The 72089-nt window shown below is 35.0% G+C and overlaps 2 protein-coding genes across 2 annotated transcripts; one reads left to right on the top strand and one right to left on the bottom strand.

Annotated features, from left to right (window-relative positions):
• Window positions 1-5827: 5827 nt before the first annotated feature.
• Window positions 5828-8880, top strand: LOC131156415 (putative pentatricopeptide repeat-containing protein At3g25060, mitochondrial). Its single transcript, XM_058110087.1, has 2 exons — window positions 5828-8114; window positions 8259-8880. The coding sequence occupies exon 1, from the start codon at window positions 5865-5867 to the stop codon at window positions 7752-7754; it is 1890 nt and encodes a 629-aa protein (XP_057966070.1). The 5' UTR covers window positions 5828-5864; the 3' UTR covers window positions 7755-8114; window positions 8259-8880.
• Window positions 8881-19689: 10809 nt separating this feature from the next.
• Window positions 19690-41473, bottom strand: LOC131155603 (uncharacterized). The gene is made up of 2 exons (XM_058108849.1): window positions 40365-41473; window positions 19690-20385 (listed from the first exon to the last, which is right to left on the bottom strand). The coding sequence occupies exons 1-2, from the start codon at window positions 40648-40650 to the stop codon at window positions 20012-20014; spliced, it is 660 nt and encodes a 219-aa protein (XP_057964832.1). The 5' UTR covers window positions 40651-41473; the 3' UTR covers window positions 19690-20011.
• Window positions 41474-72089: the final 30616 nt, after the last annotated feature.

Here is a 72089-nt window from a genome sequence, read left to right as displayed (position 1 = left end):
TTCATCGACGAGACCCTGTGAGTCTCTTTCTGGAATTTTCCTTTTCTTCCTTTTTTCCTTTTACTATTTAATTACTATAATTCTTTGGGTCTCTACAAAGACGGTTTTTTTGGCTTTTTATAGAGTTCTTGTCCATGTGGCCTCGTCGACGAGCCACATCTCCTCATCGACAAGTCCATGAAGGAGGTTCATCGACGAACACCTTCTCCTCATCAACGAGTTTCAGGCCCTGAAAACAATCTCTCGGTAAGTTCTCGTCGACGAGACACACGTCCCCGTCGATGAGCCCAAGATCCCTGCTTGTCAACGAGCACTTCTACACTTGTTGACGAGACCCTGCCCTTTTTGAAAAATCCTTTTCTCCACTTTCTTTATTATTTAATTACTATAATTCTTCGGGTCTCTGCAGCTATGGTATTGTGCTTCATAAAACTTAACTAAGCAATCCGGGTTCTTATAACATATAATACATTCCATATTAAAATATAGTTGTTTCGTATTTCAGAGTAATATTTGACATAAACATATTTCATGATTTCTTACATATCATACATAATCACGGCGTCAACGCTAGCATAATTCATAACGTAAAAATCACGGCATTTACCGTAACGACCCGAAGAATAATGGTACTTAAATAATAAAAGAAAGGGAAATGGAAACTGGAAACAGAAGGAGGCAGTCGACGACATTACATTTTGGAAAGGAAAATCCCGAGGAATTTTTCAGCTCCTCATCGACGAGGGTATAATAGGAGCTCGTTGACGAGGCTAGGATTCGTCGACGAGAAGATACCGAGAGAGCATTTTTGGAAGCTTGAAATTTGTCGACAAGGGTTGAAGTTCGTCGACGAACTTTCTACAGGACTCGTCAACGAGGTGATGTGGCTCGTCAACGAATCCCGCAGTATAAATAGGGTTAAATGTAATTTTCAATCATTTTTCCTGCGCCGAATCTCTCTCTCTCTCTCCTCACATGGTTTCTCTTCCTTCTCTCTTCGATTTCAGGCCAAATTTCCGCTGGTTTGATGATCTGAAGCCACCACGACGCTCCTAGGAAAGTTCTCTACAAGTCTACCAAAGCGGATCGTCGGTGGGGTTGAGTTGGAGACCATCCCAAATCTAGGGTAAGGTTTTCTACTCAATATTTGGATTTTTGATAGTTGAAGAAAGCATAGTACGCATAGGAATACTGAACTTTAGTTCTGGGAAATTCCGTTTTCAGGGTGTTGAACAGGGAACCCTGTAGGTGCGGGACAAATTTTCTTAAGGATTTTTCAGGAATCAGGTAAAGGGATAAACTAAACTAGTATTTTATGAAAAATATGTATATTGTTATAGCATTTGATTTCAGGAAAATAAATATATTTATATATGATTTATATTTGAAAAAATACTGTTAAAAATAATGGTATGTTAAATATGCGGAAAACCTGTTAGTGTGGCATAAGTAGAAATTATTATGAAATATTGTTTTCTTGGAATGTGTTATTGATATGGATTTTTATAATGGAAAACTGGCGTACGGGCCAAGATTTTTATATGTTTTGTCGGTGTATGGGTCGTGCTATGTGTATGATTTTCCAGCATACGGGCTGAGTTATGGATATATTTTGCCGGCGTATGGGCCGTGTTATGGATGTGATTTACCAGCGTACGAGCTGAGCTATGAATATGATTTGCTGGCATACGGGCCGAGCTATGGATGTGATTTTCCAGCGTACGGGTTGTACTATGATATGATTTGTTGGAGTACGGGCCGAGCTATGGTAAAATGTGTAATACCGGTGTATAGGCCGATGATTTTCATGATATACGTATATATGCAAAATGATATGATTGATTGATAATTAATGATATGAAATATTCATGTATCAAAGTTTCAGTATATGTTATATGATATCAGAACCTAATTGGCTTGGTCTAAGCTAGCACTTGCACGATACCGTTGCTATATGTCCATGGTCTTCATGATCATGACATCTGTGTTAACGCTGCTGTACAGAGTGGTGTGTGATTAGATGGCCGATGTGGTTTTTAAGAAGTGTGTGAGCGCCCCTGGTGTACGGACCAGGTCTAGCAGACCCATTAGACTTACAGACTGTATTTTTGACTTAGTAGTGGTTGGCCAACCATTATCAGGTCCCGCCTTTGGGCCACACAACCCAATCATGTGGGGGTAATACATGATAATAGCTAGGTAAACTACCAAGAATGTTTTTGTATTATTATTATATGAGATGAAATATGTTTATGAAAATGCAGTATGTTGTGTCATGTTTTGATGATATATATGTTTTCCCAGATTTGACAAAATAGTTACTGAATATGTTCTGTATGATATATGTATAACATGGAATACTCATGTTGCCACACACTGGTATTAGTTTATTCCCTTACTGAGAGGTGTCTGGCCCCAAAATTTTATAAACTTTTCAGGAGCCCCAAATAGGAGAGTGGGAAAAGCCCCGCTGATCTAGTGTTGTTTGTCTGCCCTCTTTGAAGGGTAAGTTTTAGTAGGGACAGTCGGATTTTGTGGGAAATGTCCCTAGATTTTTTTTTATTTTTTTTTTATGTATATACTAAAATACAGTGGATATAGTGACTCTGGTATTTATGGTAATGTGATGGATGTTTTCGTATTTATAATATTGTGATTGCATGTTTCCTGCTGCTTAGGCTTCCATTATGTCTTCTGATGTATCCCTGGTACCCATGAGTCCAGGTGAATTATGATCTGCTGAGTTGAGGGTTGTGATTTTGTAATATAAAAAAAAAAATGGAAATTAAGCAAGTCGTCACATTTACGCTGACATAATTCATAACGTAAAAATTACGGCATTTACGCCTGCATAATTCATAACGTAAAAATCATAGCATTTACACCGGCATAATTCATAATGTAAAAATCACAACATTTACGCCGACATAATTCATAACATAATAAACATAAATTCTTACACTATTTAACATAATCTTAAAACCATAGTTCATGTACTGTTTTTAGGTTTTTCCTGAAAACTGCTATAACTTGCTTATCTTGGAAAACAAAATCATAATATTTTAATATAACATAATTTTCATTTAAATATTATACTCATGCCACAAAAATGTAAGTAGCCTTCTAAACTCATAATTTATTCTGAAATCATATTGTCTTATAAAATGTGTTAAAATCATTTTCCTGTTCAACGGCAGTATTCCCAAACATAGTTCTATGACATACATATTTTCCTGAAAATAAATGTTGTGTAAATAATTTCATGACAAAGAATGACTTAATTTATTTCCTTACCTAGCTTACAGAGAAACTCACAATTTAAACCAAACCTACACTTGTGTGTTCCCCAGCTTAACACCCTGAAATTACATTTTTCCCAACAAAACTTCAGTATTATTCTATCTAAAGCATTTTTCTCACTCCAGAAACCCCAAATACCTTATAAAACTTAAAACAACCAACTTACCTAGATTTTAGGATGGTGCCCAAGTTGGCCTAACCAACGAACTACTCTAGCAGACTTGAAGAGAATCTTTCCAGAAGTAGCGTGGTGGGTTCTGATCGTCAAACCAGCGAAGAACGAAGCCAAAAACCTAGAGAGAAGTCAGAGGGGAGAATTTTTAGAGAAAGAAGGTGTTTGCATGCAGGTTTCCTCGTTGGATATGTAATTTGAACCTATTATAGAGTGCTGTCCCTGTGGCCTCGTCGACGAGCCACGACGCCTCATCGACGAGTCCAAGAAGGAGGTTCGTAGATGAGCACCGACCCTCATCGAGGAATTTTGGGCCTTTAGAATAACCCTCTTGGTGAATTCTCATCGACGAGACACATCACCTTGTCGACGATCCCAAGAAGACTGCTCGTCGACAAACACTCCGCGCTCGTCGACGAAACCCTTCTGATTCCCTTTTGAAAAATCATTTTCTCTCCTTTATTTTATTTACTTAATTTCTATAATTCTTTGGGTCTCTACAATACAACTCAACCTACTATCAATAAAGTTTTCTAATGCACAAGCTCCACATATGTGGTGGGTGCAGAGCATACGGCTCAATTGAGAACCTAAACCTTAAACAAGGAACCCAACCTTCCTTTGATACCAAGAAGAAAGTAAAAAAGAGTTATATAAGAGAAAGTGAATATCACTTAGTGTATTTTGCTTACATCTTTGAGATGTATATATATAGAGCTATACAAGAGAGTGAGGTTATCCTAACATTCCAATATGGGACTAAAACTATACACTATGCTCAATAGGTATAATTGTCCCAAAAATTAAAAGTTAAGTGAATATCATGGGAGTTGTGAAAACTTTAAAAAAGATATATCTTTTTGTCAAATTTTTTTGTGACTATGGAACTTTCAAAGCGATAGGAAAAATCTGTCTTTTATCAAATCCTAGGGAAAGTCATCAAATCCTAGGGAAAATCATTATTTTTTGTCCTAAATTTTTTATTTATACAATTATATAAATATCAAATTTGCCCACTCATATCATATAATTCAAAGATTTTTCTTGTTCATATATATGCATGATGTCATAATAGTATCTCATACCTATATTTGTACTTTATAGCTTTAAAAAAATATGTAATTTTATAACTTAGAATATGTGTACCCAATTTTCCCCTTTGGAGGGTTTTCAATTACATGCAAGAAATAGGGATTCGACCATTCAAGTATTCAAAGAAGCTTTTACCTTTTGCCCATTGCAAGCCTCGCTCATTGTGTTTCGCAAATAGCATTGTGTGGCATTTGGAAAATCTAGCTTGTAGGTTGAGCATCGAGCTCACTTTAACATTGTCCTTATCATGAACCTTGTAACCTATTAATTCTTATCTTTCTCTTTGTTCGAATGTCTTTATTTGTGCAATTGCTGCAATCTGCACATGAATTTTTTTTGTGCACTAATAAAGGAGTTGTAAGGAGTGTTGATACACTAAAAAAAAGTACAAGAAATAGGGATTCGACCATTCAAGTATTCAAAAAAGATTTTACCTTTTGCCCATTGCAAGCCTCGCTCATTGTGTTTCGCAAATAGCATTGTGTGGCATTTGGAAAATCTAGCTTGTAGGTTGAGCATTGAGCTCACTTTAACATTGTCCTTATCATGAACCTTGTAACCTATTAATTCTTATCTTTCTCTTTGTCCAAATGTCTTTATTTGTGCAGTTGTTGCAATCTGCACATGAATTTTTTTTGTACACTGATAAAGGAGTTGTAAGGAGTGTTGATACACTAAAGAAAGTACAAGAAACAGGGATTCGACCATTCAAGTATTCAAAGAAGATTTTACCTTTTGCCCATTACAAGCCTCGCTCATTAGGTTTCTCGAACAGCGTTGTGTGGCATTTGGGAAATCTAGCTTGTAGGTTGAGCACCGAGCTCACTTTAACACTGCCCTTATTATGATCCTTGTAACCTATTAATTCTTATCTTTCTCTTTGTCTGAATGTCTTTATTTGTGCAATTGTTGCAATCAAAACATGAATTTTTTTGTGCACCGATAGAGTTGTAAGGAGTGTTGATACACTAAAGAAAGTAGATTTGAAGGGGATTAGAAGTGTATTTGAGTCGAATCAAAACGGCAAGTAAAATACTCAAACTCAGCTCGATCTAATAATATTAAACTTAAAACTCAACTCGAATTAGATTGATTTCATAATTGTTAAACTCGAACTTAATTCGATTACAAGTTCATAACACTTTGACTTAAGTTCCATTCAATTATAAGTTAATATTAAATACATATATATAATGCATATATAATACTAAATATATTTATAAAATATATATTATATGATACATGCAATATAAAAATAATAAAATTAAAAAATTCGACGCAGCTTTCACGACTCCAGCGAATGAGCGAACCTTGTTGGCCCCTCTCCATCTTCGGCGCGTCAAGCCGACCATTAGAGGTCTACTTCCCCGAGTCATACATGCGGTTGACTCCATGGCCAAAGCGCCTCAAACCTCTACTCTTAGCCTGTAAAGACAGAGCATCGGTAACTGAAACCCACGCCCTCATGATCTTGACTGGCATCTTCAGCCGTGGATCCTTCAATGCCGGACTAATAGCATCATATGGTCGTGTTGGAGACATCGAATCAGCCCACCAAGTGTTCGAAGTATCGCCTCAACGAGGGGTGGATGCTTGGAATGCCATCATGGTTGCGTATTCTCGCATGGGTTCCCCCGCAGATGTTTTGAGTCTTTATCATCGAATGGTTGTGGAAGGAGGTAGAGCGGACAGCTCGACGTTTACTGTTGCGCTCAAGGCGTGTGCGAGCACGCTGGACTTGAAAATGGGTGAAGAAGTTCGATGCCGAGCGGTTGATTGTGGGTACGAGTATGATGTGTTTGTTGCATCGTCTGTTTTGAATCTGTATGCGAAATGTGGGAAGATGGATGAGGCGCTGGCTGTGTTTGATAAAATGCCGAAGAGGGATCTTGTCTGCTGGACAACAATGATAACGGGTTTTGCACAGAGTGGCCGGGCAAGTGAAGCGGTTGATATATACCGGCGGATGCAAAAGGAGGAGATGGAAGGAGATATGGTTGTGATGGTGGGATTGATTCAGACTTGTACTAATCTTGGTGAGTTAAAGGCGGGTCTTTCAATTCATGGACATATGATTCGAAAAGGCCTTCCTATGGACATTGTAGTTCAAACCAGCCTCGTGGATATGTATGCTAAGAACGGATATTTGGAGCTTGCATCCCTTGTTTTCAAAAAGATCAGAAATAAGAATGTCATTTCATGGAGTGCATTGATTTCTGGCTTTGCCCAAAATGGTTTTGCTGGAAAAGCCCTTGAATTGTTGGTAGGAATGCAATGTTCTGGATTCACCCCGGATAAGGTGTCCCTTGTGAGTGCTCTTCTAGCATGTGCTCAAGTTGGCTTTTTGAAATTGGGTAGATCAATACATGGATATATTGTGAGAAAGCTTGATTTTGATCAAATCTCAGCTACTGCAGTGATTGACATGTACGCGAAATGTGGAAACCTGTCTTGTGCCCGTGCCCTGTTTGATATGGTAAGTTATAGGGATTCAATTTCTTGGAATGCAATGATTTCTGGATATGGAATTCATGGACATGGAGAGGAAGCTCTCTCTCTCTTCCGCTTAATGATAGAGGTAGACTTAAAACCTGATCATTCAACTTTCGCTTCTCTTCTTTCCGCTCTTAGTCATTCGGGTCTAGTGGATGAAGGTAGATACTGGTTTAATCTCATTCTCAGAGAAAATAACATCCAACCAACTGAGAAGCATTATTCTTGTATGGTTGATCTATTGGCTCGAGCAGGACAAGTGGAAGAGGCTTATGAGCTGGTAGAGTCCATGACAAGTGAACCTGGGATTGCCATTTGGGTTGCCCTCCTGTCAGGTTGTTGTAATCACAAGAATTTGTTGGTTGGAGAGAAGGTGGCGAAGAAAGTTCTCGAGTTAAAACCAGATGACTCAGGAATATATGCTCTTGTGTCAAACTTCTTTGCCACGGCAAGGATGTGGAAGGAAGTAGCTGGGGTGAGGAATGTAATGAAAAAGACAGGGTTGAAGAAAGTGCCGGGATACAGTGCAGTAGAGGCAAATGGGAAGCTCCAGGCTTTTCTCATGGAGGATAAGAGCCATTATCAATTTGAAGAGGTTGTGCAAACCTTGAGGAATTTGGCTCATGAGATGAGAGCTATGGGTTATGTCTCAGAAACTGAATTTGTGCTGCAAGACCTTGAAGCAGAAGTCAAATAGAAAATTGTTGTATAGCCACAGTTGGACGCCTGCTATTGCTTTTTGAGCTCTTAACCAGGGCCTGGAACCAGACAACTGAACTTCAGATTGTGCGGGGATTGCCATGTGACAATGAGGCTCTTCTTCAAAATTGTGAATGAGATATGTGAAGTGTAACTATTGAGGCACTATTGCTTTTGAAGCTCTTGGGAAGGGCCTGGAACGGAATGAGTGATCACATAGAAATTCAGTATGCATGAGAATTCCCATTTAAAAAGAGGCTCATCTTCAAAAATATGGATGAGAGATGCGAAGTGAATTCTTAACTCCAAGGATTCAGTGTGCTCTTGCAGTGACAACCCATAAACATGGGCATGCGAGGTTTGCTTTCTCTCATTTTGTTTGCGATAGCTCATGTGCACAAGTCTCAAGACAAGAACATAATTTTCTTAGCTGAAGAATCGTTTGAGCCCACAGGGTTTATGAAAAGAGTTAACCAGCCAAGTGCTTGATTGCATTCTGCAGCTTCCAGGGATTTAGCAAAGCTGTTGCAAGGAAGAATGACACTCAATAACCAGTAGATGATTTGGAATGGTATCGCATGTTTCATCTCTAATCTTGCCCAATTTTCCATGTATAGTAGAAATTTGTACAAAATTAAAATTATCTGCTTCAGCCGTCTGTGGATTCAGGCCATAACCATACTCTTCAGCTGGATTTGAGATATTTGTCAAAATGGAAGACGTGACTTGTTCCTCCAAACAGTGGCAGCATGCCTCTGGAAGTCAGTCAAGTCTAGTAAGAATTGCTGCTGAATGGGGCAGGGAGATTTTCAAGTGCTGCCATGTTCTGGCATGATACTCACCTGGGGGAGAAGGCCTCTCCCTCACTGGCTGCGTGTGGACTAGGGCTTTGGAATTTCTGGGGCGTTAGCCTGTTTGTACCGTTTGGTATGCTCTCTCTCATTTTTAATGGTCCGAGTGGGTTTCATTTCCCTGAGCCTACCTAGGAGATTGGGTATTGAATGAAAAAGGAGCTTTAGTGAGGCTCGCCCTCACTGGCTGCTTGTGGACTAAGGCTTTAAAAATGGTGTGTCATTAAACACGCATTCCCTCAGAAATGAACCAAACATTTCTCTTTTTTATCAGCTATGAATTTTTTTGTATTTTCATAGGTATCTTACTGTTTTTTTAGACTAAATTACCTCACTATTTTGCATATTTGATTATAAACATTCCTAGTACGATATTTACAATAATAACTGTTGTTTATTAAAAAAAAAAAAAAAGTATTATTATTATTATTATGTTATAAATTCATAATAATAATAATAATAATAATAAGTTATATTATAATATATGGTATTACTAACCATATTTTTTTTCGTTTTACATAAATAAAACAATATTATAACATATTTTACCATATGATATATTATTATCACACATTATTTAGGTGCCTAAAATATGAACTACTATAATATAAAAAAGAGTAAGAAGTATTATATTATATTATTATTATATTTTCATATGAAAATAACAATATTTATATTATACAATAACATAATCCTGTAATATTAAGATAAATACCTTCATATACTATGAAAATATTTTTACGTATTTTAAGTATATTTTACTAATATTATTCTAATATAAGGCAACATATTCGAATTTAATAAATTAAAAATCATTTATTTGCTAATTCACCTCCTTTTATTGCTCTCCCCACCAACAAATCTTAACCCCTCATTGGGTTTGTAAATTAATCTTGGAATAGAAATAAATTTCAAAAATGAAATCGCATTCATATGTTTGAGTTACCGATACTAAAATACGATTATTGCCAACAGGAATATCATGATTCTACTCTAGATAGACTGGAATTGATCTTTATTCCATTGAATGAGACTTATTTTATAATAAAAATTATTCTAAAAACAACAATTAATAATACTAATTATTATTACTATTATAATAAAAATAATAATTAATCTTAATTGCAATAACAATAATATTTATTATTATAAAAAATAATAATAAAGGCCAAAATAATTATTAATATTATTTTAAGAATAATAATTATTAAAATAATAATAATAAATAATAAGTAATAATAATTGAAATAAACATAATTATTATAAAATAATAATAACAAGAACAATAATAATAAAGGAAAAAATTATTATTATTATTATTTTAAGGATAATAATAATTATTAAAATAATAAAAATAGTAATAAATAAAAAATAATATTTACACTATTAGTAATCACTATTATGAAAATAATAAAAAATAATAATAATCAAAGACAACAAATAATAATATTAATTGTTATTATTATAAAAACAATAACTATTAATAGTTATAATAACAATAATAACAGCTAATAAGAATATTTATTACTATTAAAATTATAATAACAATAACAAGAACAAAAGGAATAATTAAATAAAAACAAAAACAGTAATAATGATAATAAAAAAGGCAAAAATAATAATCTTACAGTAATTATTATAAAAATAATAAATAATAATAACATCGGTGTACAAGTTGCAGGCATGCTAGCAATGACTGTAACACCTCGACCTTCTACGTGGGCCTGAAGTGCTACTAATCCATTCATTTACCTGATAATTCACATTCCAATATCATTTATGCAGCGGAAAACATAATTATAATCTTCTAACCAATATAATACTTGAGTTTTTTAAATCTATCTACACACCATAATAAACCATGTTTTCACCTGTATTCACATATATACATATCTCCAAAACATAACCTATACTTCCAGTATTCACAAATACCAGTATGTTTCACAACCATCCATTTCTCAGAAGACTTAAAACATAAAATATAAAATATAAAATATTTACATCCCAAAATATTATCAAAATTATACCATTTTCCTCAAAAGTGTTATAACAGGTCGAGCTCTCTAAGTTCGATCTTGTGGAGGTCCTGAAAAAGATAAATTCATATTTGGGTGAAACACATCTCAGTAAGAGAAGAAACGATATATTAAAACAGTGTGTGATCAACATGAGGTTTGTATATAACATATTATTTATCATATGCAAATCATTAACATAATTTTTGAAATAATTTTCTGACCCTATTCAAACACATGTAAGGCATTTTACCCACTAGATTACCTAAGGATAGGGGTGATTACCCACTCATACAAGTAGCACCCCTCTGCTCTGATATTTTAGGCAACCCAAAGGTTATAACTAAAGCATACCAGAGCAATCATCTTACTCAGTAAGCTTTCAACTGATAAATTAATCTCGTACTCACACTGTTCATACAAAAGTTTACTAACGAAAGCTCCCAAGAATAAGGAAATCTACCCACCCATACAAGTAGTTTCTCTCTGCCCTAACACGTTATGCAGCCTACTGCTACACCTGATACAACCAGGGCACTCATCTTTCTCAGTAAGCCCTCGGGTGAAGAGTTTGCCTCGCCCAAACGTAAAATGTTTTACTAGCATAAATACTGATAATACCATAATATATTATTTTGTTTGTCATTCTTCTACATTTCTCAACTGTTCATGTTTTTATCTTTTACTTTTCATTTCATTTCATTTTAAGTGGCTCTTTTCCATTTTACATTGTTAACATTTCATATTTCATTTCTGTTTCATTTATTTTCATTTTCATTTCATTCCATTTCATACCCAGCATCTTTTAGTTATTTTACCCAACATCTTTCAACTGTTTTACCAAATTGTTTTACCCAGCATTTTTCAACTTTTTTACCTAACATTTTCAATTATTTTACCCATCTTTCAACTATTTTACCCAACATCTTTCAGTTGTTTTACCCAATATTTTTTAGTTATTTTACATTGTTGCATTAACACTCACATGCAAAATATTTCATATAACATTTTCATACTTAATTCATTTCCTATATATCCTGCATCTTATATATATAACATATTTCCACACAACATTCCTATTTACTCATGTCACACTATTTAGTAGTAAAATTCATATATATTCCCTATAAAATAAGTCAACATATATTTAACATTCACATACTGAAAAAAATATCTTTAATTTCTTATATAATTATTCTAAAAAATATTTCACTTTCATCCGTTCAATTTCGCGTATACTTATCTAATAAAACAGTCTTAGGTTTAGAAAGCATAATTTAAAGGATTGACATTTTAAATTCATACCGAAACATATACACGTATATATAACACAACTCATTTTCCATTAAACTCATAAAAATTCTGGTTTAATATATGTTTTTCCCCTTACGTGAATCCTTGAACTACGTTAATAGGGACCCCAAAAAATATCTACGGTGCTCACCGGGATCCTGAATCAAAAATCCTAAATTTATTAAATCAACCCTAAATAAAATACTATTTTAACATTTCTTAAGCTCATAAATTCTAAATAAATAATTATACCCTCAAATATAACTAATTTACCTAATTTTCCAAATCTCACTCTCGCTTTGGAGTGGGGCTTAGAAAACCCCAATTGAAAATTTACTTACGCCAAAATGACGACAATCTCGACTAGGACCACATGGTGCCCGATCGTCTATTTAGCGGAAGATTTAAAAAGAAATTGAGAAATTAGGAAAAAATTATCTTACCCCAAGAATGGTGCCTACGCTGCTCCCACCACAAATCCGCTCTAGTAGAAATGTCGGTGGCGAAGTTAGGAACCCAACGGCACCTACTGTCTCCCGATTAGCCGCAAATCCATCGAGAAATTGAGAGAGAGAGAGAGAGAGAGAGAGAGAGAGAGGCGTTGGGGCGTAGGAAAATTTTCAAGGGGGGTGGCGGCAATATCTCCTGAAGGATAAGCCTTCAGGAGGTTTACTTGTATATATAGATATATATTATATTATATTATATTATATTATATTAATTAATAATAATAAATATTTAATTATTTATTTATTTATTTATTTTATTTTTTAAAACTTTAATTTTAATTTTATTTATTTATTTATTTAATTATTATTATTATTTGGATCACTACATTCTACCCTCCTAAAAAGAATTTCGTCCTCGAAATTCGTTACCTAATCTTTTATTTCCATAATTTTATGATTTACTGTATCTCATACAATTCAGTAAACACGTCACCAAATACTCTTTTGCATCATTTATAATTAAATAAATCATTATTATCTTAAACGTGGATTCATACCTGCCCCCTTGGCTTTATCTACCTTAGGCTGGATCAACAAGTAAACTTGTATTGGACCACCTCTGTCAAGTGGTATTGGTTGTTTTCCTCTATCTTGATTTTGTGCAGGCACAACAGGTAACGGTTCCTAACAATTTTTCTTAACATGCTCCGGTTTACTGCACCTGAAATGTGTAGGAGTCCTAAACCAGCATTCACCCCTATGCCTCTTGTTACATGTCTAACATACGGAGTAAGACTGATTACCCTAAAACCGCGACCCACTACATCTTTTCCTTTTTTCCCTGACCCCTGATTGACCTCAGCTTGGAAACTAGGTGGTGCAAGCCTCTTTTTCTGCTTTGCAGGCTTTGTACTGCACTGGATGCTCTTTTCCAGTACCGAAGTCTTATCAACTAAATCTGAAAAATTTTGAATCTAAAACCCCATCACAAGCTCATAAATTCTACGTCTCAGGCCTTTTCAAATTTCCTGACCTTCCTTACTTCATTCGGGATCAGAAACGGAGAAAAACACAACAATTCAACAAACTTGGCCACATATTCATCGATCGTTATATTCCCCTGTGTTAGATTAGTAAATTCTTCAATTTTTTTCTCTCTGACAGATGAAGGAAAATACCTATCAAAGAATAGCTCTTTAAATCTCTCCCACGTCAAAGCAATCTTTACCAATCTCTGTTCCTCTAGTAGATTCACAAAAAGCCACCACCGTTTTGCTTCTCCGGTCATCTTAAAGGCAACATAACGGACCTTCTGCTCGTCCGTGCAGTCGAGTACCTCCAATATCTCTTCTATCTGCTGAACCCAGTTCTCTACAATCACTAGATCAGGTCCCCCCTCAAAAGTAGGACAGTTCAACCTCATAAATTCCTTGATGCTACTGCCCTTATCGGTAGTTGGGCAGTTTTGTTCTTTGGAATCCTTTCTCATTTCTGCCCTAACCTATAGGGCTATACCCCTCAACATCATAGAGGTATCAATTTCCTCTTCATTAGAGATCTCCAAATCATCCCTTCCTTCTACCTCTACATCCTTATCTCTAAGATTCATTATGAAAATAGGACAGAAAAAGGATAAGAATTTCATATCATAACCCCAACAACACAATTATATAATTTAAATTCAGTATATACCCAAGTTCTCCATATAAGGACCAGCCTCACAGCTCAGAAATGAAATCATCTAAGGTTGACCGTGGCTTTTTTGAGGCTATCGACTGCTTCAGAAAAATCACAAGAAATCGTTGACGTATTTCCGCCTCTAAACTACAAAAAAAAATCCTATACTTCTCAACACGAAACCTATTTCTCAACACCTAACCTATCCATCTAGTATCCTTATCCTAACTAATTCTTATACTCTGATATAAATCATTCGTAGATCTGTAGAATCTCAAAACCTAATAACCATGCTTCCACCTGTATTCACATATATACACATCTCCAAAACATAACCTACACTTCCAGTATTCACAAACACTAGTATGTTTCACAACCATCCATTTCTCAGAAGACTTAAAACATAAAACATAAAACATAAAATATTTACGTCCCAAAATATTATCAAAATTATACTATTTTCCTCAAAAGTGCTATAACAGCTCAAGCTCTCTAAGCTCAATCCAGTGGAGGTCCTGAAAAAAATAAGTTCATATTCGGGTGAGACACATCTCAGTAAGGGAAGAAATAATATATTAAAACAGTGTGTGACTAACATGAGATTTGTATATAACATATTATTCATCATTTTCAAATCATTAACATAATTTCTGAAATCATTTTTTGACCCTATTCAAATACATGAAAGGTATTTTACTCATGAAATTACCTAAGGATAGGGGTGATTACCTGCCCATACAAGTAGCACCCCTATGCTCTAATATTTTAGGCAACCCAAAGGTCACAGCTGAAGCATACTAGGGCACTCACCTTACTCAGTAAACCCTCAAGTGATAGATTAATCTCATACTCACACAGTTCATACAAAAGTTTGCCGATGAAGGCTCCCAAGAATAGGGAAATCTACCCGCCCATACCAGTAGTTTCCCTCTGCCCTAACACATTATGCAGCCTACTGCTACACCTGATACAACTAGGGCACTCGCCTTTCTTAGCAAGCCCTTGAGCTAAAAGTTTGCCTCGCCCAAACGTAACATGTTCTATTAGCATAAATACTGATAATACCATAATACATTATTTTGTTTGCCATTATTTTGCATTTCTCACCTGTTCATGTTTTCTTCTTTTACTTTTCATTTCATTTAAGTTTAAGTGACTCTTTCCCATTTTACATTGTTCACATTTGACATTTCATTTCCGTTTCATTCATTTCCATTTTCATTTCATTTCATTTCATACCCAACATATTTCAACTATTTTACCCAACATCTTTTAGCCGTTTTACCCAGCATTTTTCAGCTATTTTACCCAACATCTTTCAACTGTTTTATCCAACATTTTTCAGTTGTTTTATATGGTTGCATTAACACTCACATGCAATGTAATAACTTAAGAAATTAATCAGGGCCTCATCGACGAACGCAAGGAATTTGTTGACGAGGGTACATGAGGGTCTCGTCGATGAGAAAATACCGAGAGGGGCTTTAAGGCACTCTGAAATTCGTCGACGAGATGACATGTCTCGTCGACGAACCCGGGGCTATAAATAGTTAAAACCTGGATTTTTTAGTGTATTTTGGCGTAAGACTCTCTCTCTCTCTCTCTCTCTCTCTCTCTAAACGTCTCCCTCTCCTTCTCTCTTTGATCACAACCCCGTTTCTCGCCGGATCGACGATCTGAGACCACCACAACGCTCCTAGGAAAGTTCTCCACAAGTCTTTCGGAGCGGATTGTTGGTGGGAGTGGTTCGAATTTCATCCCAATCTTAGGGTAAGACATTTTATTCAAAATTTGTTTTCCCTACAGTTATACAAAACATAGTATACAAAGAAATAATGATATTTTGTTCTAGGAGATGTTGTTTTTAGGATGTTGAGTGGGGAACCCTGCGAGTATAGGGTCATAGTATAGTAGGGGCTTTTCAGAATTCAGGTAAGAGAAATATGCTATCCTAGGAGTTTTAAAAATGTTAATAAAGATTTCATAGATACATATATACCAGTTTATTATACAGTTTTTACAAAATAAAAGTTTTAATGTTTGTGTGGGCTGAGTAGATATTTATTTGATACAGAACTTATATAGCTTTTTACTAGCATATCATGTTATACAGCTTATACAGATAATTATCTAGATCAGTATACATATACAGATGTTTATTCAGATCAGTATATTATAGTTTTATTTAGAATCAGTATGTTACAGTTTTTATATAGATCAGTATATGCAGTATTTATAGTATGTCATATTTCCTAATACCATAACATTCAGAGTATACAGATAGATTATACAGACAGATTATACAATCAGATATTCAGATATTACAGTGTTATGGTTATTTTGGAAACATGGCGAAAACAGTAAAGATAATTATAGTATATGTATTTTTATAGTATCAGATCTTTGCAAAAAGATTATAGACAGATACAGATTATAGAACACGGTACCGTTGCTAATACAGATAGAGTGCAACCACATATCTCAGATAGTGTGTAGGTATCGTCAAACCGTGCTCGGAGAGGATACAGCTCCCCAGTTCGCTGGGAGGAGGGGGCTGGTTTGACGAGACAGTAGTCCAGTTTCGCGCCTAGGAGTGGATGCAGTTTGGCCGAGTTGAGGTAGTGTATAGTGACTTACCCGGTGGGCCAACCAGAGTTAAGTCCCGCCTACGGGCCGCACAATCCTATTATAAGGGGTTAAATCATGACGTATAGAGTTCTAGGAAAAAGCACAGTTATATACGTGATGAGAATCAATAAGCACCATGGAAGGATCCATTATATGTTTCAGTTGGGCCTATCATCAGAGTGAGATCCAAGAATATCAAAGAAATACTTCACGGGCTGATTCAAGATATTTGGCTTATTCAAAAATCGGGCACTCCAAGCATGGCCCAAAGAAAGATGAAGACTTACTAAACTAAATTCAAGTTTGTGATGGAGCTAATCTTACTTAATGACTCTAATCTCCTTATTAATAATTGTGTGCTAATTCAAATATAGGATTTGACTTAATGGTGTATTGCAAGGCAACTTAGCTTGCATAGGTTTTTAGTAAGTTGTGATAGTCATTAATGTGTCTAGTAAGTTGGTGTATTTATTATGTGTGTCTCCCATGTTTGTGTGGGAATTGCTAAATATTTAATGTCCTTGTCTCCCATGTTTGTATGGGAATTGCTAAGTATTTAATGTTCTTGTCTCCCATGTTTGTGTGGGAATTGTTGAGTATTTAATGTCCTTGTCTCCCATACTAGCTATATATATCTCACCATTGTAAGAAGGAAGAGAATAAAAATGTGAGGCATTGAGGCTTTGTTTCTTCTTGGTTCTTTTGAAGAACTTTTCGAACTTATCGGGATTTCTCGTGGCGTTCACCAATGACTTATCAAACGGCTTTCCACCACCGTTTGTGGCGTCTTCCTTATACCAAGGTTCGTGTTTCGCACCAAACAACGGGTTGAGGTCATATATACCAAAGTTCTTGTTTGTCGTAAACAACGGGTCGAGGTCTACCATTCATATCTATCCAAAAATCTGAATTTTAGCTCTCTTGGGCAAGCATTCCAAAATTGTTTGCTGGGTCTCAACGCGTGTCGATTGAGGTTCGCATCAATACGTGTATACAGTTTTACAGCATTTAATGAATATAGTATGATATTAGCAGTATGAACGATAGAAAACTCAGATGATACAGTTATATTTTAAGCAATGACATACGTAAAATATATTTTTACTGATTTCTCAATTTATATAGTTTTGAATGTTATTATTAAAGTTATGCAACTTAGTCGTCACATACTAGTAATAGTATATTTCCACTTACTAAGCGTCGACTCACCCTATTATTCTAACATTTTTCAAGTGAGCTAGTTAGACAAGTAGATCAGGCTCGCAAATAGAGATTTCCTGATTACCCTGGTTATAGGGTAAGTTTGTGTAGAGTTTTGCATTTTGGAGTAGGTGACACTGGAGAGAGAGATGTATTATATAGTTATGGTCTGAAAATACTGAATTCTGGTATTCTATATATGTGTATATATATATATATATATATATATATGGTTATGTGATTTATGTTTTTCAGCTGCATAGGAGTGCCCATTACATACAAATATCGGAGTAGTTTATAGTAAAAAGAATAAATAGAATAATATTTGGGTCGTTACATGCAACATATTTCATATAACATTTTCATGCTCAATTCATTTCCTGTATATCCTGCATCTTATACATATAACATATTTTCACACAACATTCTTATTTACTCATGTCACACTATTTAATAGTAAAATTTATATATATTCTCTATAAAATAAGCTAACACATATTTAACATTCACATACTGAAAAAAAATACATTTAATTTCTTACATAATTATTCTAAAAAATATTTCATTTTCATCAGTTCAATTTCACATATACGTATCTAATAAAATAGCCCTAAGCTCCGAAAGCATAATTTAAAGGATTGGCATTTTAAACTTATACTGAAACATATACACACATATATATATATATATAACACAATTCATTTTCCATTAAATTCATAAAAATTCTAATTTAATATATATTTTTTCCCTTACCTAAATCCTTGAATTACGCCAACAGGGACCTCGAAAGATACCTGCGACATTCACCCCGATCCTGAATCAAAAATCCTAATTCTATTAAATTAACCCTAAATAAAATACTATTTTAACATTTTCTAGGTGCATAAATTCTAATTAAATAATTATACCCTCAAATATAATCAATTTACCTAATTTCTCAAATCTCACTCTTGCTTTGGAGTGAGGTCTAGAAAACCACAAACAACAATTTAATCACGCCAAAATGACGACAATTGCGACTATGATCACGTCATGGTGCCCGATCGTCAATTTAACGACACATTTAAAGAGAAATTGAGAAATTAGGGAAAAGTTATCTTACCCCAGGAATGATGCCTATACTGCTCCCAGAACAAATCCGCTCCAGTAAAAATGTCGATAGCAGAACTAAGAACCTAACGACACCTACTGTTTCCCGATTAGCCGCAAATCCGTTGAAAAATTGAGAGAAAGAGAGAGAGATGGGGACGAAGGGAGGCGTTGGGGCGCAGGAAAATTTTCAAGGGCAGGTGGCGGCAATATCTCCTATCCTATATATATATATATATATAATATCATATTATATTATATTATTTAATTAAAAATAATAAATATTTAATTAATTAATTAATTTTTTATTTTTTTAAACTTTAATTTTAATTTAATTTAATTTTTATTTTTTTATTTTTATTTTTTTTGAATCACTACAATTATAGCTATTTGAACAGTTAGGCTTTGTAACACAAAAATATATTAGAAAAAGAAAAAAAATATTAAGAAATCTATATTTTCATATTTAACTATCAAATAAATTAAAAAATACCAAACTTAAAAACAAAATCTTAATTTTACATATCATTAATATTTAATTTTTCATTATATTAAAATAAACTCATTTTCAATAATATTTAATAAAGAAAATGCAAGAAAAAATGAGTTCCCTCATTTTCCTTTAAAACTCTTGATCCAAACCAACCATAATAATTGATGGATTAGAATTTTGTGAAAAATATCAATTCAATTTTTGTCATCTCAATAGGTATGCCAAAAGGAAAACAAAATAAAATAAAATGCCACTCTTTAACACATGCAACACACTACAAAATTTTTCAACATTTGACTTGAGCTAGGAGTAGTCTCACTGTACTGAACAACAAATCCCTCCCCATCCCACAAAAAAAAAAAAAAAAGGACAAGAAAAAAGGAAAAAGAAACCTCCCTTACCATAAATAAAATAAGAACAAAATTTAGAAATAGACCCAAAACAAAGAAAAAAAAGAAACAGTCTCTGAGAAAAGATGCTTGCCCATGATGATTGCCAAGCAATATGTTTGATAAAACATTGCCATTGCCAGAAACTTTGATTTTTCTGCATAAGTTTTCTCAACTTCTACTCCCCCCCAGAGCTTGGGTCTGAAGATTTTGATTGTCCTCCAACAGACGATCATACTCAAGTAGCAGATCTGCAGATTGTTTCTGGAGGGCAGCAACATGAGCTTCAGCAGTTTCAACCCTTTTGTCCTTGTCTTCACATTCCAACTTTAGGCTCTTCAAGTTTTGTGTTAAATTAACAATTTCCTCTTGCAGCAGCTTCATTTCCTTTGACCTGTGCACGTCCTTTTCACTAAGCTGCGTCTTTTCCTTCTGAAGCTTCTCAACTTCCTTTTTCAAATCTCCTACGGTGCTCCGCAAGCCAACTAGCTTTTGAAGATAATGGTGCAAATAATCAATCACAAATCCAAGAAATAAGGAGAAACCTGCAAGAACAAATCCAGACCTTCAGGGAACCAGTCTGATAGCTATCAGGAAAGTAAAACAGTTCATTTGCACCAATGCCCCAAAATACTTATCCAAAATGACAGCATAAGCCTCCAAAACATGAATTACAAAACTGATAGTTAAACCAGAGAAGAACCCTATTTAATGTAAAGATTAGGCACTCGCAATCACAAAACAATTTCTGAATTTGCTGCCGCATATTCAGCCAAAAAAGGTATAGGATGGAGAGATTGTATCAAACACTTAGATATTACATGCCATCAGACAGGAGGTAGACAAGCAGCTAGAGGTTCGTCTCTTAAAGCAATAGTCGGAACCCAAGAGAAAAGCCCAGTCAGTAGAATTTTGAAAGCCACTTACATGCAGCATCCAATACAACAAAGCTGAGGCTTCTTGGGAAGTGATTGCTTCTCCAATCCCTGTTTTCATTAAGATATTTAGAAGAAAAAAAAAAAAAAAAACCACCACAGGTTTTCTGACCAAATTCTGACTTATTTGGTAAACTATTCTTCAATCTTAAAATAAATAAATAAAAGAAAAAAAAAACAAACTTGATTTAGAATTTATAAATTTGTTTCATAAGAAAGGCCATGCCTCCAATTTAATTCCCATTGATGCATGGAATAGTTTATTCGGAGAGGAGGAAGGGGGTTTAAAATGCCCATGCATATGTCAAGTACAAAACAAACACAATGCAATAACTGACGAAGAAGAAAAGCCATTCCTGATTCTCCAGCCTTATTCCCACATATATAACTGCTAGCAGTAATCAACAATCCAATCCGTAAATTGGCCGTGATGGAATACTATGAGAAATTGGAGAATATAAGTAATAGTTATTCCTTACATATATCCTATCATTTCATCCAATATGCAATAAGAAAGGAATAAACAACCTTAGTCTTCACCTTTAAAATACACCAAATGATGATAGCATGAGACACAAATTTCAAAACACATCTTCCTTCGGTGTCAAAACACTTCTTTTGACTATAAAACAAAATAATATTTGCCCACCAAAGAGAAAAATAAAAGCTAATGATCCAAGATAAAATTTACGGATGACAAAGTTGTCATAAAACTACATCCGATTTGGACACAACGTATCTGTTGGGAGCAATGCATCTCCTTTTTGATAGGTAGAGCTATGAATTTCCTACTAATCAAATGATCCACCATCGAACACTTATCCATCTTCAAGGGTGTCATGGGAATTCAAACTCTGCCAGTCCAGAATGTACCCTTGTGACTATTGGATATCTCTTCAAAATTGGATTTTACTAAGGAAATAGCGTTTACATTTTATCTCCAAATTACTCATATCCAAATCCTTTCATAATCCTCATGATATAGCTTTTGGGAAATGCTACAACACTCTTGAACTTCTAATCAAAATTTTAATAAAAATACCATTACAATGCATAACTTGCCACTCTGAAACACAATCTTTAGGCTTTATCAAAGCATCATTCTTGGCCTCCAAATTGAAAATGTAAAAATATCCATAAGACAGCCATCAAGATTTTAGGGTCGTTTGGTAACAGTTCCAATTTCTGCTTTCTGCTTTCATTGCAGTAAAATGACAAAACAGGCGATGGCAACATTTGTATATATTGTTGATTTTCTGTTGCCAATGTTAGCTTTAAGCTGTTGTGGCAAAATTTGAAAACTAGACTAATGGTTTTTGAGTTGTTTTGTTTGCCACATACTTCGACATCCAAATTCACTTCTGTGGACTAAATCATTGCTCAATTTAGTACAAATTAAAAGCAAAATGATCATGTGAATCTAAATATAATTAAAAATAAAAATTTCCACAAATTTTCTAAAATTTTGAAAAAAATAATAAGCCATTCAAAAAAAATTTTCATCATTTTTCAATTGCCATATACAATAGAATTACTCAGTACTAAAAACAGAATTTGAAAACAAAACAGTTGGTGTATAAAATGATTATAACTCATTTATATTTATAATTATAATAGTTTGATTATTTTCTTATTTGTATTCTTTTGTATTTTCATTAGTTAATCATACTTCTTATTGCTATTTCATTTAAGGACAAAAAATGAACATGCGTTCAATTAGACAAAGAAAATATTATTAAAAACTAAAACCCAGGGTACATGATTTAGAAGACATAGTCCTCCCCAGAAAACTGTAAAAGCAGAAAATCTATAATACAGCAAAGAAAAACAGAAAAAAGTATACAAGTAACCATTATAAAAGCACTGCCCTCCAGTCTCTTATGATGTAGGACAGTGATAGTCCCCAAAAAAATCCAAAAGGGTGCACCCATCAGGAAGTTTCTATCCCATAAAAATCGTGAGCAGGTTGATTGACCCATAAAATTCCTAGCATTCCTCATCCACAAGGTAAAAAGGATGCCAAAAACAGCCGTGCTCCAAAGAGCTCTACCATTTCTACTCTTTCCAAAACCCCTGCAATTACCCAATAGCAACTCTCCCACCTATCCCTAAACTACCACTTCCTCTGCCAATGAGAAAAGGGTGTTCCAAGCTGCCTGCAAGGCCACCAAGCAATGCACAAAAAGATGGGCATTCATTTCATTGCCCTCATGACAGGTGATACACATGACAGGACTTAGAGCCTTATAGGGCCTTCTCCTCAGCAAATCATGTGTGTCACTCCTTTCCAAGATCACAGTTAGACATAAGGCCAATAATTCCCAGGCACCTTAGCCCTCCAAAGAATGTGGTTCCAAGGAAAAAGGTTGAGGTTTTCAAAAGGTGAGAGGAAAGTTATAGAAGTGAACATACTGGAACAATCACGCTCCCACACTCTCCCATCCTCACTAATAGAAGGAATATGCTGGTCCAACAAAGAAAGAAGGATAATGAGCTCATTGACCTCACTTTCATTGAGATTCCTAAAGAAATGGAAATCCCAAGAAGACCCCACCCCCCTCTTCCCCCAAAAAGAAATGAAAGAGACGATGAAAGCATTATGTAGTACTGAAAGCTTAAATAAACAAGGAAACCTTCAGCTCCAACAAAGAACACCCTCTCCCCCCCTCCAGCACCCACACATCCTCCCAAAAACAAGCTTTATGTCATTACCCACTTTAAAGTTTGAAATGAATAAAAGGAAAAAACTTACTAGCTTCCTGGGACGCACATGTCCAGGGACACACGTGAGAGATGATGCCACTACCCGTCATCTTTCAACCGTTCCATTTTGTCCCGTAGTTGCTCTTCATCACCTTATGCAATAGGGAGTCAACTTCCAAAGGAAACCTCCAAAGCCACTTGCCAGTAAGGGAGATGCTTTAGGATACCAGGTTCTCAATGCCCAGGGCCCCCTCTGACTTTGGTCTACTAATCACTTCCTGGCTAACTAAGCCTCAATTTGGGAGCACTTTAAAAAAAAAAAAAAAAAAACAAGACTTATTGCACTTATGACTTAAAATAAGCACTTTTACAAAAAAGTGATGTTTAGCTTGTACTGTAACAAGTATTTATTACAAAGAGTGCTTTTACCAAAACACTATTTTGAGAACTTAAGTGAATTTTGAGAAGTAAAGAAAGATAGCTCTTTGGCCACTTATAAGTGACATAGTTCATGAGCAGAATCAATTTTACAAATATAATAAATTTCAAGGGTAATTTTTTAATTTTAAAAAATATATTAGAAAATAGTCATATATTATTTTATTACGAAATATAATTCAATTTTAGAATGAATAAAAAGAACAATCTATTAATTTAAATTAACATTAAATAAGTTAAAATTTTTAGTTTAGTTATTAATACTATTTGAACATAAATTAATGTGATAATCATATATGACAAATATATATTGATAACAGGATTATTGTTAATTAAAAATAATATTATATTATTTTTACCTAATAGAAAATATTTAAATTTTAATTAAAAATATTTAACATAATTATTGATTAAATTTTAATAAAAAATATTGATATTCTAATTTAAAAGATATTAAAAATAATCATTTATTATTTTATTATATATTATGACATATTAGTTATAAATGAAATATAATTCAATCCTAGGACGAAGAAACATCTACGAACTGAATTAACACTTGTTAAAATTTTCAATTTATAACAAATATATATTGATAACAAGATTATTGTTAATTAAAAATAATATTATATTATTTTTACCTAATAAAAATATTTAAATTTTAATTAAAAATATTTAACATAATTATTGATTAAATTTTTAATAAATTGAAAAAAATCATATATTATTTTACTATGTATTATGACATATTAGTTATTAATGAAATATAATTCAATCCTAGGACAAAGAACCATCTACTAACTGAATTAACACTTAAGTTAAAATTTTTAATTTAATAAATAATATTCTTTTTAACATAAATTAATATGATAAACTTATATTATAAATAATAACATTATTATTAATTAATATAATAATCTCATTATTTTATTTAAAATAAAATATTTTATTGTTAATTAAAAATATGAATCTTTTTAATTTAAATGTATTTTAAAATAATCATATATCATTTTAATACATATTATAACATATTAATTATTGATGAAATACAACAATACAAATTCATATAGCACCAATAATAAGAGTGAATATCCAAATTCCACTTCTTTTAAACACAACCAAACTCAACTTATGACTTCCAACACTTTCCAGTTCAGAACTTCTCCATTAGTGATTCCAAACGATCCTTAGATGGTCTCTTCCATCGTCCCTAGACCCAATCAACCAAAATCAAGCATCAGCCTCTCTAATGTTTTGGCTACTTTTGAGGGGACTCTAAACAAGGAGAGATAATTAATAGGGGCATTGAGAGCGCAGCAGCAATGAGAGTGGTTTTTCATGTGCCTTAGTTTTGGAAATATTAACTAAACATGTTAATTTTCAACTGTTAGTTTCTATTTGTGGTTTTTAGTATTTGTTTCTTCTTTTGTTTCCATAATTTTGACTTGATATTAAATAGCCCCTTGGAAGAGCCAGTCCAACTATTTTCCTTTTCGCTTCATGAGCCAAATACACTTCTGAATGCCGATGCAGATGACAACTAAACAAACAAAAAAATAATGCAAGCATTTAAGGAGGAAAGCCATTACCTGATTCTCCAGTCGCGTCCCAACACACAATTGCTAGCACTGATCAACAATTCAACTTTGTAACATAGATTTCAAGACACCTCTTCCTTAAGTATCAACAAACTTCATCCCAAAAAAAATGAACATATTTTTTGCTAACCCAGCAAAGAGAAAAAAATAAAAATAAAAAGCTAACAAAAGATAAAATTTATGACCAGGCAATTTATCATAAGCTGGCATCCTATATGGGCATAATGCATCTATTGGGTGCCATGCATTTCCTTTTTGATGGGTGGAGCTATGCATTTCCTGCTAATCAAATGATCCACCATCAAACATTTAGCCATCTTCAAGGGTGCCATAGGAATCCAAATTCAACCTGTCCTGAATGCCACTTTGCAACTAGTGGATATCTCTTCAACATGGGATTTCACTGAAATAACATTCACATTTTATCTCCAAATACTCTCTTAATATTCAAGACATAGCTTTCGGGAAAGGCTAAGTTACTCCTAAACCCCTGATCAAAATTTTAATAAAAAGATCACTCCTATACATCACTAGCCATTCCAAAACACAATCCTTCAGTCTTTATCAAGGCAACATTCTTGGCCTCTAAATAATTTTTTTTTTTTTTCAAAAAAGCGAAGGAATCCCAACATTAGGGTAGAATATCCAGAAAACACAAATCCAAAAGTTTAAGGGTTGTTTGGTCCCAGTTCCAGTAACTGTTTTCTGTTTTTGTTGCATTTTAGTAGACAAACAGGCATGTTGTTGGCTTTCTGTTTCCATTGTTGGCTTTTCAACTGTTGTGGCAAAAATTGAAAACCAGATGTTATATTTTAATTTGTTGTGATGTCAGAATGCTTCAACCTGAACTCACTTCAGTGGATTAAATCAATATACTCAATTTAGTAAGAAAATAAAAGCAAAATAACTGTGTGAACTTAAATACAGTTTTTTAGATAACAAATAAAGAAGATTTCATTAGATATGAAAGAATGTACAAAAAGGAGAATGGAAAATCCTCCTATACAAAAATAAATAAAACATAAAAGAGAAAAATAAAAGGAAAAAGAACGAACTAACTAACAAAGCACGCCAATCCCATTAAATGTTAAGAGAATCTCCCTATTTTAAAGCAAGCAGCACCAACACAGCAGAACTAATAAAGCAAGCCAATCCTGTTGAATGTCCCATAACAAAAAGGTATTCAACTTCTTCCCCATAAATATAAGCACCTTACATTCAATGTTACCTAAAATGTGGAATGTTTTGGTTCATGGAACGGAAACTAGATCGCAGTATGGCACATGCTCTAAAATGTGGAAAGTTAGGGGTATACTTAATTAGATATATTCATTAAAAAAGCGTAATGGCACTTGTATATTTTGGAGACGATGTTGCCTGTTTCTAAATCTAGAAGAAATTTTCCCGTGGAATAGATTAATAAAAATAGAAAATAACATAGAAGTATTCAACTTCTTCCCCATTAATGTACGTACCTAACATTCAATGTTGCCTAAAACATCGAATGTTTTGGTTCAAGGAACGGAAACTGGATTGCAGTGCAATACATGCTCTAAAATGTGGCATTTGAGGGGTATACTTAATTAAATATATAGGTGAAAAAATATTTTCTGCTGTGGAATAAATTAATAATAGAAGAAAATAGAATTAAAATGTGATGATTCCCAACTTTACCTGGCAAAAAGTTATGTGAAAAATATTGAACTAAACTTTGGATCATTACTTTTAGCGTTCTGGAACGAAAATGTACCACATTTTGGGACATTTGTACCAATACACGGTTCATTAGGGTGTTGGCATTTTTCTGGTAACTATTCGTTCCAGCCATAATCCCCACACCACAGCAAAAGCCGCACATCTCCATAAAGCAACTCAACTTGGCTTTTATCAAACACGTAAAATAAATAAATAAATAAATGACCAAGAAATTATCCACCATAACCAGACAAACTTAACTTTCTCCCCATAGACCAAAAAAGTTTATTCCACATCTTCAAAAGCAAAGTCAGTCCAAACATATGAGAATCTATTTCTGAACTGTCAAAATATAATGAGCACACATCGGCAAAAAGAGCCTTCGAAGGTCTCCTACTCTGCAACAGATTGTTAATGTTAACATTATTAAGAACAACCAACCAGAGAAAAGCCTCCATTTTTCATGGAATTTTAAATATAGTTAAAATAAAAATATTGAATTTCATCCAGATCTAGTTAAAATAGTCCAACTACTAAAAATATTGAATTACATCCAAAACTATATAAATCCAAATCTGAGACCAAAAATCCATGCTCCCAAAAACAACCTCATTTCACATTTTGAGAGCTTGAATTTGACATCGTTTAGAGTTCAATAAAATTTAATATAATCTTGTATGCAAATATATACAAATTTCAAATCCAAAATTAAAAAACCGTGCATCTAATTCCCAAAAATGAAAATCAAACCAACAAATCACCCAAGGGGGCAGGCCAGTTTGAGACTAAGCCATACGTTTTTAATGTTTTATCAACAATAATAAAGGGCGCAGGTTGAACAGAATCAAATTTAAAACAATGGAAATCAATGTATGACAATAATATTAATACAAACATTTTGAAATCTAAATATCTAAAATTTTAAAAAAATAACAAAAATAGTTTTAAAAATATTTTTAACATTTGTCAATTGTATGTTTAAAAAATGTAATAATTATTTGAAATAATTATAATTATTTTTTGAAAAAAAATAAAGTTGTTTAAAAAATATTTTACCATTTGACAATTGTATATGTAACTAAAAAGTGAGTTCAAACATATAATAATTATGTAAATTATAATTTTTTTATAATAATATTTTTTTTTAATTTTTATTCTTTAGCATTTCCATTATTTAATCATATTTTTTTATTGTTATTTGGACAAAACTGAACATGCATTCAATTTGGTCTTTAACTTGTTTAAGCTCTAGAAATATTAACCAAATAAGTTGTTAATTTTCAATTTGGTCTTTAACTTGTTTTCTATTTCTGGTTTTAGACTTTTAGTTTTTCCATTCCTATTTTTCTTTCCATAATACTTGACAGTGAAACTAAATGGCCCCTTAGATGACTAGTTTACCGATTCTCATTTTTTCTTCAGGTACTAGAGAAGCCTTTGAAAAGTTCGTGTATATAATTGATTGATCTAACCAAGAAAGAAAATGTTTACTCTATAATAATCTGTGTATGGCGACTGGCAAGACAAGCATATTACCTATACATTTTCCAAATTTATATTATTCTAGAATGATGTCTTTCCATCCTCAGTATGTTTTTTACATTGTAAATTTTTTTGACTCTGGGCATAGCAACATTAGCAAATTTCTACTGAATTTTATTTATTCTATGCGGGGTGGACCACAAAATTGTTACCCTTCATGGTGTGGGTTCGACCCCATTACATTACACGGCACCTCCTTTGGAGATGGCAAAACTTTACAGGAAGTTTTCATTCCTTATCTTCAGCATGTATCCAGTAATGATACACAGGACATAAGAAATTAATTGCTATCAATATAAATGTGCATGTGAAAATGCAAATAACATCACAAAGCATCAGCAATTCCTAACACAGAAGAAGTATATGTAGTAACACGAAATAAAAAAATATAAAGGTAATCATCAGATGCTTCCCCTGGGGAAGTATCTAAGCCTTGGAATCAATCTACATAAGCCATATGAATTTTAGTGAGATACCAGATGATATTTGCTACTAAGTTCTTTATAGATACCGCACAAGTAGTTGAGCATCATCAATTTTTCAGTTAAGCAGCTCACAGCCACCAGCAAAATCGAGGAAACAGAGCATTAACATTCAAGACCTATCTCTGACACGTAAAAATCAACGCCACAAAGTTCCCCCACATGCATGCTCTCAAAATTTGTTGTCAAGCACCATATAACCACATTTTTAGAAAGGTGTATTTTCTAGTTCAACAAATAAACACAAATTGCAAAATCAAATAGAGGCATGCTAGCATCAAGGTCAGCTTGGCCATGACCATTTTGGTCACAAATTCTTTTGTCACAATAAGACATCAAAGAAAGGGCAACATCAATGGATGTCCCATCAAACGGGACCTGCCAAAGAGTTCTCCTTTGGAAAGAACAGCAAGAAGGGAGGAAAAAAAATATTTAAAAATAAAATAACCCAAAATTTTCGGTCCAGAGAAAAAAATAATTTTAACAGACCAGCCAACTATTTTATGTATGAAGTATTGATGACAAAAATACTCCTAAAACAATAAGATAATAATACCCTACAGTCTAAACCACATTCTGCTGCTGCTTTAACACTCTCCCTTAAAATGTGTGAGTGTGTGTGTGTGTGTGGGGGGGGGGGGGGGGTGTGGTTAGGGGCTATGGGTTGCATAAATATCACCCAACCCCTGCTTGGCACAACAATCAGAGAATACAGGTCTAAACAAGGTGAGCACATCTCCCATCAAGTTACAGGATTTGACAAACAATCCACAAGCTTCTTTATCACAGACTCTCTCACAAAATAAGGGTCAACCCTGATTTGTTCCAGCCGCAAAGAGAACACTGGCAACATAGACAGCAGGTTGATTATCACAAAACATGTTCATGGGATTCCTTAGTTGATCACTATCATAAGAGGCCTCAACGCAGTAACTCACAACTTGTATGTGCCATAGGTAAGTGTTCTCCAGCACTGAATCTTGCCATAATAATTGGTTTCTTACTTCTTCAGGAGGCAATATTACTGGCTATGCCCACAAAGACACATTACCCTGCAGTCAATCTCCCATCCTGAACCGAACCAATCAAGCCACATCAGAGTACCCCACCACATCAAAGCTCCACCAGCACTGTACATCCTCTTTATCAGAAGAGCTCTTGACCCTACAAACGGCATCCCAATGTGGCTGCTCAGGATTCTTCATAAACTCAAAATATGAATCATAAAACATACGTCACACATCAACTTTCCAACCAACTTCCTGTGACAATCATTGTCTTCTAATTAAGTCTATAGTCAAACTGTTTTGAGATAAATTTAAGCTTTTGCTACACTTGACAACCTCAATACCAAAGAAATAACAAAGGATGCATATCACTGATTTGGAACTGCTTCTGAAGCTGACCACTGGCATATGCAATTCCCTTTGGATCTAGGCATAATGTATCATCAACTTATACAACCATGAGCACCACTGTCTCATCGCCACTGACAAAGAGTAATCAGAATAACAAAGTACAAAGCCACACACAAAAACATTTGCTAAATTTTTTTAACCTTAGCAACTAAATCCCTTGCTGCACTCAGCCAAGAGGTAGCTTCATGTACACCTCTTCCTCCATTTCCCAATACATGAATGCATTTAACATCCAACTAGTACAAGGGCCACTCATACTTAATTAGGAAGGAGATCAGAACCTGAAATGAATTCAACCAAGCCAAAGAAGAGGACGTTTCAAAGTAATCCACATCATAACCATAAATCTAAGCACACCTGTTCAATATGTGTCTCTGGGTCTATGTATGTGCATGTGTGTACAAAAAATTACCAAATAACCAAAAATCAGACCAAAACTGAACCATTTAACATTTCAGTACAGTTTTTCGATTTTGGTGTTCGGTTTCGATTTCTCAATTCAAAAAACCGATTTTCAGTTTCATTTTCAGTTATATAGGAAAAACAAACCCCCAAAAAATAAAAAATAAAAACCAAATAAACTGAAATATATGTTTTAAACTTTTACCTATAATTTTGGCCCACTATATAACTCTCAATTATTAACTTCATAATACTCAATTATTAAAGACTAAGTTTACTGAAGTTAATATATACACCAATACAGTTACAGCAGAAGATTGAGAAGGGTCGGGGACATTTTATACAAGAGGATGAGGGCACTTCTCCAATCTTTTATCCACGTGGGACAAGATTCTCAAGAGGAATGAGGATGCCCCTCCCTCCATTGCCTAGCCTTCACACCTTCAGGCTTGATGCCATTGATCCACAATGGTTGCCATCAAATTTTGGGGAACCTTCTCCGGTTATAAAAGCAGGTCTCCTACCTCAAACAAAGCACTCCACTTGGGCCGCAGTAGGATTAAATTGTTGCTTGGCCCACCCTTTTTAAGGCCCATTGAACTTCTGAATTGGGCCGGTTGCAATAAGCAATTTAGTTTCAGTCCAATTCAGTTAGTAACTGAAAACCGGACCAAAGAACCGTAGTTTTCTTTCACTGAACCATCAGTTAACAATTCGGTAGTGGTTTGCAATTATAGGAACCAATCAGCTTCAGTTCGGTGTTTAGTTTAACCCAAAACCAAACCGATAAAAACCAAGTGCACCCCTGCGCATGTGTATATTCTAGTAATCTGTTTGGATTTTTCCCTTCACTTTTTTCCCTTTTTATCCAACTATCTTCATTCCCCTTCTCTCTAGGAGATGACTCAACCTCCCTCTTTAATGTCCTTCAGCACTTTCCAATAAATTTCATCACTTACCCAAAAGAATTAAGGAAGAAGTTTCTTTTGAAATTCCCTTATAAATATATGTATTGAATGACTGTTAAAACATCATCTATACATTTAAGGACCAACTGTTCTCAAACCTCTAAATTAGCAAAACTAACCCTATTTCCTTCTTGACTTCAGTAAAAGTCTGAACAAAGTAATGAACTACTCAACTGCCACTACAATACCCTTTCTCCACACCTTTCGATGCAAGTCGCCTATATTGTGTGTGCCCCCCCCCCCCCTCAAGTATACATTCCAATCCTTTTTTATTAAAAAATTATATTTAATTAAAGAAACAAGGAGAATAAGAAATCCTCAGAACAGATGTATAAGAAAAACGCAAAAAATTAATTAAATCAGAAGAACACAGCCTACCAATCTCACTGTATATCTCAGAAGCACGTCCCTTTAAAACAGCTTGATGCAAAAGACCAAAGCAAAGCCAAACAGAAAATACTACCCAGAACATAGTTGTCAGATTGAGATTTGAATCGTGAATTGAAATCCCAATTTCACAAACCAAGAATTGAATCAAATTGTGTGATTTGGTGCAAAATTTTAAAAATTGATTCCTAATGATTTGCATATGTGTAATACAAGTAAAATAGTAAAATACATTGAAATTTCAACAGATATGGATCATCCAAGCTGATAATTGGAATGGCGTTTGCCTTCAAAGCAAGTTTTGTAGGTCTAAACCCTACCATGATCTATTGATATAAAAAGGAAAACTAGCCATATAAGCAAGATATGCCATGAAAAAAACATATACCATGATCTAAACATTCCACCTCTATCAAGTATCAAGTTAAGCTAGTTTCTATGAAACTATAACACTTGTTATATGACTCGAAACTAGAACACTAAGTCTAAGAGTTCAATATACACTAATAAGTTGGATAAGGACACAAAAAATTTTAAAAAATTGAACTTCATATATACCATGATCTAAACATTCCACCTCTATCAAGTATCAAGTTAAGCTAGTTTCTATGAAACTATAACACTTGTTATATGACTCAAAACTAGAACACTAAGTCTAAGAGTTCAATATACACTAATAAGTCAGATAAGGACACAAAAAATTTTAAAAAATTGAACTTCATACTTATGGTGTTAAGTTTACATGTTTAACAAAAAAAAATTCATGCGCACACTCTCTTTAAAAAACCATTAGGAGGAAACAAGAAAAACTTAATAAATTGAACTTGATGGTTTTTAAGGGAATAAATCAATGAAAAAACAATAAAATTTTGAACTATATGGTCTTTAATAAGAAAAGTCATTTTTAAAGCATGGGATTGCTCTAATAACTAAAACGGAAAGTAAATAAAAAACATAAACAGAACTTACTAAAATATAATAACAAAAAACCAGAGGAGTGGAGAGGGCATAGTGCCAACCAAAAGCTCACCCACCTTAGTTGACTTTGGTGTTCTTCTCAAGACAGGTTTCCTTCTCTAACTCTGGTTTTCTTCTAATTTTATGGTATGGCAGAAATAAGAGGTGCAGAATGAGAGGGCCAACAAACGTCTTTCTTCTCTCTTGGAGGACAAAACTCATGTAAATAGCAAACAATGTTTTAAAAGGGGAAGGCGTAAGGCGAGGCGTTTTAACCCTTCATAAGCCATAAGGCATTGGCATAAGCCCTTTTTTTTTTTTTTTAAAGATAAAAATATGTAAATAAATATATGTATTGTAAAAATAAAGAAAAAATTAAGAAAACCACAAATATAACGTAAAAAACAAAAATTAGATATACTTTGCAAACTACTTGTTGGCCATTCAAAAATTGGTAACTTGAGCACATGACTTAAATCATAACAAGATAGCTATACTAATATAAAGTTCAAACTATTTTCATGATCTAAGATACAACTCTCAGTTATTTTGGAAAACTTGAGGTTCAAGAATTTTAAAAATCAACTCATATTATGACATTACTTTTATATAAATATGTGTCAAAATTTTCTAACTAATTATAACTTGAGAATCACACACCCAAAATGTGTAAGCCTCAATTTAAAAAGGAGCAAAAGGCATGCCTTTTTGTAAAAATGTGTAAGCCCTAGCAAGTACTACGTTAGCCTTTTTGGAATTTGGTATTTTAGATTGAACCTTAAGGCATTTTAGGCATGCCTTGCCTTGAGGCAAGCCTCAATTGAGCCTTTTAAAAAACTGATATCAATTCGATTCTATTCACCAATTCACGAGGTAAATCATAAGATTCACCTCAATTCACTGCCTTCTGTGATTCCCCCACGCGATTCCAAGTTTTAACCAATTTATGCCTTTCGATGTGAATTGTATGATTGAAACTAAGAATCGTACAATTCTAACAACTATGCCCCAGAGCAAAGAACAAGCCATCTTGGGCATCCCCAGGCCGCAAGGCTCCCCGCTTCGTGAGGGTAAGGGGAGGGTCGTCACAGTGTACACAGCCTTACACCTACTTTTATATAGAGAGGTTGTTTCCTTGCACTCGAACCCATAACCAACTGGTCACAAAGGAGTAACCTTATCATTGATCCAAGGCTCACCCTCAAAGAACAAGCCATCTTCTTCCCCATAAATACACAAGCATTTGATTCCAACCAAATACCCCACAACAATGCAAAAAGTACCACATCTCCACAAGGCAGAGCCATCTCCACTTCTACCAAAAACAATAAAGGAAAAAACCAACAAATCCACTGCTATTTCTAGACCAACCACATATTATGCTAAATAGAGTCACTCACTAAACACATAATTTATGGCATTTAAACAAAGAGTCATGAAGACTTAGAGAGAGCAGATAGTAGTGAATCATCCTTTTGCCCCAATTTTCTTACAATTTGCAATGTAATGAGCCATCTCCACAAGGCAGAGCCATTTCCACTTCTATCAAAGGCAGTAACGGAAATAGCCAACAAATCCTCCGCTATTTTCGGACCAACCACAAATTATGCAAAATAGAGTCACTCACTAAACACATAATTCATGGCATTTAAACCAAGAGTCATGAAGACTTAGAGAGAGCAGATAGTTGTGAATCATCCTTTTGCCCCAATTTTCTTACAGTTTGCAATGTAATGAGCAGGTTCTTTGCAACTTAGTAGGCACGGGACATAATTAGATCCTAGAATACAATTGTAGTAGAATTGCAAACAATACCCGAAAAAATGAAAACAGATCACATCCCAAAAGAAAGATCTGAATAAGACATGAGAATTTCATAGAACCAAGCCTTATGACCAGGTGGAGTCAGCTATATGAATAATTTTCCATCATCTGCACGATCTAGGGCAATATCCTCTGACAAGAATTTCAAAACAATTAAACATATAATTTCAAGCCATATATTTATACGCAGACTTATTCCAGAACTGGAAATCAGTGCATCCAGACAGAAAATCCTAGAAAGCAAAATCCATCTATTTATGGACAAGGTAAACAAGTTCAATCAAATATATAAAGGCCCAAACTAGCATTAGCAATAGGCTGAATCTTGATCCCAGCACCTTAAATTTAAATATAAAATTAGAAAAATCAAATGCTGCACAAGCAAGTTTGAAGATGTGACTCCAAATGGACCTATCATTTGACAACAATTGTTCCACCTCTTTAAAACTCACCAAGATACAAGTGACATGACACTTTATATTGTAGAACATTTATGCGTGTTTCATACGATTGGTTCATTTAAGATGACTGCATATTCAAGAAGAAAGTGTGAGACGCACAAGAAATTAGAGAAGCAGCTGCAGGAGAAGAGTCGTCCACAGGTCTCACCCAGTAAACTGATCATGGAATATAACAAATCTCCAAAAGCATTCACATCACATATGATTAGGTACTGTAAATTAACAGCGAAGAAAGGTAATTATCAAGCAAACAATGACATCAAATTGCACATAAGCATAAAAATAGGAAAAAAAAAACATTATTGAACAGGCTGCTGAAGGTCATTACCTTGCTGATTTACTCTTCATTGTATTTCATATCATCTTGTAGGGAATATGCAATTAGGATTTTTGGCACATAGATTGTCAAAAGATTAAGATTCATTGACGCAGCAACTAAGGGCCGTTTGGTACCACTGTCAAAAATTAGAGAAACAAAAACCAGAAACGAAAACCAAAAACTAGAAACCGAAACTAAAAACTACAAACCAGTAACCTGTTTGGTTATCATTTATAAAACTAATACAAATTAAAAACTTAATTAAAAAAATGCTTGTTTTCATCTTTAAATCAAAATATTATAAAAATATCTTGTTTTCGTCTTTAAATCAAAATATTATAAAAATATGACTAAAATAATAAAATTACAAATAATACACATTAAAAATTTTACTATAAAAAAAAATTTATTATAATTATTTTACTTAATTGTTCTACTTTCAAAATTTACTTTACAATAAAAATTTTATTGGACATAACAAGTGAAAAATAGCATAAGTATTTTGTAATTGACTTTATTATTATTTTTTTGAAATTTATGCATATTTTATTTCAATTATATTTAAGTTCATATGATCATTTAATTTTTATTTTAATTTAAAAGTGTATAAAATGAATGATTTAATCGAAAAAAACTATTTCTCAATATTAAAATTTCTAGCAACAGGTTGCCAAAACAACTGAAAACCACAAAATCTGGTTTTCAATTTTTTGGCAAACAACTTAAAACTGATAACGAAAACAAAAAACTAACAACTGAAACAAACGCATTTTTAAAATATGTTTTTTCACTATGGAGAAACAAAAACAGAAAACAGAAAACAACAACAATACCAAACAGGCCCTAAAATAATAGTTGGATGTCAAAAATATAGCAGCATCCTTATTAACACAGGAGGAAAACTGCTTTTTGATTCAACATACAATACAATAAGCACATACAATCAATTTTATATGCATAACTGCTAATACTACGTGGAGATAAGTGTCATAAGAATTCTTTAAGAAAAATAATAATAATAAACAAAACAAAAAGACTGAAAGGTCACCCACGTTTTTTCTCTTGGTGGTATTCAAGTCTAGGGGGTGGTTTCTCTTACTGGGAAGAATTCACTTCCTCTGCCTCCCTTCCCCCCCTCCCCCACCTCCTTCTTTTTTCCTCCTTTATCTATTTTTTTCTCTTGTTCCCTCATGATAACACCACAGATCAAAAGGCAGATTTTTCGGTGATGTAAAGGCAAAGCAAAATTCAGGATCTGGGCCAAAAAGGAGTGTGCATTTAAGCTTGCATAATAATCAATTGCAACTCGAGCACTCCACTAAACCTCATCCAAACTTATTTGTGGTCACATCAACCATGCAAATCCCATATTGTCAACCCATCCAGGGCCATAGCTCCACTTTAATGGGAGACCCATCACCCATGTCATTTGCAGATATAGGAGAAAAAATTTTCTACAAGAAAAACATCACATGAAAGCCTTCTTGCTGGTAAATGATTGTTACTATAAAAGAAACCAGAAAATGAAGCAAGTTAACACCCTAAAACCAACAGAAAAATTTTAAATCAACTTGAACACCCCTCAAAACGAGGATAATAATCAAACATAATTATAGAGGAGGTGTTCTTGAAATAGTGCAAGAGACAATATTTCAAACAAGTAATGAAAAGAAGTGGAGAAAAGGCCAGGGGAGGAGAATTGGCCATGTAGGTAGAGGAAAATTCGGTGATCTAAGGATGAGAATGCGCACTTGGGGAGACATGAGAGAAACAAAATGTTTATGGGAGGATACAGTAATGGCGTAAAGATGCTGATATGTGGAATTTGGAAAAAAAAAAAAATGTCTTTCAGATAGAGAAAGTGTCAGCCAAAAGACTTAACAAATGAGAATAGTCAGAAGGACTTTACTAATCAAAATAATATAGTTATGCCCAGAAGGATGGGCCACTCCAATAGGAAAACAGCATGTGATATTTTGTCTACAAAGTAATGTTGACTAGGTATCTTGTCAGCTCACCGGCACAATGACATTGTAATTCTAGGTGAGGGAAACAAAAAATTAGCATTTGTCACATGTAAGAAATGCTGGACATTCAACTTCTCAATGAGCAAGTTAAAGAGATTGGCTCCACTTAACTAACCTCGGTTTAGCCCGACCAAGTCAAACCACTTAAAATCATTCCACAAATTCTCAATTAAGCATGATCCTGCTATGTATCCCATAATTCATTTACACAGCGATCTCCAATTGTTGTAATATCACTGATTCATCTCATCAATTTCCTACTCCAATTCCTTGACTAACAATGGAAAATAATAAGACACATAGTTTAATGTCGCACATGTCATCTAAGTGGAATAGAATCGGTTAATAATGATAATAAATGGTGAGAAACTGCAATTCAGGAAGTGGTCTTCCAAAATGACAAGAACCTTAGCAGTCTCACCAACATAAAGAGCTACAAGCCTCTTACTATCTTATGCAATAGTATAAAATATACCACTAAGGTGGTAGCCTAGTTGGTACAAGTTGATCTTCCATGTCTCTAAAGTCAAGGTTTGAGTCAGACGTAGGTCGAAACCATGTGCGAGAGTGGTTCTTGACCTTGGAAAATGCAGAGGAGTTCTAGACCACTAGAGCTTCGGTGGAGCTGTGGTGATGGTCCTAGTCCTCGAGTTGGGTAGCTATGGCTCAATTCAAACATTCCGCAATATAAGGGAGCCCCTATGGTAATGCCCTGGGGGGTTTGCTATGCTAGTCTCCTCTTGCCTCCCTTTTACCAAGGAAAAAAAAATAGTATAAAATATAAATAGATAACAATATATTCATCAAGAGTCCATAGTGGTTCCACCAGTATAACCAAATGAGTAATCCCTCTAAATTCCACGATTAAAAATAATTGTGATCCTTGAAATACCCAACCATCAACAAATAAGAAGAGGATTCCTTTATTATTCTATGATTGATGAAACCATGTTTAGAAAAAATTATTCTGCCAAAGGCTCTCATGCAAAGAACAAAATATTTACCAGTTAAGAGCTCATACTCATGCAAGCAACTGATCCACCCATATCAATAATCACAATCCATTCAGCTCTTGGACATAAGTCATGAGCATGATTGCTGAAGTCCTCTATCACATATGAGAAGAAAAGACTTCACTGTGCTAACCATTGATGGAATGGAAACATAACATGGGGAAGATCAAACTTCACTGAAAACTCTCATATTCCACAAACAAACTTCAATGTCATGTCCTCTAATGAATCTTGCTGAAAATATTAATTAGTAAAAGCCTAGATACTCTTAGAGAAGCAAACACTTTGGTAACTAGAAATACCAAAAACTTCCTCCTTGCTCTAAAAGGAATACGTTAAAACTTTCCTTCAATCCTTTAGCAATGGAAACCGAAAGCGAACGATGAGCAATTGTCACCAACACAAGCACTCCTCTTTATTTTTTGCAAAACTATAGGTAGTCTAGTTATTCTGATTACCTCAACCAAGTTCTTCCTTGCCTTCCACTTCCAACAGTGCTAGTCTTTTATCATTTTAAACACTCAAAATCTAATGACCTAGCATCAAGAATATATTTTGAAAAAGGGTCAAAATGTTTAAGACAAAGAACTCATCATATTGGGTTCAAAACAAGCTTTGCTTGAAAATCTACCTATGCAGTCCTAAAACATATTTCACATAGATTCTTATTACGTGAATGCAAAAACCTCATCGTAAATTTTTGCGGGGCAATATTCTACATTCCATAAGGAGAAATTCCCCAGATTGTGTTTCCACCCCTCTTCTAACATTCCAAACTAATAATAATAATAATAATAACTAGAACAAGCTCATCCTCCTCTAGAGACTCCGGACTGGAACCACACAAAAAACAGAATACTTTCGAAAGGAAAATTTAAAAGACAAGAATTGTCTTCTAGAAAAAGAAAGATTTATAGTAGCAAATTTCATATATTCAACATGCGCATCATAATTCTCCCCATAGTTGAGTAACTAAAACCATTTCCCAAAAAAAGCAAAATCTTAAACAATATACATACGCTCACAAAATTCAGTGACAATTCAGTAATCAAAATAAAAGAAAGATTTATAGTAGCAAATTTCATATATTCAACATGCGCATCATAATTCTCCCCATAGTTGAGTAACTAAAACCATTTCCCAAAAAAAGCAAAATCTTAACACAATATACATACGCTCACAAAATTCAGTGACGATACAGTAATCAAAATTATAACTCACCAAGTCACCAATGTTTCAATGAAGAATAAAAAAAAAACACAAAAGCAATCCATATTTGGATGTGGCATTTAAGATTCAAAAAGTATACACACACGCGCGCATCAGAAAAACAGAAAGATATTACAAAATCTAACCAATGAGCGAAGCTTCTAGCAAGTGGGTCCTCCAGAGAACCTGATCCATGGGGGTCATTGTACCTAGCTTGGAACCCTTGTTCTGAATCTTAAGAATGCTCCAAACACTCGAGAAGAGAATCACGGACATGGTACAAGCAATAGTTTTAACGTAAGCTGGGCCCTTTCCCATCTTCACCTGATCCAAGCCTCTCATTACCAGCTCTCTCAGCGGCCCAATCTTCACCATTAGAAACAAGGCTACCACACCTTCAGCTAAAAGAACCAAGAACAATAGCTGGATCATCTTTTCCCGCAAAGAGACAGACCCGACTTGCTGAACCGCTAAAAGGCCTTCATTTTTCTTACACGGGTGTTATCTCTCCAATAAAACCCAAAACAAATCAGGGTTTAAATCAGGGTTTAAGACTACAGATGGATATTTCTAGCAGTACACAGAAATGAAGTCCTGGTGAAACCCGATTCTTCTTTTCATGTTACCAAGAACAAACAGTTGGAGCACAACCAGCGCGCTGTAATTTTTAAAAATTGTTCATCTTCTAGAATGAAACGGGGCACTGATTTTCATTAAAAAAAAAAAAAATGAGTAATCACTCACTTTTTTCCCTTTCTGATAAAAAATGAAAACCTGCTTCAGAAATCAAGTTCTTCTTTCAAAATACAAGGATTAAGGCCATAGATCTGAGGCTTCACCCCGTGAATTCAGAAAGAAAGAAGCTTTTTAGCAGAGACCCATTTGGCCTTTCATGCAAATATTCTGTAAGCAGGGGTGGTTTTGGGCTTTGCCGGATGGGTTTACACGTCGATTGACTTCAAGGCCAAAAGGGTTAAAAAGAACGTGCAAATGGTTTACAGTGAAAAGCCAAAACCCTAAAATGGCGAGCGTGGACGAAAGCACTTGGGAGTTGTGAGCGTGGGAGTGAAGCCAGTGAGTTCCCGAGAGTGTGAACAGTGGCGGAGATGATTGTGTTTGTGGTCTGCTGCTCGATTGAGAACAGGGACGGCGGGTGCGCGTGGGGTTTGCGATTCAAGACTTGTGCCAGCTTTACTTTCATTTGCATTTTGCCATGGAGTAGCACTGATTTTTAAGCTCCAGAACGAGCCTGCCCATTTGGTTTGCAACATAAAATTAAAGTAGGAAATTAATTGAGGAAGGAATGGAATTACTTTTGATTACTATTTCTTTATTTAATTAGCAACATGCAATGACGGTTAGGATCCAGTTTAAATTTATTTACAACATTCTTCAATGGCTTTTATATTGGAATGAAAATTCATTCATTTTTCTACAAAAACTCTTAATACGTAATTTTTAAATTTTTTATTGTTATTTTTATTTCATAATAGTGATTTTATAGTGTTAATGTTATTTTTCATTGTTGTTATTATTATTTTTTGTTTTTTATCCTGAGAATAATAATTATTTTTTCCTTTTCATTATTATAAAGTATTTTTGTATTACTATTTTTATAGTACTAAATATTATTGTCATTGTAATTATTATTAATTGTCATTATTATTTTTTTATTATTTTTAGAATAATTATTGTCCTTCAAATAGAAAAATTATTATTTTTGAATTTTCTATTATTGTTTTTCTTGTTTCTATTATTATTTTAATAGTGATAATCATTCTGATTTTTTTTTTTTGTTGTTATAGTAATTATTTTTAGTTGTCATTGTTTTATAATAATAATAATAATAATAACAATTATTATTATTATTATTATTATTATTTGTTGCTTTTGTTTGGTTATTATTTTTATAATAGTGATTATTATTATGTAATTTTTATTACAATTATTATTTTTATAATTATTATTATTATCATCAAAAAATGATTATTATTTTTGCCTATTTTAGTATAATTGTTCTTATTGTTATTATTATTTAACAATAATAAATATTATTTTTATTATAATTATTATTAGTTATTATTTTTATTATTTTTGTAATAATGATTATACTTAAAATAATTATTATTTTGGTCCTTTCTATTATTAATATTGTTCTTGTAATAATAAATAGTAGTATTGCAATTATTATTAGTTGTTAATATTTTTATTATAATAGTAATTGTAATTAGTATTATTAGCATTTTTTGTTATTTTTTGAATATTTTTTATTATAAAATGAGTCTAATTCCATGTAAAAAAAAAAATCAATCCCAGACAACAAAGGTGGTTGTTTATTAATTTTACTTGACTCTCCTTTTTTGTAATTATTATTTTTAACTTCTAACTTTTCTTCCAAAAGATTTTTCATCCTTGTTGTTTGGTTTGCAAGTGATTGTAACATTTGATTGACTTAATTATTCTAACTAACTAATGAAGAGACTTTTAAGTATAGAAGATTTAAAAGTCTTTAGGTCAAAATATGATAGGATTCATATTGGAATGGTCTAAGTAGGATTATTTTCATTAACAATAGCAAATCTTAACAAGTCAGTCTGTGTCTTACTTAGAGATACAAGACATCATGAGTTTAATGATTCCTTATTAGTAATGTCAGAATCAAATATAGCCGAAAGTCCAATATACTTTGAATGTTATCCAAATATTAGGGCAAATCTTCATGATGAATCAATTTACAAGTTATTAACATTAGATATCCAAACAAAGAACTATAACATGGATTCAAGATCATCAAATTTAGAAATGATTTATAGAGTTTACTACAAAGTAACAGCTTCAACAGTTTTTCCAAATGCAATAAAAGAAAGTCCAAAAGGTGAGACTCTTTTATTACAAGCTAGTAATGAAAGAACCACGTTGGTATCTTAACCAAAGAAACTTTTTTAGCATGAGATTCAAATTCGGGGAGAATGAGAGTTTGACAATCTTAATGAAAATGCTGATAAAAAAATTAGAAGTGTTCAAAAGACAATTGTTACATGTATTAGTCAAGATCAAACTGGAAATGTCAAGATTAATTTTCAATCTTTATTAACAAGAAGCAGAAGTATAAGTCAATCCTCAAGATCAAATATAACAAAAGACTTAGGAAGAAAAAGTATTTCAAGTGTTTATACAAAGCATAATAAGTATTACAAACTAAAGGGAATAAATTTCGAACCAGAAGTTCCTCAAGGATATTATTTTGAAGAGTCTAATTCACCAACGATGTCCCAAGCCCTTGATGAAGAAAAAAGAGAAGCTTTAAGAGAAGAAAATCAAAGAAGAAATTTATTAATGATAAATAAAAAGTTTGAACCAAATATGGAAGTTTTAAGAGAAGATTATAAACATAAGTTAAACAAGAAAAATAGAGATGAATTTTTAAAAAAATACAACTAGGAAGAAAGAGAAAAAATAAGAGAAGATTGGTTAGAAGAAATGCAAAAGATTAAAAGAAATATCTTATTTTTTACGTATGTTAGGAATAGGCAAGAAGTTATTGCATCACCTTACAAAGAAGTTAAGAATACGAATAATGAATTTGATCAATTAGTTTGTCAAAATAATTACGCCAATCAAATGTTACAATCACTTGCAAACCAAACAACAAGGATGGAAAATCTTTTGGAAGAAAAGTTAGAAGTTAAAAATAATAATTAGAAAAAGGAGAGTCAAGTAAAATTAATAAACAACCACCTGAAATGAAGAATAGCTTTCCAAGAGGGGGGGTGAATTGGAAATCTTTTAATTTTATTTCATTTTTAAACTTTCTAATTTTAATAATCCAGAAAAATACAATGTATAACAACACTTAAGAAAATTGGAATTTAAAATAATAATTCAATCAATGTAATCAATCAATCAATAATATTTAGCCTTTCGTTGCTTTCCCTGTAACCTTTTATTATACACTTTACTTGATTAAGATTTCCGCAAATTAATCAACGTACTCCCCTTTTGGGTTTCCGCAATAAATTAATCAAAACGTACTTTCTATTGATCAAGAACTTCTGTACCCTTCTCAATTTAGATCCTACAATCTGCACTTATAAATTTTATAATAATAGCAAATAAAGTATGTAAATTAAAGTAGAGAGAAAGAGACAATAATTTTTATGAGGTTCGGTTTCAACACAGCCTACGTCCTCGCCTTTGACAAAAAAACCAAAGGATTTCACTATATCAGTTCTTTTACCTGGTGGAACAATACCAACTTACAATACACTCCTTCAATTAGGCTAGAGCCCGCCTATCCAAATAACAACCCCTTATTTGGTTCAACGATTCAACAACTCAAAATCGTTTAAGAAAAATAACAAAGGAATATGTGTACAAAAGAGAACTCTCACAGTAGAGTGAATTAATACACCAATCAACTCACTTTATACCTCAAAGTAATTCATATAAGAAATTTCAAGCTCAATTACTTGGTATGGATTATCAAATAATTTTCCAAAGAAGATAAAAGATTTTAATCGTTGGAAAACTTAGCTTCAGATTGTAAATCAATTTCAGATCAGAGATTTTATCTCGAAAGAATTTTAGATCCTTTGAAAACAAAATTTTGAATACTTAAAGATTAGTTGATCTAAAACCTTTAAAAAACTTACTTTGATCTAAAAGCCTCTGAATATCTCTGGACCAGAAAAGTTGTTGAAAAGCACTAGATCTGGAAACTTGAGAGGATTTCTCAATTTCAAAATTCTTTTGAATATTTCATCAAAGTTCTTTCTCTTGTATATATTTTTTCTTTGAGATTAAGACTATTCATAGAGGCTTTAAAAATCATCCATTACTCCCAAAGATTTCTAAAATTCATTTTCAAATATTTTAAAATAAATGTATTAAAAAACGTGGTTCAAAAAATCTTTTCGTTGAGAAATTTATTACAAATGTTCGAGTGGTAGTCGCCTGCCACGACTTGGTAGTCGCCTTTCATAAAGCAATTTTCAAAACAGAATGCAGGCAGTCGCCTGATTTGTTCACACAGGTGCCTATCAGTTTAAGCAGTCGCTTGTCTAACTACTGACTTTTAAAAAGACTTTTATTTTAATTTGGCAGTAGCCTGGCCTTTCAGTATTTAAAAAAAATTTCTTTTCTTAAACCCTTTCTTTTTATTGATTTGAAAAATTATTCTTTAAAGTATATGTTTAAAATATATTTTTAACTTTCTATGAGCTTCAAATTTCTTTATACTTGAGATTTACTTTAAAGTATTTACATTTGAGAATATCCTTAAAAGTATAATTTAGTTTTCAAACTTGTTCTTCCATCATCTTTGTAGTGGCATTCTTTCCTTTGAGCTTTTCTCAATATGACTTCATTCTTCATGCTCTTTGTAATCCATGAACTTTCTTATGCACTTGAATTCTATTATTTTCTTGAAAATTTTTACTTAAAACATATTAAATATATCATTTGATTTGTTATCATCAAAATAAGAATTGTAAGCCTTATTAGGCCAACACCACCTTTGTTCAAACATTTCTCAATACCTGATATAGACTTTAAATTTGAATCTAAAGAAGAAAAGATTATAGGAAAGATTGAAGAAATGTTTAAAAAATGTAATTTAAATGTTTTAAGCAAAGAAGAAGCAATTCAAAAGTTAGAAGAAAATTTTAAAGAAGAAAATTATGAGATTAATAAAATAAACAATAATTCTTGAAAGAATAAAAGTCAAAGAACTTATTACAAAAAACCAACTTTTCCAAGCTTATTATTTGAAGATGAACCCACAAAAGAGGAAAAAAGTTTTAGTGGATGATCACTTTATGAATGGAATCTTGATGGTTTCACTGAATATCAAGTAATCAAAATTGTTCAACAAATGTCATTAACAGCAGCTGCTTAAAAATACAGCGATCATGGAACATCAGAAATTACTATTGTTGAATTAGTAGTTCAAGGTTTGAATGGATCATTAAGATCTTGGTGGGACAACTATCTCACTCAAAATGAAAAAGAAAGTATTTTTGGAGCAATTAAAATAAAAGAAGAAAATGGTTAACCAACCCAGGTTAGTGATGTTGTCTCAGCATTACTATGGACTATATTAAAAGCTTTTGTTGGAGAACCAAATGACTTAGTAAAGAAAAATAGTGTTATCCTTGTCAATCTAACTTGTCCAAAATTATCAGATTTTTCATGGTACAAGGATATTTTTCTTGTAAAAGTTTTAAGTAGACCAGATGGAAGAAGTGGATTTTGGAAAGAGAAATTCATAGGAGGATTACCAAAATTATTTCCTCAAAGAGTACGAGATAGACTCAAAGATACTTTAGGAACAGATTACAAAAGAATTACTTATGGACAAATAATTAGTGTCATTAATCATGAAGGATTAAGACTTTGTAATGAATTAAAAATACAATCTCAAATGAAGAGTGAATTCAAAAGAAATAAAGGAGAATTAGGAGATTTTTGTACTCAATATAGATACGAAAAAATTCAAGCTTCTTCAAAAGGACATAAACATCATAAGAAGATTCATAAGAAGACATCTAAAAGATATTATAAAAATTCTGATAAAGATTATTACAAAAGGAAAAAGAGAAAGTATTCAAATCCTTCCAAATCTTACAAAGGGAAAAGAAAATATAAGGATAAGTGTCGACACCCCAATTTGAACTAGGCTATCCTGAGGAGACCCGGTGTAATAAAAGTTGACTTCGAATCCCGAAAATTGGAGGACCCTTTTTGAAAAGTCTGATCTTCTAAATTGAGTCCCGGTATTTTAATTAAGTCCCTTTGAATTTTAATGGAGTCCCATTTTTTTTTAAGTAGTCAAGTTCGGGTTCTCCATTTGTTGGGAATCAAGTACTATTAATGTAATACCCCAACCCCGAAGGGTATGGGATATTTACTTTTTACTATTGATTTTCAGCGGAAGTAAATAAACTCAATTATTAAACTAGAGCGCTAATTATCCATATTACAATCATTTATTTCAAAAAAAGAAAAATTACACAAGCATAAATATTTGGTATTATACGAATATTTCTAATCAATCTTTATTTTTCTATCTCCGCCCGCATGCTTGCTAAACCTGATTTCTGACATGCCCCTCAGAGTTATTTGAAATAAAAATATAATTGGAGTGTGACGAAACTCAGTAAGTAAATAAGATTATTATTAGTGTGTGGCCAAAATGAGCTTTTAAAAAATTTCGTAAAACAATATTTAATACTATAACTTCAAAACTACTTTTAGAATAAATATAAATTTAAAAATTTCTGCATAAAACTTTTGTTATTAATTACAACAGTAAAATTTTATAATCATATACTAACTGTTAAATTAAACTTTTAACTTTAAAACTGTAAAAATATTTAATGATAAACATATATATACTTTTCCTTATACGTTTTCTTTAGATCGTCATTTAAGCACAAGAATGATAATTTTCATGTACACTTACACTTTTCCTTCAAATTATCAATACCTTTGTACACGTAATTAAATATGTATAAACATATATTATAAAAACCACTCTTAGACCTATTTGTCGTAAGTCATGTTTACCCTCATGACTGGGTTGTGCAGTCTGAAGAATGGACTTAGCTGGTTGGCCGATCAAACTAAATCAAGTATGTAAACACTGAGTGAGATTTTCCTTATTAAATCCTGATCTAGAACCAAGTGTGCACTCAAGAAAAATCTACTAACATAAATTATCACTCTGCAAACAGTGTGGGTGCACTCTGATCCGTTTAAACTTTAAGTTGCGGTATCGAATATCTGTAACTTTGAATTTTCGTTGCCATAAGGGGTTTTAAAATCATCTTGTTATAATTTATGTAATTTAAAATAATATCGTGAAAATCTCATCTTTACTCATATTTTCATAAATAAAATGTAACATAGAAATAAACTCATGCCACACAATTTTTGTGTTAAAAATATATATAATTTTTGTTTTGAATAGAAAAAAATACTGAAAATTTACCCAAGTGGATTAGAACATTTCTTAACCCAAAAATAAATACAAGTATAATAAAGATAGAACTAGTATAATTAAATATACGTAAAAATAAACTCATGGAAATTTTATGGAACTAATTAACATAATTGAAATTTACTTACAAAATAAACTCGGGTATAAATTTTAAATAAAAAAAACTAACATAATCAAATTTACTTACCTCTTCTTTTACCTTGTGCTACAAACACAATAATCATCTCTAAGAAATGAGATCAGAAAGAGTGAATGAGTGAGAACTTACTAAAAAATTCTCTTTACCACTAATTCTTTCACTCACTAATCCTTCTCTTTCTTGGAAAAATTGTTGTGAAAAATGAAGGTTGAGAGTTTACTATTTATAGGAAAATTTTGGGGAAGAAATAGAATTTATAAAAGTATGGGAAGATGGATGAAATTATAATTTTCGTAAAAAAATTAAAGAATGAGTAAGGGATAGACTAGGTATGGGCTAAGTGGGATGGGGATGGAGGTCATGTGGGAGTGTTTGCCACCACTCCTATTTAATTAATTTTTAATTAATTACTTACTTACTTAATTAATTAATTATTTATTTATTTTATTTATTTTTTTAATCATTATTATCATTATTATTATTATCATTGTTATTACTTTTAAACTATTTTTAGTATTTATTTATTTTATTATTTATTTTTGAAAAAGAATTAAATTTGAATTTTGAAAACTCATGTGAGCCCCACACAACTTCGAGACCCAAGTGGATCCTACATAACTCCAATAATCCTCATACGATTTTATGAGCCCTACACAGCTTCGAGACTAGTGTAAACCTCCACACGGCTTCAAGACTCATGTGGGCCCCACATAGTCTTGTGGGCCCCACATAGGATACCTATATTATTATCATTTTATCATATATTTCTACAAATTATGTCAGTCAAAACATTATTTTATGTACTTATTTACGTACATAAACAGTGTCTATCCTGTTTTATCCTATGAAATTCCATTTTGACCAGGCCGACCTCCAAGGAGCGACTGGGCCGCAATGGTCTCTGAGCACTCGCTTAGACAGGGTCTTTCTTAGGCATCAAACATGGAATCAAGGATCCTAGCAGAGAAACACTTTCGTTTTGATACTAACTAAATGACCATTATTATTATTCTATTTTTTATTTATTTATTTTTTTTGGGTTATTACATCCTCCCCTCATAAAAATTTCGTCCTCGAAATGTACAAAGATTTAAATGAGTACCTTGTATAATGTTGTACTTTTATCCGATCCTGCTATCGTCGAAAAGATATGGTATTTTTGGCGTATTTCTACTTCTAATTCCCATGATGCTTCCTCAATGTCATGGTTGTGCCAGAGCACTTTTACCAGTGAAATCTTCTTTGTGCACAACTCCTGATCCTTCTTGTCTAAAATCTGGATTGGTACTTTTTCATATGATAGAGTGTCACTAACTTCTAACAACTCATAATTTATCACATAAGAAGGGTCTAGAATGTACTTCTTTAACATTGAGACATGGAATACATTATGAATTCTTGATAGTGCAGGAGGTAGGGCAATTCTGTAAGCGATTGGACCAATCTTCTCCAATACCTCGAATGGTCCAATATACCTGGGGCTTAGTTTGCCATTTTTTCCCAAACCTCATGATTCTTTTCATTGGAGCTACTTTTAAAAATATATTATCCCCCACTTCAAACTCCAACTCCCGCCGACGGGTATTTGCACAGCTTTTTTGCCGACTTTGAGCGATTTTTATTTTGTCCCGGATGAGCTTAATTTTCTCAGAGGTCCTTTGTATAATCTCGGGACCTAAAATTCGTCGTTCGCCAACCTCATCCCAATATAATAGGGATTGGCACTTTCGACCATATAACGCTTCATACGGTGCCATCTCTATGCTGGAATGATAACTGTTGTTATAGGCGAACTCAACTAACGGTAGATACTGAATCAAACTTCCTTTGAAATCTAGTACACAAGCTCTCAACATATCCTCTAATATCTCAATGGTTCTCTCTGACTGTCCATCAGTTTGAGGATGAAATGTTGTGCTAAAGGTAAGTTGTGATCCCAAGGCTCTTTGCAAACTCTTCCAGAATTGTGATGTGAATCGTGGATCTCGATCTGATACGATAGACACGGGCACACCATGTAGTCTAACTATCTCTTAAACATATAACTCTGCAAGCTTGGTCATAGAGTAGTTAACTTTGATTGGAATAAAGTGAGTGGTCTTCGTTAGACGATCAACAACCACCCAGATGGCGTTCTGTCCATGGAGTGCTGGAGGTAGCCCAATTACAAAATCCATGGAGATGTGCTCCCATTTTCACTCAAGAATTTGGAGTGGTTGCAGTGGTCCTGTTGGTCTCTAGTGCTCAGCCTTTACTTGCTAACAAGTAAGACACTGTTCCACAAATTGTGCAATTTCTCTCTTTATGTTATTCCACCAAAAAGACTCTCTCAAGTCCCGATACATCTTCGTGCTTCCCGAATGCACTGTATAAATAGATCGATGAGCTTCTTCCAAGATTGTTCTTTTGATATCTTTGTCATTAGGCACACACAATCTAGTTTGGAATCTCAAAACTCCATCGTCAGAGATGTTAAAGTCTCCCTTCAGTCCACTCTGTACCTTACCCATAATCTTCACTAACTCTGCATCTTCCATTTGTGTAGCTTTAATCTTTTCCGGTAAGGTTTGTTGGATTACCAGATTAGCAATGAGAGCTTGATGATTTCCTTCCACTATCTCCACACCAAATCTTTCCAGGTCCATCATAATTTGATGTTGGGTCACCATTGCCAAGACTGACGCATTCATTGACTTTTAACTTAATGCATCTGCTACCACGTTGGCTTTTCCCGGGGGAAAATCTTTGATTAATTCTAACCATCTTCTCTGTCTCATGTTTAATTCTTTTTGTGTGAAAAAGCATTTGAGACTTTTATGGTCTGCGAAAATCTCGCACCTTTCACCATAGAGATAGTGTCTCCAGATCTTTAGTGCGAATACCATAGCTACTAGTTCCAAATTGTGTGTGGGATAATTCTTCTCGTACTTCTTGAGTTGTCGAGAAGCATATGCAATGACCTTCCCCTGTTGCATTATTACACACCCGAGCCCTTTTCGAGATGCATCACTGTAGATCACAAAACCATCTTCGCCTAATGGAATTGTCAGCACCGGGGCAATGATGAGTTGTTGCTTTAATTCATGAAAGCTTTGCTCACATTCATCAGTCCATTCATACTTCACATTCTTTCTTGTCAATATCGTCAGAGGACTATATATTTTAGAAAACCCTTCCACAAATCGATGATAATATCCTGCCAGACCTAAGAAACTCTTGATCTCATGAATATTCTTCGGTCTCGCCCAATCCACTACTGCCTCTATTTTACTTGGGTCCAGAAAAATACCATTCTTAGATATCACGTGCCCTAAGAATGCAACTCTTTCTAGCCAGAACTCACATTTCGTAAGTTTGGCATAAAGTTTTTTTTCTCTTAGTACTTTGAGTACTAGCCTCAAATGGTTCTTATGTTCCTGGGGGCTTTTTGAATAAATCAAAATATCATCAATGAAGACCATAACAAATTGATCTAGATATTCACGAAAGACCCTATTCATAAGGTCCATAAAGGCAGCAGGAGCATTGGTCAGTCCAAATGGCATGACTAAGAATTCATAGTGATCATATCTCGTTCGGAATGTAGTCTTTGGAACATCTTCTGATTTGATTTTCACTTGATGGTACCCTGATCAGAGGTCAATTTTATAGAAGACTTGTGTTCCTTGGAGTTGATCAAACAAGTCATCTATGCGAGGTATTGGGTACTTGTTCTTAATGGTCACTTTATTTATTTCCCGATAATCAATACACATTCTCATCGATCCATCTTTCTTTTTAACGAACAGTATTGGTGCTCCCCATGGTGACATGCTGGGTCTGATGTATCCTTGTCCAGCAGCTCTTGTAATTGTTCCTTCAGTTCTTTCAATTCTACCGGTGCCATTCTATATGGAGCTTTAGATATCAGTGTCATCCCTGGTAGTAGGTCTATAACAAACTTGATTTCACGGTCAAGAGGTAGCCCACTTAAATCCTTAGGGAATACATCCGAGAATTCCTTTACTATTGGGATATCCTCGAGCTTCAATTCTTCCTTTGGTGCCTCCACCACATATGCTTGGTACCCTTGACATCCATTCAAAAGTAATCTCTTTTCCTGGATAGCCGACAATATTTGTGGTGAAGGGCATACACGAGTTCCATTGAACTTGTATTCTTGCTCTCTAGGAGGTCTAAACACCACCTCCTTATTATAGCAGTTTATACTAGCATAACTAGAAGCTAGCCAATCCATCCCAAGAATTATGTCAAACCTGTGCATACTAAACACTACTAAGTTAGCCGGTAGTATTTTTTCCTTAATACAAATTGGGTAACCTTTAAGTATTTTTCTACATACTACCGAAGTTCCTATTGGTGTAACCACAGATAACTCAGTTTCTAATGGCCAAGTCTCTACCCCACATATTTTAACATAAGCTGTAGATATAAAGGAGTGTGTGGCTCCAAAATTAAATAATACTACTGCTTTCTTGGAGAATATGGGAATAATACTTGTCACCACATCATAGTATTTTCGGCATCTCCTGGAGTGAGGGCATAGACACTTGCCTGAGCGATGTTCTGTTGATTGTTGTTTCGAGGTGCTTGGTTGCTTCCTCTTTGTTGATTTGGGTTGTAGTTGTTTTGTGGGCATTCTCATTGCATATGACTACATTTACTGCACTGATAATAGACCCCTAATCCGGCTCGACACTCTCCCCCATGTAACTTGTTGCATTTTGGACAAGGGGTTCTTTGTGCATTGTTTGGATTTCTTGTTGTTTGCCCTCGGCCCACATTGTTGTTGTTGTTGCTCCTTTTCCAAGGTCCTTGATTTCTACCAGAGTGAAACCCTTGTGGCATGGGCCTCTTTCTCTAGTCAGATATCTCCGCACTCCTTTGTAGACTTTCTTCTACCTTCGTTGCTTTGTTTACCAACTTAGAGAAGTCTTCGAGCTTGAATACTGTTACCATTTCATTAATCCTTGAGTTCAAGCCTTCTTCAAATTTTTGGGCCTTCTTTGATTCATTTGGAACCAAATATGGTACAAATCGGGATAATTCAATGAATTTTGCTACATATTGTTGTATGTTCATATTTCCTTGTTTTAACTCCAAAAACCCCCTCGCCTTCACATCTTTGGTGGTTTTGGGGAAAAATTGTTCAAAGAATACTTCCTTAAAATGCTCCCACGTAAGGATGGTTAGATTTGGTCCTTCCTCTAGGAGTAACTTTTTCAAGTTCCACTAGTGTTTGGCCTCACCAGTCATTTTATAGGCGGCATATAGCACCTTCTGTTCGTCCGTACAATAAAGGACTCGTAGTATTTCTTCCATTGCTTGCATCCAATCTTTTGCAGCAATTGGATAGGCTATTCCCTCGAAAGTCGGAGGGTGCATTCGATTAAACTGTTCAATCGTACAACCTTCATGGGTTGGTGGATCATTCTGATCCTTGGAGTTCCACAGAAATTCCTTCATGACTTGTGCCACATCACGCAACAATGTAGTAGCATTGATGTCTTCTCCATTGCAAGTACTTGTATTATTCTCGTTTCCTTCAGCACTCACATTGTTGTTCCTTGGGTCCATTCTGAGGGAAAGGACCAGAGTTATTTCAAAATCATAACTTTATCTTTAAAATTTAATCAAAGTTATAGGCAAAAGAAAAATATCCTAACTTACTCGTTCCTACCCACATCATGGGTATGTCTATGCTCTGGTAAAATTATTTCTTAAAGTCTACAGAACCTATAATCTATGCTCTAATACCCCAACCCCAAAGGGTCTGGGATATTTACTTTTTACTATTAATTTACAGCGGAAGTAAATAAACTCAATTATTAAACCAGAGCGCTAATTATCCATATTACAATCATTTATTTCAAAAGAAGAAAATTTACACAAGTATAAATATCTGACATCATACTAATATTTCTAATCAATCTTTATTTTTCTATCCCCACCTGCATGCTTACTAAGCCTGATTTCCGACATGCCCTTCAAAGTTATCTGAAATAAAAATATGATTGGAGTGAGACGACGCTCAGTAAGTAAATAAGATTATTATTAGTGTGTGGCCAAAATGAGCTTTAAAAAATTTAGTAAAACAATATTTAATACTAGAACTTCAAAACTGCTTTTAGAATAAATATAAATTTAAAAAGTTCTGCATAAAACTTTTGTCATCAATTACAATAGTAAAATTTTATAATCATATACTATAACTGTTAAATTAAACTTTTAACTTTAAAACTGTAAAAATATTTAATGATAAACATATGTATACTTTTCCTTATACGTTTTCTTTAGATCGTCATTTAAGCATAAGAATGATCCTTTTCATGTAAACTTATACTTTTCCTTCAAATCATCAATAACTTTGTACACGTAATTAAATATGTATAAACATATATTGTAAAAACCACCCTTAGGCCTATTTGCCGTAAGTCATGTTTACCCCCATGGCTGGGTTGTGCGGTCCGAAGACTGGACTTAGCTGGCTGGCCGACCAAACTAAATCAACGTATGTAAACATTAAGTGAGATTTTCCTTATTGAGTCCAGGTCCAGAATTAGGTGTGCACTCAGGAGAAATCCACTAACATAAATAACCACTCTGTAAACAGTGTGGGTGCACTCTAATTCGTTTAAACTTTAAGTCGTGGTACCGAGCATCTGTAACTTTGAACTTTCGTTGCTATAAGGGGTTTTAAAATCATCTTATTATAATTTATGCAATTTAAAATAATATCGTGAAAATCTCATTTTTACTTATATTTTCATAAAAAAATGCAACGTAGAAATAAACTCATGCCACATAATTTTTGCGTTAAAAATACATATAATTTTTTTGTTGAATAGAAAGAAATGTTGAAAATTTATCTGCGGGGATTAGAACAATTCTTAACCCAAAAATAAATGCAAGTATATTACAGATAGAACTGGTATAATTAAATATACGAAAAAATAAACTCATGGAAATTTTATGGAACTAACTAACATAATTGAAATTTACTTACAAAATAAACTTGGGTATGAATTTTAAATAAAAAAAACTAACATAATCAAATTTACTTACTTCTTCTTTTACCTTGTGCTACAAACACAATAACTATTTTTAAGAAATGAGATTAGAAAGAGTGAGTGATTGAGAACTTACTAAAAAATTCTCTCTCCACCACTAATTCTTTCACTTGCTAATCCTTCTCTTCCTTGGAAAAATTGTTGTGAAAAATGAATGTTGAGAGCTTCCTATTTATAGGGAAATTTTGGGGAAGAAATGGAATTTGAAAAAGTGTGGGGAGAGGGGTGAAATTTTAGAATGGGCAAGGGATGGATTAGGTATGGGCTAAGTATGGGAGGGGGATGGAGGCCATGTGGGAGTGCTTGTCACCACTCCTATTTAATTAATTTTTAATTAATTACTTACTTACTTAATTACTTAATTAATTATTTTTTTAATCATTATTATTATTATTATTATTATTATCATTCTTATTACTTTTAAACTATTTTTAGTATTTATTTATTTTATTATTTATTTTTCAAAAAGAATTAAATTTGAATTTTGAAAACTCATGTGGACCCCACATGGTCTTGTGGGCCCCACACAACTTCGAGACCTAAGTGGATCTTACGTAACTCCAATAATCCTCATACGATTTTATGAGCCCTACACAGCTTCAAGACTCGTGTAAACCTCCACACGGCTTCGGTACTCATGTGGGCCCTGCATAGGATACCTATATTATTATTATTTTATCATATATTTTTACAAATTATGTCAGTTAAAACATTATTTATGTGCTTATTTACGTATACAAACAGTGTCTACCCTGTTTTATCCTATGAAATTACATTTTGACCAGGTCGACCTCTGGGGAGCGACTGAGCCGCAATAGTCTCTGAGCACTCGCTTAGATAAGGTCTTTCTTAGGCATCAAACATGGAATCAAGGATCCTAATAGAGAAATACTTTCATTTTGATACTAACTAAATAACCATTATTATTATTCTATTTATTTATTTATTTATTTTCTGGGTTATTATAATTAAAACCCGAAAATTTCCTTGGGAAGATAAAATTGGACAAAAAAAAGCACCAAAAAGAAACAAAAAGAGATAAAACAAAAAATAATAATAAGAATGCCACAAATAATGGTTGCACCGAAGATTCTCAGGGGCACATCCAACAAAGAAAAAATAAAATAAAAAAGAAACAAACAAAAAGCATGTGCGTATAAAAAAAAAAAAGATTTTTCTGTTGGAACGGATTTTGGGCGCAAAAGAAGTTGCTAGAGGATAAAACACATAAAGGGGGAGTCATTGTTCAGGCGTCAGGGAGACCAATCGCACACAACATCACCACCTTTCTTTCTCCCCCCTATCTTCTTGCCCCCTCTAGCTCTATGCACAAACTCCTTTATCTTCTCTCCATCTCTTTCTTTTACACGGCTACTCCCTAAGCCTCTCCTTCATTGCGCAGCCTCACCCTCATCCCCCAAATAGTCCACGGTGCCACCATCATCCTCCACCTCACCTGCAACTGGCTCCCAGCCTCGCTCTCACCCATCTCTTTGTCTCTCATCCTCTCCTAGTAGCATACGCACCAACCTCCATCTTTGTTCTTTCACTCTCACCTACAACCACATAACCACTATCACTGCTCCTCCAGAACCACCATCACCGCCTACCTCCATCTCAAACCAGGGCCTCTCTGTTTCTCTCTTCACCACCCTCCGAGCTCCACCCATCTCTCTGTTCCCCTCTCTTCGATCCTCACCATTTCAACCACCCTCATCACTGTCAGCATCACTGTCACCCCATTCCATCGCAGACCACCATCGGTATCTACCATCTCGCTCACGTTGATCTCACACAACAACCCTCGACCTCCATAACCTCAGGCCACCTACAGGCCCCTGCATCACTCTTCTCCTCCCCCCTCTTCTCTCCCTTTCGTTGCCTCTCGATGTCTCTCTGTTTCTCTTCCTCTTCCCCTTGTTGTTATCTTTTTCTCTCTATCTGTCCAACCTCCCTCTGCTTTCAGTCTCCTCCTATTCTCTTTCCCTCTCTCTGTTCCTCCCTTACCTTCCTACAACACAGCCTCGGAAGCACAGCCACTTGAGCACCTCCCAAGTTGCAGCCGAAGACCATAGCAGCAGCCACACCACATACCCGAGCATTGCAACAACCCGAAGCTCCACCTTTCCTCCGCAAACCATCACACCCATATCTATAGCAGATCACTGCAGCAGAAGACCTTCTATACTCCAGCAACCCTCGGGTGCCAACCTGCTGTAACTCGAGTCCACACCAGACTTCTACAGCCACCAACAGAGCTCTTGGGGAGCTGCGCACTACTACAAAAGAGGATACACAACAGCTGAGAAGTCCCCTACGACTACTCCCTCTCTCTCTCTAGGAAGCTAATTGGAGTCTAAATAGTCAGAATTTTGAATCTGGTTGGAGAATCGGCAGTGGGATGTTTTATTTAGTAGTTTCTAAACAGGTGATAATGGGGTTAGGATTTCAGTATGCTCAACCATTCACTGCGATGGTGGTGAAGATGGCTGTGGGTTTTACCATCATGAAAACTCAACTGGAGATGGATGGGTGCTTAGTGGAGTGACTCAACAGTGTGATTGATTCAAACAGTGTCGGTAAACTCTCTTCCTTTCTCTGTGATTCTCTGTAAATTTATGACTTTGGTGTTCATTTATTCTCTTTTGTTTTGAAGTTTCATTGGTACTGTGAACTGTATGACTTTGGGTTTTAATAGTTTTGAAGTATACATTTCTATTTACTTTTTTTTCACTATTTATAGGGTGGGCAAACCTTTAGTATGTTACAGTTGAATTATTAGTGAAGTTATGGTTCAAGATTGCGTAAGAATTGTATGCTTAAGTAGTTATGAAAGAACTTGTCGGTATTGGATCCTCTTATATGCTCAAAAAGGTGCTACATGGCTTATGGGTGCATTTGTTTCTAAACCCCTACCACCCGTTTGATAAAATGCCCAAACTAGACTTGTCTAGTTATGATTATATGATTTCCATAGTGTTTGGTATTTTAGGTACTTGTGCTCATTCAGGTTTATTAGAATTGCTATATAGATCTTTGGTATGATGGTCTTGATTGATTTGGGGGATGAGGAGTATAGTTTATAGTGTCTTGTTAATACTTTTGAGAAATGTGTTGATTCATATGCACTAATAATGTGGGAATTTGTTTGATGCATGCAAGCTGTTTGTTGAAATGCCAGAGAGAGATGTTGAGTTGTGGAGTTGGAGTTTGACACCACTTACACACACATTCCACACACCCAGGCACTTACATAAATCACACACGCATACATATTTTCATACATATGCTTTCACATACCCACACACACACACACACACACACACACACACACACACACACACATATATATATATATATATATATATACATGTATTCATGCATGCATGCATTGCATCATCATCCATCCATGCGTGCACCTATCCATCACATATCATGTATGCATGCATTCCCACTCGTGCCCTACACACATACATATATTCATGCATTACATCATGTCATTACTCATGCATACATGCATACATATGCATGATCGTTCTCACACCATACACACGTATGCATGCGTTCATGCACCACGCATGCACGCTCATTCCCATCCATGCACACGTACACTTAAGCATTCCGATATCACCCATGACATCATTACTTTGACTATTGTCCATTCACGTCGGCATGCATGTGCATGTTCATTCACACACCACGCATGCATGCTCGTTCTCATTCATGCTCACACATACTTCATGCACCATTTGCACGATCCAACACATGCCTAAACACACACAAACTCATGCAGAAGGCAACGCGTGTCGAATGGTCTCGACCAAGACCTTAAACTGGTTTTCCCCCGGACCGGTCAACGTTGACTAGTTCATCATTCTTGGAATGAGTTCACGCCAATTTTCTTCATTTCACTTGTATATTATTATTAAGATATTCAGAAAATTCACAAAAATCACAAAAATCTCAGAAAATCCAAAAAATATTTTCATATTTTGATTTCCATGATTTTTATTTGTGCTATTTTAAAGTTCAATAAAAATATTGAAAAATCATAAAAAATATTTTCACACTTAAAAAAAATCACAAAAAATATTTTTTAGGCCCAGAAAATTATTTTCATCCCAAACAAACTTAAAAAAACCTCCTAGAATAGTATCTTCCTACTTAGAAAAACCTATGGATTTCAAAACCCCTGGGAGCGTATTTTGTACCTTAGGTTTTTTATTTTCCTTCCCGATGATTACAACCAAGGGCATGGACTCTTCCAAATATTGGATTGCCCTGGTTCTGAGGGAATACCTATATAGTATTTTCATTCTTTTGATTTTTAAAAGGGAGTAATTTTGATAGGTTTATTAGATTTATTTTGGGGATAATTTTTTATTAATCCAGTACCGTTCATAAGAACGGGCGCATAGGGGTGCTAATAGCTTCCCCTCGTGTAACCGTACTCCCGAGTTCAACTCTGATGACGCAAATCGATTCTACCCGTAACGGGGTAGCAGTCAAGTTTTCTAACCGCACTCCAAAAGGTTAGTTGCGACTTAATCACACATTGTTTTTCACGAAAACTACTTTTTCAAGATCACACATCCATTTTTCCCAATTCACAGCTGTACCCACATTTTTGCTAGAGTGGTTCTCTAGCCGAGTCCGGGACGTCGCGACAGCTTGGCAACTCTGCTGGGGATACTTGAGAGTCGAGCCAGTAATTAATGGAGAATTATCCCGATCTCAAATCTAATTAAGCCTTCTTGATTACTCCCTTTCATTTTTTTACAAATTAATATCTTGATTGCATATATGTGAATAATTGTGTGTAAATTAATTATGCTTTGCTTGCTTTGGTATTTGGATAAGCATGTGATTAGTTCTGATTGTTTTTGTTAAGCATGTGATTAGTTGTATTTTGAATAAGCATGATGCTTTGTTTCCTCTCTGTTTTGTTAAGCAAGTGTTTTATTTTGAATAATGGATGGATGTAGGGCAGAAGGTTTAGGCAGAAAATATGAACTCGCATACTCTTACAAATCTATACCTGGGCTTTCCCTTGCTAGGATTAGAAAGGAGTGTAATAGTGCTAGTTCCCATGTGGCATGGAATATGGGGACCTGCGAACCACTTCGATCAGTGTGAGCTTTGTCCAGACCTCTCCGAGGGAGGATAAATTTTCAATCTGGGAACCTATTGTCAATAGGGATTAGAGCCTAACTACACATGATTGTCCATAACTCCTTGCCTAGGGTAGAGCCTCAGAAAACCGCATGTACATACCTTCCCTTGGTTTGGGACAAAAGTCACATCCTTCTCCACTTGTTATAATCCATGATTGTTGTATATATGCTTTGTACATCCTGCATCCATGTCAGGCGTCCGTATCACTTGGCCAACGTCTCAAGAAGAGCCTACTTCATTTATGAAAAAGTCAAATTTTGTGTCTTAAAGTACCCTACCCAAGGGCAAAATGGATCATTCCAGGGATCATTGAGGTTTTTCCGGGAACTTTGGCCAAGTGATTGTTTAGGTTGCATTACATGCATACATGCATGCATGCTTTTCTCCAATGGGCCGGTAATCACTTTCCGACTTCCTGTCAGGCCAAATTAAAATTTAGAATTCTAACATTGAGCCCACTTCTACTCACCCCTACAACACTAGAAGTAAAGAAAAGATCATGACAGAACAATTGGAAGGCAGGGTCCTGAGGAATGATTACAGACAGATACAGATAAAGAATATAGAGCACGGTACCATTGCTAGATACAGATAGAGTGTAACCACATATCTTTGGTAGTGTGTGGGTACCGTCAACCGTGCTCGAAGAGTATGCAGCACCCCAGTTTGCTGGGTTGAGGGGGCCGGTTTGATGAGGTAGCAGCCAGTCCCGTGCCTAATAGAGTATGCAGTTTGGCCGGGCTGAGGTAGTGTAGAGTATAATGACTTATTTGGAGGATCGACCAGATTAAGTCCCGCCTATGGCCCACACAACCCTTTCATGAGGGGTCAAATCATGACATATGGAGTTCCAAGGATAAAGAGTATATTATGGAAATTTTGGAAACATGATGAAAGTAGTAAAAGAGTATATATATATAGTATTAGATCCCTGAGGAATGATTATAGACAGATACAGATAAAGAATACAGAGCATGGTACTCTTGCTAGATACAGATAGAGTGCAACCACATATCTTTGGTAGTGTGTGGGTACCGTCAACCGTGCTCGAAGAGTATGCTGCTCCCCAGTTCGCTGGATTAAGGGGGCCAATTTGACGAGGTAGCAGCCAGTCCCACACCTAGGAGAGTATGTAGTTTGGTTGGGCTGAGGTAGTGTAGAGTATGATGACTTATCTAGAGGGCCAACCAGATTAAGTCCCACCTACGAGCCGCACAACCCTATTATGAGGGGTCAAATCATGTTATACAAAGTTCCAGGGATAAAGCACAGTTATGTATATGTATATAGTTTTATATTATATGATGAGTATAGTATGATATTAGTAGTATGAAAAGTAGAAAATATAGATGATACCATTATATTTTAAATTATGAAAATAAAAGATATGCTTTATAGATTTACTATTTTATTCCAATTCAGTTGTTATTTTAATAGTATGCAACTTAGTCACCACACACTAGTAATAACCTATTTCCACTTACTGAGCGTTGAATCACCCCATTACTTTATCATTTTTCAGGTGAGCCAGCTAGGCAAGCAGATCAGGCTTGCGAATAAAGAGTTTATTTGATTACCTTGGTTGTAGGGTGAGTTTTTGACAGAGTTTTGTATTTTTGGGGTTAGAGACTTAATAGCGGGGTTATCAAAGAAATTTATGTGGAAAAAAAAAATGTCTTAATGTTGAGGTTGTTACAGTTTGGTATCAGAGCCTAGGTTGGTAGGATCTGTAGACTTTAGAGTGCAATGGGAAACAATACCAGAATACAGGAAAATATTTGAGGTTTGTTCTATGATCTGGATACAGGATTTCGTGGTGGTTTCTATGTTTTTCCTAGGGTGACGACTTCAGGAAAGTCATAGTAAACTATCGACAAGTTATGTATTTAGGTTATGGGATGTGATTTAGGGTTAGGATCAGGACGAGATGGTTAATAGAGAATTTGGAGCTTTAGTTGAATAATTTGGGTCTGTAAGGAAATAGGACTCTGAAACGGTGTTTTATATGGTTACAGGATGGACCTAGGAGGCAGTAGTGCTCATGCCAGTGGTGGTGATGGAGCGAGTTCTTCTGGAGCGGGAGGTGGAGATTCAGATGTTGTGCTACGTAGTGTGGCTCAGCAGGTTATGGCTGAGATAGCGCAGAGCTTTAGAGAGCAGGGAGGTCCATCTCCAGTTCAGGGGTGTACCATAGAGAAATTTGTGAAGATGAATCCGCCAACTTTTTCTGGGGTGACTAACCCTGCAGTTGCTGAGAACTGCGTGTCGGAGGCAGAGAAGAGTTTGTCAGTACTTCACTGCATTGATGAGTAAAGAGTCTTGTATGCTACATATAGACTGGCAGGGGAGGTTGAGAGATGGTGGATGACCACTAGACTATTGGAGGAGCAGAGGACGACTCCAATACCGATGACCTGGGCTCGATTCAAGGATGTGTTCTTCGATAGATATTACCCTGCCTCAGTCAGAGAGGCTTAAGTACAGGAGTTTCTGAGTCTGTCCCAGGGGTCATTGACCATCCAACAGTACGCGGTGAGATTTATTGAGCTCTCGCGTTTCTGCCTATATATCATTCCCGATGAAGTAAAGAAAGTGAGAATGTTTGAAAGGAACCTGAGGCGTGATATTTATAGGTGGGTGGTAGTACTGAAAATTCAGGATTTCTCAGAGTTGGTCGATAGGGCTAGTATAGTAGAGGAGAGTCTATCTAGGGAGATGAAGACATAGAGTCAGAGGAAGAGGATTGCGCCCTCAAATTTTCAGGCGGGTCCTAGCCGAGGCCCTTGGAGAGGAGGTAGATCTGGCAGAGGCTAGAAGCAGATGGTAGAGCACAAGGGATTTTAGAGCGGACAACTTCTTGCCATTTGTCCTAGATGCTGACGGAGACATCCTGGTGAGTGCCGGGTGGGGGAGAATATTTGTTATAGCTGTGGGAGGCCGGGTCATATGGCTCGATTGTGTCAAATGCCTTCGAATTATGCACAAGCTCCCAGGCCATTTCAAGGTGGGTATCAGGCACCTCGCGAAGGTCAACAGAGAAATACTACACCAAGGAGAGTCTATGTGTTGACGTTGGGAGATGCTGAGACGGCTGGAGACGTGGCCACAGGTACCCTTACTGCTTTACCATATAAAATTGTTGTTTTGTTTGATACAGCTGCCACCCACTCTTTTATATCGGCGGGGTATTTTAGAATAATTGGGGTAGAGACTCAGCTACTAGATGTAGAATTATCTGTGGGTACGCCGATGGGATCAGTGGTAAAATGCAGGAAGGTGCTGCGAAATTTTCCAGTAAGTATTCAGGGGAGGGTGCTGTTAGTCGATCTTGTGATCCTTGATATGCAGGGGTTTGATGTGATATTGGGGATGGACTAGCTAGCTACGCATTACGCTAGTATAAAGTGCCATCAGAAAGAAGTGATTTTCAAACCCCCAGGTGAGCAAGAATACAGATTCGCAGGATCACGCGTACGTGCTTCACCATAGGTAGTGTCAGCTATTCAAGTGAGGAGACTACTGCAGGATGGTTGTTAAGGGTATGTCGCATACATAAAAGATTGGCCAAAAGAAGAGTTGAAACAAGCTGACATACTAGTAGTGAGGGAGTTTCCAGATGTCTTCCCAGAAGAATTGCCTGGTTTGCCGCTTGACCGTGAAATTGAGTTTGCTATAGACTTGTTGCCGGGGTCTACACCAATATCTAAAGCACCGTACCGTATGGCTCCAGTAGAGTTGAAAGAATTGAAAGATCAGCTATAGGAATTACTAGATAAGGGTTTTATCACGCCCAGTGTGTCGCCCTAGGGAGCACCAGTTTTGTTCGTGAGAAAGAAAGATGGAACCATGAGGTTGTGCATCGATTATAGGGAGGTAAATAAACTGACAATAAAAAATAAATACCCTCTCCCTAGGATCGATGATTTATTTGATCAGCTTCAGGGGACCCAGGTTTACTCTAAAATTGATCTGCAGTCAAGCTATCATCAGGTGAAAGTTAGAGCAAAAGACATTTCGAAGACAGCATTTCGTACTATATATGGACATTACGAGTTTTTAGTAATGCCATTTGGGTTGACTAATGCACCAGCATTATTTATGGATCTAATGAATCGGGTGTTCCATCAGTATTTGGACCAGTTTGTGGTTGTGTTTATTGATGATATACTGGTCTACTTGAGGACTTTTGAGGAGCACGAGCATCATTTGAGGCTGGTGTTGCAGCTATTAAGGGAAATAAAATTTTATGCAAAATTTAAGAAGTGTGAGTTTTGGTTAAAACAGGTTACTTTTCTCGGCCATGTGATCTCTAAAGCAGGTGTATCAGTTGATCCAAGTAAAATGGAGGCAGTGGTGAGTTGGGAAAGGCCGGGAAATGTTCAGGAAGTGAGGAGTTTTATGGGATTAGAAGGTTATTATCGGCGCTTTATGGATGGTTTCTCTAGGCTATCAGGTCCATTAACATGACTTATGAGGAAAAATGTAAAGTTTGACTAGATCGATGACCGTGAGCAGAGTTTTCAAGAGTTAAAGCAGTGGTTAGTTTCAGCTCTAGTGCTGGCTATTCCTTCAGGGGAGGATGGGTTCATAATATATAGTGATGTCTCTTTGAAGGGTCTTGGATGCGTGTTGATGCAGCACGGCAGGCTTATTGCGTATGCATCTAGACAGCTTAAAGAATATGAGAAGAATTATCCTGTCCATGATTTAAAGCTTGCTATGGTGGTGTATGCTCTCAAGATCTGGAGGCATTATTTATATGGTGGGAAGTGCGAGATTTTCATGGATTATAAGAGTCTGAAATATTTCTTCACCCAGAAAGAGCTAATTATGAGACAAGGAAGATGGCTAGAACTCATTAAAGATTATGACTACACCATTAGTTACCACCCAAGGGAAGCGAATGTGGTAGCTGATGCTTTGAGCAGGAAATCATTGGGTCCAGTGTTAGCAACCATGGGGACTCAGCACTTGATTCTAATGGATTTGGAGAGGCTCAGCATATAGTTAATAGAAGAGATTCCTCAGGAAGTTATTGCCAGTCTAGTGGTTCAGCCTACACTATACGAGGATTAAGGCAGCTCAGGGTGATGATGCAGAGTTGGCAGAGGTAATGGCTAGAGTGCGGGATGGTTAGGGAGAGGAGTTCAGCATATCAGATGATGAAGCCTTGTGATTCCGTACTAGAATCTGTGTTCCTATAAATATAGAGATTGGGAGGACTATATTGGAGGAGGCTCACAGATCCCTTTACACCGTACATCCAGGTAGCACTAAAATGTATCAGGATTTGCGGGTGTACTTCTGGTGGAATGGAATGAAGAGAGAGATAGATGAATTTGTACAGCAATGTTTGACATGCTAGTAGGTTAAAGTTGGGCACTAGAGACCAGTAGGGCAGTTACAGCCATTGTTCATTCCAAAGTGGAAATGGGATCACGTTTCGATGGATTTTGTTACGGGGTTACCACCTGTACGTCAGGGGTTGAATGCAATTTGGGTGGTTGTTGATCGTCTAACAAAGACCACTCATTTCATTCTGATTAAAGTTAGTTACTCCATGGATAGATTGGCAGAGATAAATGTTTGAGAGATAGTTTGTGTCCATGGTGTACCGGTATCCATAGTTTCAGACCAAGATCCTCGATTCACTTCTCGATTTTGGACGAGTTTTCAGGAGGCTATGGGTACACAGTTAGCATTCATCACTGCTTTCCATCCTCAGATAGATGGACAGATCGAGAGGACAATCCAGACACTAGAAGATATGCTTCGTGCTTGTGTGCTTGACTTTGGAGGTGGCTGGACTCAGTTTATGCCGTTAGTCGAGTTTGCCTACAATAATAGCTACTAGGCTAGTATCAGCATGACTCTATATGAGACATTATATGGTAGGAGATGTCGTTCTCCTCTCTTTTGGGATGAGGTAGGTGAAAGGCGAGTTTTGGGTCTAGAGATAGTACAACAGGCTTGTGACAATTAAAGAAAGAATCAGTACAACACAAAGTCGGCAGAAGAGTTACACAGACACTCGCTGCCAAGAGTTAGAGTATGATGTGGGAGATCGAGTATTTTTGAAGATAACTCCTCTAAAAGGAGTTATGAGTTTTGGAAAGAAGGGCAAGTTGAGCCCTAGGTATATTGACCCTTTTGAGATACTAGACAGAATAGGGTCAGTTGCCTATAGGCTAACTTTGTCGCCATCTTTGGCTAGAATTCATGACGTGTTTCATGTTGCTATGTTAAGGAAATACGTCCCAGACCCATCCCACATCATTAGCTATGTAGAGATAGAGCTTAAGGATTCACTAGCTTATGAAGAAACATTTTAGACAGAAAGACACAAGTACTACGCAACAAAGAAATTTAGTTATTAAAATTTTTTTTGGAATAATCACGCTATAAAGGAAGCTTCTTAAGAGCACGAGGAATAGATTAGGCAGAGGTACCTGCAGTTGTTCCAAGAGGGTTAGCAGTAAACAGGTAAAGTATGAGTAGTTAGGTAAAGTTTCTTTGCAGATACATGTATTGAATTAATTAGTAGGTAGTTTTTAGTTTTACTTGTGTAATCTCCCAGAACATAAAATGTAACCACGGTATTCCTCCGCTACAAGTGAGAGCAGGTAATAAAATAAGTAGACCGTTTTGCCTTTAAAGAATGATGAGTTATATGAACAGTAAATTTCGAGGACGAAATTATAAAGGGGGGGGGGGAGAATGTAATGACCCGAAGAATAATGGTATTTAAATAATAAAAAGAGAGGGAATGGATATACTAACTTGGAAATTTTTACACAGGGCCTCGTCGACGAAGCCACACCTCGTCGATGAGAAAATACCGAGAGAGGTTTTTAGGGCCAATCTGAAATTCGTCGACGAGGGAGGAAGATTCGTTGATGAATCCAGGGCTATAAATTTCTGAAACCCAGATTTTTCAGCACAATTCTGGTGCAAAAGGTTCTTTCTCTTTCTAAAAACGCCTCTCCCTCCTTCTCTCTTCGATCCCGGCCCCGTTTCACGTCGGATCGACGATCTGAAGCCACCACGACACTCCTGGCGAAGTTCTCTGCAAGTCTACCGGAGCGGATCGTTGGTGGAAGAGGTTTGAAATTCGTCCCAAATTTAGGGTAAGGTGTTTTGTTCAGAATATGCTTTCCCTACAATTATAAGAAATGTTATAGGTAAGAAAATACTTATGTTTTGTTCTGGGGAATGTCGTTTTCAGGATGTTGAGTGGGGAACCTTGCGGGTGTAGGGCTAGAGTACAGTAGGGACTTTTCAGATTTAAGGTAAGGGAAATATGCTATGTTAAGAATTTTTATAATGTTATCACAGATTTTACACATATGAGAATATCAACTTATTACCCAATTTTACAGAATATGAGTTTTAAATGCTTGTATGGCCTGAGTAGATATTTATGTGATGAAGAACTTATATAGTTTTTACAGTATATCATACTATACTGAATACACAGATATAGACAGTATATTGCAGATATTATCTAGAATAATATAATAACGTTTTACTTAGATCAGTATGTTATAGTTTTATATAGATTAGTATATCACAGATATTTATCCAAAATAGTATATTATAGTTTTACTCAAATCAGTATATTACAGCTTTATTCAGAACAGTATATACAATATTTATAGTATGCCATGTTTCCTATTACCATAACATTCAGATTATACAAACAGAGTATATAGACAGATATACAGAGATAGCATCAAGAAGCTACAGATACAAAATATAGAGATTACAGAATTTACAGTACAGAAAAATAGAATTATGGTAATTTTGGAAACATGATGAAAATAGTAAAAGAGTATATATGCATATATATAGTATTAGATCCCTGAGGAATGATTACAGACAGATACAGATAAAGAATATTGAGCACGGTACCGTTGCTAGATACAGATAAAGTGCAACCACATATCTTTGGTAGTGTGTGGGTACCGTCAACCGTGCTCAGAGAGTATGCAGCTCCCCAGTTCGTTGGGTTGAGGGGGCTGGTTTGACGAGGTAACAGCCAGTCCCGCGCCTAGGAGAGTATGTAGTTTGGCTGGAATGAGGTAGTGTAGAGTATGATGACTTATTTGAAGGGCTGACCAGATTAAGTCCCGCCTACGGGCCGCACAACCCTGTCATGAGAGGTCAAATCATGACATACAGAGTTCTAAGGATAAAACACAGTTATGTATATGTATATAGTTTTATAGTATATGATGAGTATAGTATGATATTAGCAGTATGAAAAGTAGAAAATACAGATGATACAGTTATATTTTAAATTATGAAAATAAAAGACATGCTTTACAGATTTACTATTTTATTACAGTTCAGTTGTTATTTTAACAGTATGCAACTTAGTCGCCACACACTAGTAATAACATATTTCCACTTACCGAGCGTCGACTCACCCCATTACTTTATTATTTTTTAGGTGAGCTAGTTAGGCGAGCAGATCAGGCTCGCGAATAGGGAGTTTATTTGATTACCCTGGTTGTAGGATGAGTTTTTGACAGAGTTTTTTATTTTTGGGGTTTGAGACTTCATAACAGGGTTATCAGAGCAATTTATGTGGAAAAAAAATGTCTTAATGTTGAGGTCGTTACAAACTAGGTCGGCCATCCGTTGGTACACGCAGCAAGACAGGACCCGGATCCGCTTTTGGAAAGACTTGGCCAACGCTTTCATTGCCCAACACTGCCACCTGACTAAAATGGCGCTAGACTGAATGACCTTGCAAGCGATAGAGAAGGGGTCCACTGAAACATTTCAGGAGTACGTATGTAGATGGCGAGATACAGCCTCTCGGGTGATCCCTTCGGTAGGCGACAGAGAAGCAATATCCTTGTTCATGAATACGCTGAAAGACCCCTACTATGGACACCTTTTAGGATCAACCCCCTACGAATTCATGGATATTGTGGCGACCGTTGGAAGGATTGAAGCAGCCACCAAGACTAACAAAGCCGAAGGCCCAGATTTAGACTTAGGTTCAAACAAAAAGTGGGCTGACAAAAGGGAGGCATGGGAAGCCCAGATGATCGAAAGGTATCCCAGCCAAGGAAGTAAGACTCAATGGGTAAATCGAAATGCTGCTAATCAGGTAGTGCCACTGGTTGCGCGACCCCAAATAGTTTCCTCGGTGCCTATGCCCCTTCCTAGGCAGTAGAATGTTCAAAACACAGAAGGGATGCCTCCAGTGAAGAAGAAGAAAGTGGAAATTCAGCCTATCCCGATGACATATGCACAATTGCTCTCGTAATTGATGACAAGTCACTTGGCGATCCCAATACCACAAGTGCCGATACAACCCCCTTATCCAAAATGGTATGATCCAAACGTTCGATGTGAGTATCATGTTGGAATAGTAGGTCACTCAGTTGAAAAATGCTGGCCTCTCAAGTACAAGGTACAAGCCTTAAGGAATGCAGGGTGGTTGTCTCTTGACGAAAATATACCTGGTAATCCAGTGCGTACCCTTGCCGAATCATCAGGAAAGGGAAAGGGAAAGCTGTATGAGTAAAAAGGAAGTACTCAAGAAGACTGACTGGTTATCAGTGAAAATTTGAATCAAATGAGTACTATGTGTAATAACCTGAAGATTTAAAATAATTAGAAAATATAATAAATGGAATGGATTAATGGATAATAAGGGAAAAGAAGGATTTAAGAAGGAAAAGTAGGCCTCGTCGACGAGTGTCCTTCTAAAGCTCATCGACGAACTCAGTTTCTCATCGATGAAGGAATCCCGAGAGAGTATATTTTGGAACTCTGAATTTCGGCGACGATGGTATCTTCTCGTCATCAAAGTATCTACAGTGCCTCGTCGATGAATCCACGTGTCTCATCGATGAAGCCCTGCCTATAAATAGGTTGTTCTTCATTTTCAGCATTAAAACTCGCGAACTCTCTTTCCTCTCTCTCTCTCTAAAACGGTCTCTTAGCCTTCTCTTTTCGATTTTGGGCCGGATTTGACCCGGTTTGATGATCCGGAACCACCACGAGGTTCGTAGGATCATTCTCTGTAAGGCTATATGAGCTGATCGTTGGATTGAGGGGTTTGAGAAACATCCCAAAATCAGGGTAACAGAATTATTTTGGGATTTTCTTAACAAATGTTGTTATTTGAAGCCTAGGAAATAGTAAATAAGCGTTTTTCTTAAGATTTGAGTTAATTGGAATTTATTTTAATTAAGCTAGGATTTTTGGATTCAGGGTCCAAGTGAACGTTGTGGGTATCGGTTTGGGGATCTTGCCAGCGTAGTTTGAAGTCAGGTAAGGTGGAAATTTATATATTAAATTAGGATTTTCATGAATTAAAATGGATTATGTGTTATTTATGTGTATATGTTTTTATGTGAGTTTAAAATGCCAGCCATGAAATTTATGTTTTTTGAGCTTAGGAATGTTTATATAGTTATGTATATATGAAAGTAAATGGATGAAAGTGAAAGGAATTTTTTGAGGAATTAAGTAAGAAATGAAATGTATTTTTAGCATATAAATGTTAATTATGGGTTGGCTTATTTTGTAATGAATGTATATGAATTTTATTGTTAAACTGTGTGGCATGAGATCCTCTGTGAATATATGTTAAATGTATGAGATGCAGGTTAAGCAAGTAAAGTATTAAGAATAAAATATGACATGGACTATGTTTCCTGTGTATGTTAAATGCAACCATGTAAATGTATGACATCTGAAAGCCATGTTAGTAGATTCTAGTGCATTTCTATGTGGATTAACAAATGATGGCTAAAGAGCGACTGTAGTATGAAGGAATGAAATGAAAATATTATGCAATGAAATGACAATGGAATGACCATGAAATGAAATGACAAATGTGAACGAAGTAAATGGGAAAGAGTCACTTAAAGTGAAACGAAATGTAATGTTTAAGCTATAAACCAGAACAGATGTGTATGAATGAATAATGACAGAAAGGAATAAAGTAATATGATATTAGAAGTATCTATATATGTAGAACATGTTATGATTGGGTGAGGCAAACTCTTCGCTTGAGGGCTTGCTGATAAAGGCGAGTGCACTAGTAGCTTTAGATGTGGCAATAGCTGCATAACGTACTAGGGCAGAGGGAACCTATTTGTATGGGTGGATAGATTTCCCTAGCCTTAGGGCCTTTGCTGGTAAACTATTGTTGAAAGCGTGAGTACAAGATCAAGTTAACACTTGAGGGCTTACTGGGTAAGGTGAGTGCCCTGGTATGCTCAGGGTTACCTAAGTATCAGAACAGAGGGGTGCTACTTGTATGGGCGGGTAATCACCCCTATCCTTAGGTAATCTCATGGGCTAAATCTCTGCATGTGTTTGATTAGGTTCAGAAAATGATTTCGGCGTTATGTTAATGATTTGAAAATGTATTAAAATGATATTTATATACCTCATGTTAGTCACATGCTGTTTTAATATATGTATTTCTTCCCTTACTGAGATGTGTCTCACCCGAATA

This window comes from Malania oleifera, chromosome 5 (assembly GCF_029873635.1).
Source record: "Malania oleifera isolate guangnan ecotype guangnan chromosome 5, ASM2987363v1, whole genome shotgun sequence".
NCBI classification, from domain to species: Eukaryota; Viridiplantae; Streptophyta; class Magnoliopsida; order Santalales; family Ximeniaceae; genus Malania; species Malania oleifera.
The sequence above is the reverse complement of the archived record's forward strand: the minus strand, read 5'-3'. Positions and strand labels throughout refer to the sequence as shown.

Bases quoted from the DNA above. Each gene is read 5' to 3' on its own strand.
- LOC131155603 (XM_058108849.1), bottom strand. From the start codon at position 40,650: ATGATCCAGCTATTGTTCTTGGTTCTTTTAGCTGAAGGTGTGGTAGCC. The intron at 20,386-40,364 runs GTTAGATTTTGT...TTGTTCTTGCAG, and splicing joins GCTAGAAGCTTCGCTCATTG to GTTTCTCCTTATTTCTTGGA.
- LOC131156415 (XM_058110087.1), top strand. From the start codon at position 5,865: ATGAGCGAACCTTGTTGGCCCCTCTCCATCTTCGGCGCGTCAAGCCGA.